The sequence below is a fragment of the Empidonax traillii genome, unplaced genomic scaffold (assembly GCF_003031625.1).
Source record: "Empidonax traillii isolate 1590-97213 ecotype Southwest subspecies unplaced genomic scaffold, ASM303162v1 scaffold281:size1424471, whole genome shotgun sequence".
In the NCBI taxonomy this organism is placed as follows: Eukaryota; Metazoa; Chordata; class Aves; order Passeriformes; family Tyrannidae; genus Empidonax; species Empidonax traillii.
The window spans coordinates 105198-177286 of record NW_020955474.1 but is presented as its reverse complement, the minus strand read 5'-3'; the positions used below and the strand labels follow the sequence as shown (position 1 = coordinate 177286).

At 36.4% G+C, this 72089-nt stretch overlaps 1 protein-coding gene and 1 long non-coding RNA gene across 6 annotated transcripts in view; both read left to right on the top strand.

The window, feature by feature from the left end:
• The window catches only part of PPDPFL (pancreatic progenitor cell differentiation and proliferation factor like), an 8154-nt gene extending 2336 nt beyond the window's left edge, over positions 1-5818 (top strand). The window contains exons 2-5 of one of the 5 annotated variants that reach the window (XM_027890233.1): positions 2447-2859; positions 3692-3777; positions 3869-3968; positions 4354-5818. In XM_027890233.1, the coding sequence (XP_027746034.1) occupies positions 2447-2859; positions 3692-3777; positions 3869-3968; positions 4354-4561 (807 nt within the window). In that variant the 3' untranslated portion in view covers positions 4562-5818. Of the gene's footprint in view, positions 1-900; positions 2860-3687; positions 3778-3868; positions 3969-4353 lie in introns of those variants that run through there. The other 4 variants (XM_027890234.1, XM_027890232.1, XM_027890235.1 and 1 more) reach the window with 4 other exon arrangements.
• Positions 5819-29267: 23449 nt separating this feature from the next.
• Positions 29268-48209, top strand: LOC114060609. Its single transcript, XR_003571923.1, has 3 exons — positions 29268-29500; positions 47741-47829; positions 48177-48209. It is a non-coding gene; the product is annotated as an uncharacterized LOC114060609 (long non-coding RNA).
• Positions 48210-72089: the final 23880 nt, after the last annotated feature.

Genomic DNA, 72089 nt, shown 5'->3' with positions numbered 1-72089 from the left:
AGGGGTTATACCAGGTAATCCTGGTACATTTATTTATTTAATAGGTCATATTGATTTAATTTTTTAAATTTAAGCTACTGTTTTGATAAGTATCTGTTTCATGGCATCCCATACAATTCAGTGTTGTGTCCGTTTTATAGTTAAGCATACACAAATGATAAATGAACACTGTTGCTAAGGTCACAGTATTAGTCAGCCAAAAGGCTGGGAACATATACATTCTGTAAACGTGTTTTTATAAAATTGCAGATTATGTACTATTTATTTCATAACGGCCCTTGCCTCTTTTTGCATAAAACATGGATATGAAGTGAGTTGGTGATGTAAAGAGATTATGGTATGCATTTAGTAAGATTTCATCCATATTTGTGACAGAATTTGAGTAGTGATGCAGCAAAGGCTTCCAGGGAGAAAAGAACAAAGTCAGTGGATAAGGCAATTGAGTGCTGTCTTGAAAGGTAAATTGTAACCTTGTCCCTGAGTGTGTAATTGATGCTACATGAGTTACATTTATCACAGGTAGCCACTTTTTTCAGTGTCTGATGAGAATCTGATTTATCAACACACTGAGTACTTAAATCTGGATCTGAAGTGAATGACAATTATAAGTGGATAAATGAAATATGGCATAGTGCTAAATAGTTATAAAAAAATAAAGGCCAAGCTCTCATATGATACACCTAAGATGTCTGGATTCTTTTATCTTAGCTCCTTTGGATCTCAGAATTCCCACTTGTTGACTGAAGACAATAGCATGCTTTGGCTTTGTAGCAGTGTTTCAAAATAAGCGTGCCAGTGTTTTAGAAGCACTCTGCCAGAATGACCACTTAAGAAAAAACACTGGTGAAATCTGTAGTTCTGCATTCAGAAAATTCTGCATTCTTACTTGAAGAAAATCTAAGAGATAGAACATAATGGCAGATCGAGTGAGAGAAGTGGTGGAAAATTTCTTATTAACTAAGTGCTTTCTGTTCAAGTGCAATGCATGAAAGGGGTCTCCAGAACAAAACTGGTAAATGGCCATGTATGTTAAACAATACAGTAAAATAATATGCATGCAGGGAAGCAATTAAAAGTTTCATAGACCTGGTGTTCCCCAACTCTTGAGCGTTTTCACGTGGCTCCAAAATGGATGGATATGTGGTGTTTTCAAGAGAACTATTAAAGTCTGTGTTCTTGCCAAATACAGTGCCTAGACCATGGGTATGTTAAAGCCTAAACAGCTTTTCTAATAGTGTCCTTGACAAATGTATGAGTAGATTAAAACAGGATTTTAGAGCTGAAAGAGAATGACAGATGCTATTCTTGACAATGTTATTAGATCTGTGTAGAACACAGTGCTATCACTACAAATGCCCACTGCCACAGCCCAAGAAGAGCACTTCCTATGGCTCCTGGGGGAGAAGCTTCCCTTCTTTCAGGAATAGATCTGACACTTACACGGAGTACTCAGTGTGAGGGCATTTATGGTGGTGCAAATGTTTATTGCCAACAAATAGAACAAGAAATGTTGTTCATTTCAAAATGGAAATTCATTATTAAGAGAGGAAAAGAGGTGACTGCTATATGACAAGCTCATGGTTCAGTTACATTTAGGTGTCCGTTACCAAGGAGTAGAGTTGTAACTTCCTACTTTTACAGTGCTTTTTGACATAATAAGGTAAATGTATGGGATAACTGGTGCTAGTGCTTGGTATCAAACCATCTGCAAAGTATTTTATGTGTCAATCTTGCAGATTTCACAAAGACGAGCCTTCAAACTTTGTTTGGGGAGGACCACAACATTGTCATGACAGAAGGTCAATAAAAAGGCTTAGGAAAATACACAATGCCTGTCTGTTACAACTGCTGTATAAGTATTATTGTACAGGCAGTTTCCCTGTGGTATGGTTATACCCTTACAAGTATGCTAGGAGCTATTATGAACTATGCCCTTATCATTTGAGATAGAATGCAGTATTGAAGCAGATACGTGGCAGTGACATGGTATCTCACACCACATATGGCTGCGTTCTTACCCACAGCTCCTGCTAGGAAAAAAAAAAAAAAAAAAAAGAAAAAAAGAGAACAAACATTTTGTTGCAGAGCAGGAGCAAGTCAAATAGCCAAAGCTGTTTGTTACTTTTTCTGTTGATGATTTTGAAAGGTAAGGAGACACACTGTTGGACAAATTTTGCCACGATATAGGATTGCAACAATGTAAAGGAGCTGTGCATTTATCTGTGGGAAAATAAAAGTTATCGTGTTGTCTATCTTGGATTACCAAGTTTTTTACAAAGACTAGGTGATCATGGGTTTTGCTCATTACCGTGAGAGTGGAGATCATTCCTCTGGCTTCACTTTCTTTAATGTATATGCACAGTCATATGACTCGTTTTCGCATAGCCAAAACCCTCTACCGAAACAGGTGCCTGTCTGCCCATCCCGCTCTTCCCATTGCCCGCTGAGAATAACTAAAGCTGCAGTTCTTAGTCCCTGCCTGTGGCACTCCAGAGAAGTGCTCAGAGATGACAGGCAGGAAGAGAGACCGAGGGGACCGAGGTGGGGACGCGGGGCCCGCCGCGGACCATCCCGGGACGACCCGGGCAAGGGCGAGGCGGCGGCAACCAAAAACTCTCCTCCTCCCTCCCTCCCTTCCTCTCTCCCTCCCTCCCTCTCTTCCGTCCCGTCCCACCGCCCCCTGGGCGGGCCGCCCGTCGCGGCCTATATAGGGGCGGCTCGGGTTGCCGCTGGCGTAGCTCGTCCTTTCTTCCAACCCTGGGCTGCTCTCGGGAAAGAGGCGGATTCCCCATTGCGCCGCTGCCATGGCTTCGGTACCCTCCGCCGGCTGCCTCCTGGCCAAGAACCAGTACTACAGAAGTGAGTTGCTCAGGGGGGCTGGGAGCTGCCTGTCGTCCCCAAACACACCCTCTCGTTCTTCTTCCCCTCTCTCGGACTAGGGAGCTCTTCTGGAGGAGGGAGGCTGAGCTCATCGAGCCTCTCTCGAGGAAGTGCCCGGATTGTTGGCACTCGGGAAAGGTCAGAAAGTGTTCCAGATGATGTCTGGATGAGCTAGAGGCAAAGGCATGTCTTTCTGCCGTAGTTTTTAATTTCTTGGAGAGACTTTCATACCAAGGAACTCGATGAGCATTTGCTTCTGGTTATTCACCTATTCAGAGCTTCTAGCTGTGCTTCACGTTTACTTTGTAATCTTAAATGCAACACAAAATCAATTCATGTCTTGTTTCTAAATATGTGAAATAATCACATTCGAGAGTACATGTGGTGTGTAAGGATTCCATCGTACAGGAGTGTACACTGTTGTGTGAGTGTAGTATATGGTTGTATCACGATGGAAACTATAGCAATTGGGTTGTTTTGGACTTGAATGTTCAAGTTCAGACTTGTTTGTTTTGATAGCAATGTGTGCAGGCTCCTAGGTTTTCAGTCATTTTGCTGAAAGTTATCCAGATAGATCTCAGTGTGCTTTTAAGTGAAGCATAAGTAGACTGAGAGATCAACTGATATAAAAGTTTTTATAAAACAACTGTAATAGAAAGGTGTATATAATATAGAAGTTATACTCTGTAGCCCAGTAAACTTGATTTCTCCAATGTAGCAGCAGGTCTGAAAAACTCTTGACATAGAAATAGTGTAGGCTCTCAAAACACTTTTTTAATTATGTGTGTCTCTGTTTTCCATGAACAGCAAGACTGAACTCGGAATCCAGTGTTTCTTCCAGCTCCTCCTGCTGTTCAGATGCTGTGAATGTTACAGACCAGGAAAAAACATTTCACGGTATTATTCCCTTCTTTGAGACAGTCTTCAATTTTGCCTGTTTTGTTATTCATACAGTATCTAATAATGTGGTCTCTTCCTCCTTTGACAGGGTTACCTGACTTAATTGATAAATATTGGTGGATAAAAAGCTTCTTCCATAGTGAGCCATCTCCACCACCGGTTGGCAGAAAAACACTCTCAGCAAGCAGGTTAGTTCTGTTTTTACAACAGTGGGGATAATTTACTTGCTGCATTTTCCTTTTTCCTCAAAGTGCTACTAAACAAGTCTTAATCCACTAAAACCATGCTATTTTCATGATTTACACTTGGAGTATCTTTTGTTTAGGGCTATAGAAGCTTCCTGTGTTTTCATTTTAATAAATGGAATCATATGCTACTTCACCTTATGCAGGTGTTAGAGTCTATTACTGTTTTACATTTATGGTGCTGTTTATTTAATCTTCTGCCTATAGCACTTGCATACCCATTTATACAGTACTTTATGTTAAAGACCTGATATGAATGCATTTGAAAATACTTAAACAGATAAATATCTTTGAGAAAAATACAATGAAAATTCTACTCATATAACAGTTATATATGCATTTCTGCAGTACCAACAGTTGAAAAGGACAGCGTGATGGATTTACTGACTGAGATGTTACATACAGACCTGTTTTTCCAAGAGGCTTGGGATCTTCCTAATGTCTGGATTCAGCTGCAAGAAGAAAACAAAAGCTTTAGGAAAGTGGAAAAGTGTGCTTTTAAAATATTTGTCAGTAGCTTAAATGATACTGCTTAATGGATATGTCCATGGCCCACTGTGTTCTTTACAGAATTGCGTAATTTGAGATGTCTTTCTAATGGAAGTAACCAGGATTCAATATTCAGTTGAACTGAAAAATTAGAGAAAAAATTACAGCAAAGATAAGATATTGTTGGTTTAGGAGAAGAATCTGTATTGGATGACTTTGCAATGGGTTAAGTTACCTTTAAGATATCAACTCTATAGGCAGTCACACTGATACAAAGATTCAGATCTATAGTCTGGATCTGTAGACTGCTAATATGGTACATGTCCTCCATCAAGTATTTGTGTACCAGTTACAGGGAGTAAGTTTACAAGAATGATTGTCAATTGCTTTGCTTTTAGAAAGCTCACGAAGAAACAGTTTGGTCTCTTTAATCACGCAGGGTGCACAGATGCTAATCTCAAATACCCAGGTACCACTTTCATTCCTATCTATGCATGTTGGTTTTGGAGGACATAATATAGGAGATGGACAAGAAACCAGTCTGACATTTTCCAAGGAGGAAAGCAACCTTAATCAGAGTTCATGCTCCCAGCTCTGTTTTAGATTTGTCTCACCGGCTTTGTTGTGGCTTGAAGAGCTACTTGTTCTTGGGTGATTAATTCTATCAGTACTCTGCTGTCTGTCAGCTTAGTTAAGTGCTAGATCTGCCAAAATGTTCCACTCAAGGTAATGACACTGTTATTACCCAAGTCTACCTTTGTTGTGATTCATGCTCTTGAAAGACACTGTAATATTGCGATGCTGAAGACCAAATGAAGCGAATTAGTACATCAGATTATTTATTCTGCTGGGTATGACTGAAATGCATTAGAGAATATGGCAAATAACAAATATTTGGCTGGATGATAAAATTTGTGTCAATTATCTATGCAACTTTTTCATATATTATCAGTAAACCTGCCAGATGTTTTTCCCTCACTTTATGAACTAACAGCAGAAAATATTAATGTAACCAACATAATTTTACTATGGGTTAATGGTTGTCATGGCTATGCATAACTCCAAAGTGTATCAAGTGGCTGCGTCAGGAAGCTTACAGTCTCAGTGAAGACAAAAAATGCATGGCAGGTGACAACAGACAAGAACACAATTCTGAAAACATAATTTCAAGAGTCTTTAAATTGACTTGTTATGTATCTTACTTTACTTCTATTGTATAGTTTCATCTTTGTCCTTTAAGTGTACAGAATGAGCTTTTTTTTATGCTAAGTTTTTTTTTATTAATAAATATTTAATCAGTATTTGGTCTGACTTATTTTTGGCCTTCAGTAACAAACTGGTGTTCCATGTTGCTTGTGGTGCAGTTGGTAGGTGGTTTGGGGGTTTTGGAATGTGCATGTATTTTTCTTCTAAGTATGAAGAATTTGTAAAATTTAAAATTCCCTCAGAAGTCTGTGTTGTGTGTGTCACATTCTTCCTTTAGTCACTTCAAAGTTTGATGTGAGGTGAAAAAAGAATGTAGGCTAGGAAAAAGACCCTAACAACTTTTTGTATAAGATCATGTTGTAAAGGAAGTGAAAAAGACAACTTACGGGTTGCGAGGAGGTGATTGTGTCTCTCTTTGAAGATGCTTGAAATCACCGAAGAAAAAGATGCTGTAGCTCTATTATTACACATGAGAAATACCAGTTTCAGAATTGACAATCTTCCCTACTACTTGTTGAACTTAAGGTGTTTCTGTTCTTATATAGTCAAGAAATGGGGTGCAGAACAGGCTTAAACAGCTGATAAATCAAAACACTTTTGTTGTTGTTGTTTGAGGGGCAAGGCTGGCAGAAGAAGAGAAGGGAGACTGCATGTTCTTTACTTTCATCTGCTTAGGTTCTACGAGGTACTTGTTTTTGTAATGGCATCATGGTGACAGAAACCTGTGCCCACATCACCTTTTACTGTGATCAGCTGAGCATTGGAGCTGCACCACTGACAAGTCATAGTGATTTCTGCCAGTTCTTCAACATACGCAATGAATCAACCCTATAAAATAACCTCCAATGTTGCTATGACAAACTTCTGAGAGGATATGGGTTAATGGGACATGAAAGTGCTTGTTATCAAAGGGTTGCATTTTGTTACTTCATGGTAATGGGAAAATGTTAATTTTCTTGATTTAAATGCCAATACAGTGTAACTTTGGGAGGAGAGGAAAGCCAAAATTTAAAAGATTTAGAGAGAAGCTGTGATAAATATGAAGGGGAAAGCTATATTGTATAGTTTAAATACAACTTAGAATAAGAAAAACAAGAAAATAATATGATTTCATATACCTGTCTGGGCAAGACAGGTACAAATGTTTAATTGCAGTGCAAAAAAAAGCTTTTTCCTGTTAGAGGGTCTATAGGTAGAGATTTATTTTGATGAAGCTAATTTGTATATTGCTACCCATCTGGAAAAAAAAAAGTATCAGGAACAGGACTTGTGCCAGTATGGAAGTACTAAGTTAGATCCAATTATCAAAACCAAGTTAGAAATGGAGAGCTGGACTTGAGAAAGACTTTTTTTTTTTTTCCCCCCTCAAACATGCATGTAGCAGTGATATTTAATAATGGGCTTCCATTTCCCTCCTAAGAGAAAAGTGAAGTCATATTCTCCTGATCCTATGAATATCCTATTTTAGGAGTCAAAATAAAAGAAAAATGTTACATCATTTGTTTTGGTTCAAGAAGGATGAAATCTTTCTGTTGAGCACATTTAGAGAGAGAAATTAATTATATTGAAGTATTTTCCTCCCAGTTTGTTGTGGTTCAGAAGAAAAACCATAAAGTTACATTTCTTTCCAAAGGCTTTCTTGCCTGTATGTGAGGTAAGCAATGCTACATATTGTGGATGGACAATAGTGAGGATTAACTCTAAAGACTATAACTATTGCAGTGTAATGGGATTTTTTGGCATAATTGTTTTTTCTGCAGAAGCAAGAATGATAAATGAACCCAGGTAAATAAAACTGGGCTTCAAATACAGGTAAATAAACCTGGATTTCAAATAAGAATGAAGAGCAAATCAAACAGCAAGTTAAACTCATTTTGAGTTGTTAGGAGTAAGTAATATCTCTGTAACTTATTTGTTAGGGTCACTTTTCTTTGTAATATTACAACATTCTGATATTTTAAAATAATTGCAAATCCCTCTTTATTTTTTTCATGATCTTACCCAGTTATATATTATTTCTTCTTGAAAGCAGACTCTCTATTATTGTCACTTCTCAACTCTTCCATGAAGGAAAACCCAAGCAGGGTTTATTCAGCCATTTCTACAAGGATTAATGCTGTTTGCAAAACATTTCTTGGGTTATTGCACTTACAGCTGGTGACTGAAAATTTTGACCATGACCATGTTTGGTGCCCTGTCTGACTCTTCAGAGATGGAGGGATTTCTCTCATATTTCTTTTGTCATGCACTCTGTCATATGCCATTTTAAGCTGTTCTATCAGTACCAGATGTGAAATATACTGCATGTAATCACTGGAAGATAGGTCTTTGTAATAGAGAGAGGCTATCACTAATAGGAAAGAGAATAATATCAGTGTACTGGGAGGAAGTTGTGTAAAAGTACATTTTTTCCTTTTTCTCTTCCTTCCATCTCTCTCAGAAACTGTGAAGAAAAAAATCAGTTTCCCAAGCCTACACCAAAAAAGAAGATTCAACTCCCAATTGCAGTACTCAGTGGTATGTTCAGAGGTACTCTGTTGGCTTTTTCTCAAAAATGGAATTCTAAAAGTGCTTGTAGTCACAATGGCAGGGCGTGATCTGGACAGAGATATACTACTAGAGTAACTCATAACATGGAAAAAAAGGACTTGTGCAGTCAAAAAGTTTCTTTTCTCAGCTGTGTTAGCCACTGCATCTCTTTCAAACTTGAGCCATCTTTGGCTTCAACAAAATTAATTTGCATTTTTACCTGTAAAGCAGAACCTATAATCTCCCTTTACATGTTTCTTTGAGGTAGCACTGCTGGGTGCAAGATAAAACTGTTTTGTCAGTTTGTAGAGGAGCACCAAGGTACATCTTGATGTCAGTCATCCTACAGGGATCATCTCCTGGGCATACTGAAGCCAACATGTCCAGGAGGAATGTGTCAGTACTGGAAATAGCTTTTTAAAAAGACATTATTCAGATTTTGTTTTCCTTTTGTTTTGTTTTCTGTTGCTTTTTTTGTTTTGCTGTGAAAAAAACCCTCATCCTGACTTTGAACTAGTCAGTGATGGAGAGTTTTGTAAAACAGCCTGGTAAAATTTTCAGGAGTTGATCACCCTCACCCTTAAAGATCTTCCCCACTGGTACCAACTTGAATATCTCTGTGAACAGCAGTTCAGAGGTTATGCAGGAATGCATGACCCAAATACCAAATAAAGTTTTAAAGTGCTGAATCCACCTTCTCTTCCAGGATCTTTACACTGATTTCTGAAGAGGTTGGATCATTTTGTTTAATATCCAGCTCCACTGTCTTCAGGAAGTATTTCAGCACAATAGGAGTGGATCAATAGGTGGAAGCAGCTGGAGATGTGCTTTTTGCTTCTGTGATTCAAAGCTAAAAGCCAGGCTCCTAGAGTGTATTTCAGACTCTGTAGTTTACAAACTAAGTGAGCCAAATGAAAAGGAAAATGGTGATGGTGCAGTTTTGACATGGCATCAAAATGTTGGCCAGTTTGAAATCTTGGACCCTGAAGCAACACTCAGTTCACTTGTAAATGGAATTTAATGAATAGATTTCTTAATATAACAAATAACAATATGTTTGAAGAGTTCTACTCATTGCACTAACTACTTAAAAGAAATATGACAAAAATCAATTTTTTTAGAATTTAATTTTTAAAAAATTGCAATCCTCTCTTTGATGACATGTATTGCACATTTTTTTTGTTTTTAATTCCATTATTACATTGTATATAGAGTTTCTTCTTCATCTTGAAAATAAACATTCTACATTTTGAATATATTTGGATATATCTTTCTAAGAACCTATACATTTCACATTTTACTGTCTCATAATAGTGCAGTAGTTAAAAGATAATACTAGGGGTAAAATACACAATGAAATAAGTTCCTTTGAGTTGGTATTTTCCCATTGTATAATACCCAGATTAATTTAATGCTGTCATGACTCCAGCTCAGATTCACCATATGCTTAAGTTCAGATGAAACCTAGAATCACAATAGAATCAAATTGACAGGATATGTTAGTGGCTAGATGATTTCTCCGTGGCAGTAGCAGATTGAGTGAAGTCTTGAGTATAAAATGCAAGGTAAATGTATGTTGTATGTAGTAATCCTTTCACATTCTGTCACAATAAAATGCCCACCTGCAAAAACCACTATAAATTCAGGAAAAAAACCAACATGACCCTCCACCTAAAAATTCTTTCTTCTCATTTTGTGCTTTCCAGAAACATATTTTTCTATTTAAGCATTAGTTGCTTTATGATTCTTTCTAATGTCATTTCAAAAGACTGGCAAGCTGAAATGCATTACACAAACAGATTGTTACTTTCCCTAGTAGTTTTAAGTGATGTTAAAATTATTGTCCTACATTAATCTTATGCTGTTATTGTTTAATGTATTTAGTGGGGGAGTTGTTCTCTGTTTATCTGTCAGCATACTGTGGTTTGTTGTCTGGAGGGGGCAGCTTTGTGGTATAAACACTTTTTAAACACCTACACACCTCTAAAATAGAGCTCTAGTTACTAAGCGGGTCAGCTCAGACCTTCTGAGATAAATGTGCACAGGCTGTAACTCTCTCATGTAAGGACTGATTTTTATTATGTATTTTTACAACACAGCATTAAACATTAATCTTAAAAGGCATCAACAGCTAGGCATTATAAAATTATATGAGACCTTTATGACTAATTCTGAAAAAGAATGTCCCTTCTCTTCTCTTTGGACATTAAACATCCACAATATTTATTATATATTTTAAAGAAAGACTTGCCAAGAGTAAGGACTAAAATTTGTTGGCTAAAAAATTCTTCAGCAGGCCTTTTTCAGTACAGTAACAGTCAAAAACTGGTATCCTCTGTATATTCATCTTGCTCTCACTAACACCGTTTAGTTCCACCCCCAAACAGGAAAGTCTCTTGAGGTTTTTTTTTTAACTGGAGGTATTTCTTCTTCAGTGTCACTTAATATTGAAAAACACTGAAATCATAAGTGCTTTTCAAAATAAATAAATGTAAATTCGTTGATGTTAGATGTGAAGTAAAAAAAACCAAAAAAGGACACAAGTGAATGGTGACAATAGTCATTTACAGTTATGTGAAATCCTTGTTATATATCGGGATCACTATGGCTCAAGGACTCATGGAGATTAAAGTTGATCTCAATGCTCATTCAGTCTCTCCCTCTCCCCCAACTGTTTTATGCACTAATTCATAGAATTATAGAATCAGATGGGTTGGAAAGGACCTCTGAGATCATCAAGTCCAACCCTTGATCCACTACCACCATAGTTACTAGACTATGGCACCCAGTGCCACATCCAGTCTCTTCTTAAACACCTCCAGGGATGGAGAATTCACCACCTCCCTGGGCAGCCCATTCCAATGCCTGATTACCCTCTCTGTAAAGAATTTCTTCCTAATATCTAACCTAAACCTCCCCTGGCAGAGATTAAGACCATGCCCTCTTGTCTTAAAATAATAAAAAACCCCTAATAATAATAAAAAATTAAATTAAATGAAAATTAAATTTAAAAATTTTTAGAAAAACAAAACAGCACAGGATCAAGCACCATTTTAGCACCTACACAGAAATAATAGAGAAATGAGGTAGAAAGGACAACTAGGGCAAACAGCAGTTAATTTAATCCTAGAATGGATCAGCCTGTCTCCAGGACATACAACTTTCTGGTTAAGAAAAAAAAAAAATCCACCAAAAACCCAGAAGTATTTTGCTGTGGCCAGGAAATAATCTACACCATATTAGAAGCTCAGATAGTACTTGCATCATTTATACTGAGCCAACTCTAAAGAAGGAAAATGGATTGAAAGAATCCACAGTGTGGCTGTAAAATGGGGCAGGATTGCAGCACAATCTTTTGCTTCAATAAAACCTTGACTTTTAGACTGAAAAATAGCACTCCTGAAACATGCTGACAGGATATGTTCCTGTGATGGCTAGTGGGAATTTTGTTTAAGACCTCTTTTATGGGCTAGTCTTCTCAGAAATTGCTTCTCTTGTTGGCGTGTTGTCCCATGTCTCCCTCAACCCTGTCCCCCCCTGTTTTATGCACGTTACATTAAAGTGGATGAAGTCTTTATGGGGAACATGGTGATGGGCTGCAGCCAAGTAAAAGGTCCTTGAGACATACCCCAAGTGTGTAGCTAATTCAAAATGTTGTGAATTTCAGAGCAAGCATAATTCTAAAAAAATATGTAGTATTTCAGTGAAAGAACATAAAAAATATGTCAAAACATTTTGACTGCTCATAACAATGACTGTTATGAGATGCAGTGTGAGGAATAAACTGAATTTAACATTCTCTCTGTAACAGCAGAGAGAACAAGAATTTTACTAATCTCTGATAAAGTAACCCTAACTGCAACAGTAAATTGCATATAGGGGCATTATTCTCTCTTACTGTCGATAAACAGCACTAGCAGCAGTGATGTCTCTACTCGGACCAGAGCCATCAAAAGGGCTGAGAGTAGGTGAAGAGGATGAATAAACCAAACTCTAACTGGCTGCTGCAGATGATCTGAAGGAAAATCTGCAGGTTTATCTAGGGCCTGGACTTAACACGACAAGTTACTTATCACAGAATTACTGAAGGCTGTTTACCCTTTTACAGTTAAGTCAGACCTTTTTTATTTATTTATTTATTTATTAAACCTGATGAATACTTTAGCTATAGAGACTGGAATCTCTAATGTAATGAAAAATCTCAGCCAAATGGATGCTGAGAAAGTGATGTTGGTAGCTTTTAGTTTCTGAGAATTTATGCCTGAAACACAGCAATTTATATATTATATATTATTTTGATTTGCATTAGTTTAAAATAATCAAATTAATTAACTGAAGTTATTTTTTATTTACATAATTTACAATTTGAAGAATGACTATGCAGTGTATGGAAAAATATATGTAAGGACATATTTTTAGAAGGATTTCTACTATTTTGGTATCCATTTAGTTGATGAGAGGAAAGCACTTTCAGTGTGAAAAAATACAGGATATTTTCAGGATTGAAAAGACTGTACAGATGAATCTAAATTACAGTTAATAAACCTCACTCCCATTTCTCTCATGTGAAGGAGTGACCTAGGAAGAGCACTGCTTACGTTTGGCTGCTGAAACAGTGTACTACAAATACAAGACAAGCAGTTCATCTCACATAGATCCTTATTTTGAAGAAATCCAAGTGCCTCTAATATAAACATAAATCATCCTGGACATTACAGCTGAAGTTACTGTACTGAGGCTTGCTTAACACTGTTCTATAATTAGTTAGAAAGTCAATTCAACATTTATTTCAAGGGTATGAGGGAGAAGTAGGTTCATGAATAGATAATAGACAAGGCATAAATTGTCTCAACACGTTAGTTTAAAAAAGCATTCTTAAAATACTGTTTTATTGAAAGCATGCGTTTGAAGATCTGAGGTTATTCCATCTGCAAGTCAACGCATTATGTGCATTACACTTCTATTAAATTATTATGCCTTAGCTAAATTAAGGCCCTCATCCCTGGTGCTTCACTTTTATGAGCCTCCTACATTAATGTGTGTAAAGGCACATGGGAGAGGAGGAGAGAAAGAATTCTTTGTACTTTCAGTGTTTATTGAAACACAGTTTTTGGGTCATCTCAAAGAGTAGGCACAATTTGAGGAGTAAAACATAAGCAAGATTTCCCTTTTGAGAATTTTCTTTTGCGACTTGCCAAGATTTCCTTTGGTATTGTGTAATTATCCCTGCTTTTTGACAAAGCATGAAATGAAGATACAATGAGTTCTCAACTTGTGAGGCAGTGTGGGGCTGTTTCATGAGTTGTACATTAAAAAATTTGATATAATGCAAGACTTACAGTCAGTATTTAAAGATATACAAGGCTGGAAATGTTTGAGAAGGGAGAAACAGGAGCAGAGAAGGTGGAATATAAACTCTCTGCCTTTATCTGCCTTGCAGTTCTCTGAAAAACATGAAGTTTGTTATTAGTTAATTTTTTTCCACATTATAACTGCTCTACTCCTGTCCATGAAGACTCTGGCTGGACAGGAGTAGGAATACTTCACATAAATGATTTCTAGCATATGGGTTTTAAATTTCAAATTAAAACCTAATTTCAGTAGATACAAGCCTTTTCTTATGGGGTAAATCCTATTGAAAAACCTATATTAATATCAATAAATGAAAAAGCAACACTGCTATATCTTACCAAACACAAATGCCAACATTTCTGCAACTGATTTAGAAATTTGATACACATACATACATTATAATGCTCATTAAAGATTATAATATGTATTTATTGAACTACAGCCTCTCCCTCTATAAATGCTAAACACACTGTTTAGCACTTCCATAGAAACTCTTACTAGCATATGCCAACTTTTTTGGGTGTGTAATCTTCAAAATGTATTAGCATCTTTTCTCTCATATAAAATAGGTAATGCTGCATGTATTTCACAGAGCAATCTATTTAATTTTCTAGGTCCCACCCCTCAGTCTCATACCAAACCAGCAAAGTACCGCTAACGATGCCTTTACCTAATTAGTGGGGCCTGTACTAGAAAAGTTTATAATCAAGGATGTTATGTAATGATGTTGGCATTTCTGCAGGGAAAATTGTTTCTGAACATAGTATATTATTATACAGCAGTTTTCTTTTTCCTAGTAGATTGCTACATTTTTGTAAAAAGACACACTTTCGTGCAAGTTTTTGTGTGTACATGTAAATACATATAGGAATGGTCATACACTGTGTATTTAAAAATTGCTTTTATTTTCAAAATATAACAGTAATAATGTTAAGCCCAGTAATTTTTATACTCTTCATAATGCTTATGCAAGTATAAAAATATTTTTTAATTAGAGCTGAGCTTCAGACTGAAATAAAACTTTACATTGTACAATTTTCCATGTGAGTTATCTTTTAGACTCAGTCGTTAATGACAGCTTTCTTAATAACTTCTACAGATACGGCTGAAAATATACAAAATTTATCTTCTGTTATACTGATGAGGTGATATATTAAAATAATTGTGTGGATGAAGTTTCCTGGCCTGTATTATGGTCCTCACAGACCCACTGGATTCAGAGCCATGAATCTGGACTCATTTTTGCCTGCTCTTCCACCAAAGGCATCTTGCTTTAGGTTTTTATGATTGATTAAGCAGGCTGATGCATATGTCATCCTGCTTTCATATCTACCTCAGATCCCCCTGTGGCTGAAGATCCATCAACAAATTAAATGACTCCTCAGTAAATCAAGTTAATCAGCAAGTCCAGAGATGTTCCCAGTGTTATGCACAACTGCTAAGACATGCACTGAATACTGTAGTAAAAGCTGCAGTGCTATCTGAAGTAGCAATGATCTTAAGATCCTAATTAGATCCTAATTAGATCTTAATAAGATCCTAATTTAGAATAACTGGTATCTGTGTCAGAGTAACTAACATCAGCTCTACTGGCCTAGAGCGTTCTGTAGTTCTCTCACATGATAGGATAGCAGGTGTCTAACTCATCTGTGCTTTGCTCGATTTAATCTTATTCCACTAAAATACTAATTATTATTGTAGCAGTAAGAACCAGCAATAATAGAGACCTCACCTCTAGCCCACTTGAAGAGGCTAGCCCGATAATAAAGCATATTTCAGGAAAGAAAAATCACCTTGGTGCAATTATGCGTTAAAGCAGGTTTTGAACTTTACATTTTCTTTTTTTTTTTTTTTCTGAAAGATACATTTATTCTTGAGCGTATAATTCATCCTTACATTTACCAGGGACAAGTAAGCCCTTCCTTCCCATACAGTTATCATATTTAGGACAGCTAATCAAAACTGAAAATCAAGGAGGTTGTAAAGGTGCTGAATTTTGCTAGAAATCTTTTATAATGGGAGTTGCTTTTATTGGTGGATCTAGGACTAGAGAGTTTCACCTGCTGGGTCTAAGTGGTGTTTTCCATAATGGGAAAAGGATCAACAGGTAAAATGACTAAGTAGAACAACAATCCCTGAGATTCACTATTTGACATAGTGTGCTGATGTATATTTATTTTTAGTGGCATAATATGTCATTACTCTTATCTTTTTATATATAGGTCTTATCCTTTTCCTTGTAGAATTCATGCAGTGTGGAAGTGGGCATTTTGTTTACTGAGCCCTTGTAATTCCATACATGGATTTCTGAGCATGTGTGCTTACGAATGCTACAGGGATGACCGATTTTTATGAAAATACATCACTATTTGCCAATTTCAAATAGTGCAGGTGTTATAAATGGAAGTGAGAACAGTAGCTAATTTAAATAGCTTCCCACTGCCAAGCCATCTCCCACCTAAAGAGGATTCTGAAATGCATTTTGCCCTAGAATGAATGGTACTGTTTGGTATTTTTCTATGCAGCTGAATTACAAATTACTTCTTCAGCATGGACCAGAGGGGAGAAAAATAGTCATGTGGGATATTGATATCCAAAAAGATTTTGGTAAATAGAGAGATAAAAAGTGTTCTATCAGTGGTTGATTATGGTCACTCATTCACATTTTTTACTTTACACTAGGTACCAATAATGTGCTTAGAGCTATATAAAAAGCAATTTCTGCCTACTCTTTAAGGCTAGGAGTCAGACAGTTCAGATACTAAGAAGGAAGGGTGTTTGTGAAATTCCTAGACAGAAAAAATAATTGGAATTATTTTATTTTAATAGCCCATTTCTGTAGTGTTTCAGTGGAAAATGCCACATAGCCTTTTAAAGATAAAAAGTGTTTCATAACCTTTTCAGAAGATGTCACTTCTAGTAATGTCATGACCTCTCTTGTCTTGATGAGCTAAATAATGTGATTTTCAGACAGCCATATAAATCTGTCCGGATGAGATGATAGCTGTCCAATTTACTCAAGTTTCCACTCAGTATGTGGTTTATAAATCACAGTTTCTAATTGCCATTTAATGGATCAAAAATATATACACAAATGTCTAACTAAGACAAATAATTTCCTAATTACTTTTGTACTCATGCTTTTACTTGAGTGCAATTTGCATGAAAAACTTTTGAAAGAGCACTGAACCCATCTAAGGTTCAGGACATAGGAATCATGGCTAAATAAGCAACATACCCAATGTTCATGGTTCTGGTTTGAGGCATTATCTCTCTGTTTTTCTAAAACTTCTCTGGTTTGTTGCCTGGGATCTTTATGCCAACTTTGAATCAGGATTTATGTCAGTTAATTTTTGCATCTACCACTTTCTTAAGCTATGTGGAGACACAGGAATGAAATCTGGTCTCACTGAAATCTCAGCCAAGAGTCCATGAACAATTTTTTTCAGAGTTTAGGTGAGAACTCTTCATGCAAATCAAATGGTTTTTGAGAGAGCAAAGTCTTCTGACTTTGATGGGAGATAATTTTTTTCCCAATTTTTTTCAGCACAGTAACCAGATTCATAATTAACATGCAATGTCTGAGTTGTCTTTAAGAATTTCAGTCACTTTTGTAAAAGTCACTTATTAAAGTATAAAATTAAAGCCAAACAACAATAAAAGAAATCACACTTCTGAAAAGTGTGAAGAGTAAAACATTAGATCAGTGAAGGCACATCTAAAGGAGAAAGCCGTATTCATGCATTATTTGTACAAGAAAAACAAAATGCTCAACTTTTTTTAAAAGTCAGTTCAGCTCACACACAATCACAAAGTTACTCCCATATTTCTTCAATTTTGACAATTTCAAATCAGGTGCACCAGTACCGAAACCTCTTTCAGCATAGAGGGGTGTTTTGTTTGTATCCTTTCTCCATCACATTACTAAACAGTAATCCACATAGGGAAAGAAAAATGCTTTAAAACTTAGACTGAAGGACTTTGTTCAAAAAATTACATTTTGCCAAACACCGACTTGAAACGTGACTAACCTTTGATGTCCTGTCTGTCACTGTTGGTTATCACTGATAACCTAAGGAGATCAGTGTTATAACTGAGGGCACTGAGATAGGTGCCCAAGGTCTAAGTAGGAATAGACTACTTGTACACAACAGCAACAAGGCAATCAGAAGGATTCTCAAAAAGGACACAAAGAAACCATTTTATATTTAGTTTTTATCTGACTTCCAACTTCAGTTGCTTTTAAGTGGTTAGTTTAAATACCTTATAACCCAACATGATTGTAGAACTCTTTGGAAGTGGTTCCATGTGGTTTACTTCCATTGTATTTTTATATAAGCAGAGGGGATGTGGTACCCTTATTGTTGGTTCTACTATGTGTTGCTGAAAATTATGCTTTTAAAAGCATGGGAAACAGGTCTCTCCTGTGAGGTTTAGTGGAGAGAGCTGGTGGTGGAGGTAAAACAAGAGTAACTTGGAAATGAAGCTTTTTTAACATAAAGCATTTTTTAGGGAACTGTATTTTTACCTGAATCCCCTCAGTGGTGGTGTGTCAAGCCATAGCTTCATGGTATGAAAAAAGGTATGTTTTAAGGGACAGTGATTGCAACAGACCTCTGGACCTCTGTGGTTGTGAGTGATTACCAGATGACAGTAAAGGAAAATAAACAGTTAGTAGAAGAAGAGCTTAAAGTAAACTGAAATTCTATGGAGGTGTAACAAAATAAGTAGAGAAAGATTAAGTGATCTCTATTCATGTGGTAATTGCAAGAAACAGTTGTCATAAACAATTAGAAAATCGTAGGCAGCCTTTCCAGAATACCCTTTGAAGCTGTTGTGGACTTCACAGCTACCCAGAGTGGAGGAGTGTAATCTTGATAATATATTACATACCTATGAGCCCTAATCAAACAAGAAACATAAAAGGGACAATGTTTAATAACAGAGAGAAAATGTTGTCCGTCTTTTGGTTAAAAATAGGGCATATCATCAAGAGTACTTAGAGCAACAGTGAACTCTGAGAAGTCATTTGAGATTTTTTCCCAAGGATAAGGAAACCCTGAACACAAAGCATATATATGTGAAGGCTTTTACTTTCATTCATTTTCCCGGGAAGCATTTCCCCTTTCTAATTAAGAGCTGAAAGAGGAGTAAGCAGATTTCTTACCATCTATGTTGCTTACCAAAGGAAAATATGATTCTCACTAATCACTGAACAAAGTAAACACAGTGAATTAGCTGGCCAAAGGAGGCCTGAGTCAGGCAGGATACCAAAAGCTCCAGCACTTAAATTTAGGAAGTACTAACTCAGTGTTACTGATGTGAAACCTTGGGAAAGAAGAGCTACAGAGCAGTTTGAAAGTTGCAGAGACAGGTTGAAAACAGTAAAGAGCAGGGTTCATATAAACCTTCTAAAGAGGTGATGGTCCACCCGGGGCTCAAGAGAGAAAGAGAAATTGTGCAGCAGTGACATTAAGACATGACAGAGGGGCAGATTCTTAACCAGCCTACCCAAGAGAGAAAGCTAACCATTGTGAGAAATCCATGCCTGTTTCTGAGGTCCACATCTTATTTAAATTTATGAGGGAAGATTTTACTCTTCTACAGGGCAATGTGTGGAGGAACTGTGTTTGCAGCAATTCTGCACTGTCCTGACACACTGAAACCAAGATTTCACTTAGTGTTTCCATTGCTCATGAGAATCAATTCATGCTGTATCTTGAGAATCTATACCATATGGTCATCCAAATCTGACCCTGTTGTACAGACATTTGGATAAAGTGTTTGTTAAAAGGAAAAATAATAATTTACTGGAATCTTGGTATAGGGTAACACTTGCATAGAGAACCAAATCTCTAAAGCAGGATTACTAATGTCTGACCAGTGGTGGTGGGAGGTTTAATTGCAAGGATCCTCCCAGTGGAGCATTCAGCTGAATCAGGAGAGACTCCCTAAATTACTATTTTGTTCTCTTCTTACAATTCAGCTGACCACAGTGTTATGTGACCACCCCAGTGCGTATAGAACTCATTGTTATTGATACATCACAACTATGCACAAAGCACCTCTTAAGGACAGCCTTAAGAAGGTTAAACTTCTGACTATTTTTGCAGGAAGAGTTTCTGCTGGCTTTTACAAATGTCTTATCTATGCACAATCTGACACTTCTGCGGTAGTGACACTTGGGGATACTCCAGCATGGATGTTAATCAGCATGCTTAATGCTGAGGGCTAAATGCAGAGAAAGTTGCTGTGAGGCAATTTCTTCAACCATTCAAAACTACCTACTGGAGGGCTGCTGTAAACATCAGTCAGTTAAATGTGAAGGGTCAGTCAGTTTTCGGGTTGGTCCATTGTCTCAAGCCGATCTGTTATCTCAGCTATGCACCTGACTGACTGGGGAGTTCCTCAACCACTCAAGGATTTAAATGTGCACTAGGATGCATAAGGGTGCAGCACTAGAACCCAGCCACACCATAAGACCTAACTTTATTTTTATACTTTGAACTCACTTTCAACTAAAGTCACATAGCCACAATTTGAGAGAGATCATATTACCTAAATTAATGACAAATATTCGGCATACAGGTGTTGTTTGTCAAAGCCAAGGCCTAAAGAACATTTCTCAGATCATAGTGAGGCCTTTGCGTGGGGGGATTGTGGTGAAATTGTTCTTTGAATTGTTTTTAGATATATTTCTACAAGTTTGACAGAGAGATAAAAGGACAGCATCTCTTGAAAGACTTGATATGTGAAAAGGCTGTTAATTGAAAAAGACAAATATTTATGGGATGATAGTTTGTGTTTCAATAAATAGTAAACAAATAAAAAAAAAGAGACAGTAATACCGATGTATTTGGAAGATTTCAAGAGCAGGAAAATAAAAAGAGAAAAAGGGAAGTTGGCTCAATAAAAAATGTGCAACAAGAGAAAATAATGCATTTTTTTAATGAGACGAAATACAAACCTTTTTACTAATTCACAGTTTGCTGTTGGAAATGAATAGCTTGCTTGCACATAAAATAATTAGAGATGGCAATGGGAATGAAGTGGGGGAAATAGCCCTCGCAGGGAGGAAACCAAGGAGGCAACCAACTTCCACATTTCCTGTTCATGCAGCTGTCTCCATGAAAAAGGGATTTACCAGCAACAGTAACAACAATGACAGTTATTTGCATACTTTTCTTTTTAAGATGAGAAAACCTAAATTGTTAAAAGTCAGTGAACATGAAAGCATATAAACTGTTCTTAAACTGTGTAGCAGTTCCTCAGGGCTACATCAGCATTTACTTAAGAATTAAAGAGTTACAAACATAGCAGAAGTAGAATAGCTAGCCTTCAGGATGTGGCTTGATGTTAGTGTAGGCATGGACCATGTATGAACCAGATCCAAAGTACAAAACATATTAACTTGTTTATCTAGGCTAGACTACTGTTGTTGCTTTCTGGTCCCATCTCTTTAGGAAGTAAAAAGCTGCATTGTTTTATTTTAAATAATTATAGTGGTTTTGAAAACTGTAGTGTTTATTAGGATACCATAATTTTCAGAATGTGTAGTTCTATCATTGTGCCTCCTAAGATGAAATCCTTGACTGGTCATCTCAAAACAATTGTTTACCTTAAAAATTCTGTTTTGACTTGGCTAAACTTCCAGTGATTGAGCATCTGACTAATAGTAGTCCATGGTAACTTGGTTTAGATCTGAAGCTTCCTTCACCTCTGAAAAAGACAGTGAAGCTGTATCCAAACATCTCTGAATATGTAGACCTGTCCTGTGTCTGTGAAAAAGAACATTCTCAGCCTTTGTTCTCACATGTGACTGAAGAGACTGAAGTGGCTTAAAATGCTTTAGACCCAATGGCAAATACTTGGAATGAAAATATTTTTAAGCTCTTTGCAGATGCTGAGAAAGTTCTGGTTAAGCCCAGGTTATTATATCTGCTCTAAATCTGATCTTTTCTATTATTAACAATAACATTATTTTTTTAAGCTAGACTTTTTTAGACTCCTTGAAAACTGTATGAGAGCTCTCATGTAAAAAACCACAAGAAGTAACATGGAATCAAGGCCATTTCTATATGACCAAAGGTGCTAAAACATTTTTTTATTATTATTTTTGTAAAATTTCAGACAAAACAATTATCTTTTTTTCCTTTTGTGAAAATTCATTCTCATCAAGTTTTCAGTGGTTAGGATTCTCAACTCTAATATTAACACTTTCTATCTTTACATACCCTGTCTTGTTCTGGCTAGAAATGATATTTTAGACCAGACAAATATAACTTAACCCCTCTTTCATCCTTTCTCCCATTTCCTTTTCAACTGACTACTCAAATATTTCCAAAAGCTATTATCAATAAGAGAAATTAACTTTGTTCCAGACTGCTTTCTTTCCCTTTCTTTTCTTTTCTTTTTTTTGGAAACTTTTCCAAAGGTTTTGTCTTTTTCCTAGTGAGAAACAAATGCACTTCTGAAATGTTTCTTCCTCTTACCACTTCTACAAATATCTGGTTTAGGAAGAAAGCAAATGGGTCCATCTTTGATCTTTGGCTTTCTTGTGTTCTGGATGTGAAGCCAGAAACAGCTTGTTTTATGGGAACTTGAAAATCTGACTTTCCTAAAAAAAAAAATATGATGCACTTCTGCTCCAAGAAATAGGGTTTGATTTTTTTCTCTCATATGTAAAGAAGCCCTCTCCCTCAATTTCTTAGGACACGACTAATCCTAACAACTTTACAAGAACAAGACATGCAGGATCAGACCTCATAATTTATTCATAACTTGCTATTGTGTTGAGTTTACTCTCTAAAGTTAATTGGAATTAATGTTCTTACTGATAGCAAAAGAAAAAAACCTTAATTTATTTTAGGCTAGCTTCAAACTAGGTTTTTAATTAAATGAGTGCTTTTTTCTCACCATTACTTATTATATCAGGTAAGAAGCTGTGGATACCCAGATTAGAGATAATGAAGTATATTTTTAAAACAGATCTGAGTATCATTTAAATTTTACTTTAGACTCCTAGTCCAGACTCTAGGCTTCAGTATTCTATATAGCTGCAAGTGAAATCTCTAAATGTGAAAGTCTCTACCATCTATTCTTTGTCAGAGGCTACCAGTATAAACTGAAGCTAAAAGTAATTATTATACATAAATGAACTGAAAGAATTTGATTTACCACAGACTTTAATATCTCAATATTTATTAGAAGTATCAAAAAAATTGCTTGTAGAGCACTGCATGGGAATTTAAAAAACGAACAGAAAATCACATTCTCAGATCCAGCCAAAGCTTTGTTATTCATGCAGAACCTAAAATTACATAAACATATATTAGAAATATGTAATAAAAGTTAACTGACTCTTTTAAGTCTTGAAGACTATCTTCTTTGAAGCATTTAGGGCTGTTCTATAATAGTAGCTTTAAAGTCACTCCTCCCCTCGGTGAACTCATAAATTAGGGCAACAAGCAAATATTAAAAAAAAATTGTTATCAGCTGTGCATGCTTGATACTATTTATTGCCTTCAGAAACTTCTGAAACAATAATTATCACTTCATTAAAATAGAATTTTGCTCTATCGTATCCTGTCTATACATAATCACTGTGCAATATTCATTAAGCTTTCTGAAAAGAAACATCTCGTTGGCACACACAAGTAAAAGCTTGTGAGGATTAAATAAAACAGAGCTGTTGGCTTAATTTAACTCAGTGGGATCATTACTGAGCTATGAAATTACTGAATTAAAGGAAATTTAAATTTAATGCTATGCCTGAGCATGTCTTTATTTGGCTAACCAATCATATGAGTAATGATCAGGAGGAATTATTAGGAATCTTCTCTCCAGAAGAAGCAATCACTATTATTGGGTTTATATATATATATCACAATTCCTCCACAGGTAGATGAATTATCCATGGGAAAGTGTATATTAGAGTGTGTATGTGTGAACATTTAGGCTGTTGGGTAGGAAGGAATGAGAAGGGGATACGGAAAAGAAACTGTAACTGGGTGCACACTCAGGATTCCAAGCTGATGAAGACAGATGTCCCATGTGCACCCTGGGGCAGTGTTATTTCCTGCAACACCAAATGCCACTGGAAGTTGCTGGACTGAGATTAACTTTGGAACAACCTGCAAGGTCTCACTGGCTATGAGGGATGTATGTGTTCACAAAGCATTTTATTTTGATCTGCCAATTGATCAGAAACTTACTGTGCTTAGCAGGTTTTTCTATCATGTTCCTTTTGACATGTTCTCCTTAAGAAAAATAGCAGATAGATTCCTCTCAAGGCTTCGGCTGAATTTAGGTCCTGTCACAAACTATTTCACTTTTTTCCCAGGATAATATTTTCCCTTATTTCAGATGTATGCCTTGTTAGAGCCATAAATCATAGGTACATATTTGCAGTCCTGAATACTTAAAACCACACATCTTAAAATACACCCTGATCATTGATTTGCCAAATTAGAGGTCTACTGAAAATTTTCTGGTGTTCTGTTCCTTCTCCCTTGCAGTCTATCTTTGCAACTGAAAAGCACAACCAAAGAACTACTGAAGGTTAAATAAAAGTAATCTCAGTAACATCCCCTTCTATAAATGAGTGAGAAATTGTTTCTGCTGACTGCTCAGGCACTGTAATGAACTGTAGGGAAGAAATGCTTAGCTCTTTAAACAAGCTTTGGGAGCACTGAAGTATTAGCTATTAGGAACCGAGTTTACCTTAAACTTATATTAACCCATCCATGTAGATTCGTATCATGAAAGCTGAAAACTCTAGACCTTAAGGTGGGAAATGAACACTTATCCTTCTCATTATCTGCCTGCATCTCTCCTTTCACAGGCAAATAGAACTGTTGTGAGACTCATGAGGGCCAGGGCGTAGAGCAGTAAGAATTGAAATCCCTCATCTCTCATTTAGCTGCTAGATGACAGACATTGCCATCTAACTTAGGGTAACAACTGCTACACCACTTCTCAGCAACTGCCAGTGCTACAGGAAGCTGTAACATTTTAAAGCTAAACTATTAGAGGGAACTGTGGTTACTCCCTACCCTTTGGAGGAGTATATTTAAATTTGAAATTATGTTGACTTTTTATTATAGAGACTACAGTCACCTGTTTTGGATAGGTGCTACATGGAGAGCACTCCTGTGCTTTTTTACTTCTGTACCCATGCAGAAAAAGACATAATTTAGCACTTGACACTTCAACATTCAGTTTTGATCTGTAGTGAGACCTATATAGAAGTTGCACAGCACAGAGGCAAACCTGTGCTCAGTCTGCCTAATGCCAAGGAAATTATTATTATTATTAATAATAATTTACTATTAATATTATTAACTTTCTTATGCTCTAGTAAGTCCTGAGTGTTTTAAAACTAAATCTTCAAGAGCAGGTATAGGCATTTTCAATTGGGTTGATGGAATGTAGGATGCAGCAGGTCGAAGTGCTTTCTGCTTTAATATGTATTTTCATACGCTCATGTTCCATTGTTGTGTTTGTTTGGAAAACTCCTGAACTTAATAATTAATTTATTTTCTTTGTATTCCACAACTAGATGGGCCGACAGCAATATTCTTAAATCTAACATCAACCAAAGGTGGGAAGATACTTCATTTTTTCCCCTTATGAGAGCTAGAAAGATAGATACGGTCATAAAATAAAGTGTTCCGAAAGTGAATTTTTTGCTAAAGAGTAAAAAAAGGAAGAATTCAGTAACATTTCATGATCAAAGTCCAAGGACTTAAATTTAGCTTTGCCTCCATTGACCTGAACTTGTGAAAGGCTGCTGTACTCTTTGAGGGGTCAGGTCATTTAAAGAAATAAAAACACAGAACCAAGTTTTGTTTATTACCAAGCTGATATTGCCAAATATTCTGATTTTAGGCATTCCCTTTTTGTATGGTTTAAACAATAGAAACTAAAGATAGAGATATTAAAAGATACAGATGCTCCTGTAAGTCTTATTAAATTAAACCTCATTAAATTATTGGGTTTACATTTGTTCATTTTGTGTGGCACCTCTTTGACGCAGTTATTGGAATAGAGTTTTTCTAACTAATCTAATTTTCAAGTTAGTTTGCATGACTATTAAATACAGCTAGCAATACAAGCACAAAACCTCCCCCTGATTTTAAAAGAAATTATAATTGAGTTGAACCTTACAAGTGTTTATGTAGGTACTTAATCTTTTTGTATATTTCAGAGAATCAGCTTGATCTTTTATTCATTGTTTGAACGTTAACTGAGAGTATTTGCTTCTCCTCTTGTTGAAAGCATCTGTTGCTGCTGTTGCTACTGCTGCAACAGGCACAATTTAAATTTACTGTTGTTGTAACCAAACATATTTTAATGTGCTAATTTTATTGTTGTATGTGGGCACTCTAAAAATATTTTTATTACTTGTCGTGGTTTTGCTCTGGGTCAGTTTTGCCTTCCACCCCCCACACAATTACTACTAGTTGAGAGAAGGTATTTGCAGACAAAAGAGAGACAGGACTTGGGAGAACAGTATAAATATTTATTACTAGTAAAATAAAAACTACTAATACTACTAATAAGTTAAAAACTAAAGAATTATATCTATAACAATTTTTACTCAAGTTGAAGTGCAATATATACAGAAATACTTCTTCCCTTTTATACCAGTCCAAGGAGAAGAAGTAGTCTCATTCTGTATTTTTGGAGTTCCAGTTTTCTCTTTCTAGTAGCAGATTCTTAGCAGCAGCACACTTTTATTGCAGTTGGAACTTCTTCTCTCTTCCTCTTGTTTTGTGTTGGCTTCCAGGGCTGGGCTTACCCCCCCCTCCTGGACTAAGACTGAAGGATGGAGATTACTCAGGTCCCGAAGGGTTTTTTCTTCCATAGGCTTGCAAGGGGACACTTGCTTACTATGGATCTTCTTCCACAGGGTTACAGGGGCTAATGGTTTAAGAGTCCACCCCTGTTTCCCTATGGAGGTCCCTCTCCATGGGAGAACAGTCCTTGATAGACTTCTCGGCATGGGTTTAGCACGGATCCCACACACACACGGATTCCAGCATCTCACATGGGCCATCTCGCTCCAGCATGAGATTTCTCAGAGTTACAAAATCTTCAACAGCAGTATAGATCCACACACGCACGGATCTCAGTATCTCACCTGAGTTGTCACTGCTCCAACACAGGTTTCCCTCAGGGTTATAAATCTCCACTAGGGCTCTGCCTCACTTCAGTCCTTTTCATGAAGTCTCGGTTCTCTTTGGTACATCCACAGACTTCTTTATCAGTTGCGTGGGAGGTCTCCTTATTCTAACAAACTTTTACAAGTGGTAGGGATTTATTTTCAGTCTTTTCCCTGCTAAGGAGAGAGAGCAGAAAGGCAGGGGGAAAACAAGCCTCCCCCCTTTCGCATTTTACTTTTCTTGCTGCAGTTTCAGCTGCCAGCTTCGACCTTGGAAACTCCGTTATCTTTCGGCTGGAATTCTTCCACAGCGGCTTCTGTCCAAGCAGTCCGTCTTTTAAACCTTTTTTTTTTCTCTTCACTCTCTTACAAGAGAGAAGGGAGGACTTCAGTGCTGCACCTGCTCCCCCCCCCGGCCCAAGCCGGGGGAGGAGGGAGTCTGGCCCTGTTCGGGCCTGGTACTCCTCTCCCCTACATGGCTGCTACTCTAATTCCAACTGCGCCAACAACCTTCTCTTCCGTTTTCTTGAAGATGTAATTAGCAAAGGCGTTTCTGGACTTTTGATTGGTCTTTTTGTCCGGAAATTACCTGGACAAAACCATCATCAGCCCCAGGGATGGGCTGAGGGGGCAAAACCACGACATTACTGTGTCTCTAAACTTAGAATTTGATTTATGCTAACAGTAATACTTTCATAAAAAAATTTTATATTTCAGTGCTCTGTAGGATGTCTTAGTATCTAATTTCAAAGCTTATTAGCCATTAGACAACCAGAACCTTTTATCTGACATTATATCCTGCAAGAAAAAAAGGTGATAACTTGGTTCTGTAATACTTCTGAATAAGCCAAATAAAGATTTTTGTCTTGAACACACATAAATGTAATACGTAGGCGTCATTGCAAAAGAGAAGCTTTAGTCCATCATAATTTGAAACTAGTACTCCTAATTTTTTGCTTTACCACAGCAAAAGGATTTGTACAAAAAATAAGACTGCCATAGCCATATATCTTTTATTTAAAAATGTGCTTCAGATTTTTGTTTCAGAATACAAGTGGCCCAAAAGAGAAATGTTTTGAAAATACCAGTAACATAACAACCTTGCATTTTAATGCAATTAAAAACTGAAAGAGAACTGTTACTGTTTCAGTGCATCTGCCTTGTTCAGTTTTACACTGTTGTATACAGTGAAATCCCATTGAAAAGCTGGTACACAGTAAACATTTTTTTAAATTGCCTGTGATGTTGAGCTTTAATAAAGCATCATGTTTTCTCTAGAATTAACAGGGGCTACATTCCGCCCTCAGCAATACAGATCAAATCTCAGTCATATTTACATAAATTTGCTCCTTCTCAGTTTGATTATGAGACAGTTCAGATGGATATGAAAGATAAAGCCTTGAAAAAAATGGAAATAAAGCATAATATATAAATAACTCTGTGAAGAAGATGACTGCAGACTTTTTCACTGCTCTATTCTTACAATGCCTCATAAAGCTTCTAAAAGACTAATGGATTCCCACAGGTAATAAGGAAAACTTCAGCCTTTTCTTTCTTTGTTCTGAGAGCAAAATACTATTATTTACTGAAGTTTTTAAAAGCATAGTGTATCATGAGGTAGAAAGACAAAACCTCCTCTTATATGAAACAGGAAACCAAAAGGGGTGGCTCTGAAAAACTGCTTCTTCAAGCAATGGTAAGTAATTTGATTAACAGTAGCTGAAATAAATATTCTGCAGCTGAAGTGCAAGCAAAGATGCAATCTTGTGTCCTGAATCTGGAGAAATTCTTAAATCAGCTAGCAACTGAATCAAAATACACTACTTGTGCTTTCTATCTTAGTACTGAATGGACTTTGTCCAGTAATTACTCAGGTATTCATAAAAAATATGCTCATGAAAGCACTTTACACACACACAGATATCACTCTTGGAGGAAATGCTTTGTATCCTGAAAAACAGCTGAATTAGCATACCTGCATGACAGGGAAAAGTGATATATTGCTTTCTATAAAGCAATTATACAACTCACACTGGCAACTGTTTGGTATGCAGCACTATTGATCCAGGAGCCACGTCACAATCAATCAGGCTCTCAGAGGACCGTGAAAGAATTGCAAATGCTTAAGTTAACTAAGCACACAGTAAAAAGTTTTATTGAAATAAAAAGTGACTGCTTTCAGCTGCAGATACCTACCCACTTATTTTTTACCTTAGCTTGCTTGAAAAAATAATTATGAGATCATAAACCAGCTCACTAAGGGTGCTGTTCTCTAATAGGAATGTCAAATCCCATCAGAGTCACAAAATGTGCCAAAACAAATCTCATAAACCATTATTTAATTCTAGGCTTTCCTCAGAATAATAACACTCTTCTGCACCACTTTTATGCTGAAAATCAGGGCGCAAGACCATTGGCTACTAATGCAGATCAGCAACATATATGCATAAGTGTCTAGTCCCCAATCTCTGTATTACTATTTCTTTTGTAGGCACCACCTTTACTAGTATTGGGACTTTCTTTATATGAAGAACCCCACACTGAGGTTGCTATAACTCACTAGAAATGGCTGACACTATCTGTGACTCTGCCTGGTGCCACGATGTGGACTTACTCTTTCTCTTCTCTCCACCTCTGCTTGTTTTACTACAGCAAGGGCAGAATTGGGTGCCTCGTAATGCCATTAAGCATCCTGGCTCCACATGGTAACCTGATAAGGACATGTCAGTCTTCTGTAAGTGCACATAAGTATTTCTCTATTTTCCTCCATATTAGGTCTGATTTTTGTCAAGTGTGGGTGAGTTGCGGGTCATAGGAAGATATTTTGCTATTAATCCTTCTGCACCTGTCTATTCACATGTGCTTTCTCTGTTAAAACTTGTAATGTCATTTTTAGTGAAAATTGGATATTTTTGTTTCGTACCTTTATTCAAAGTCTTAAATTTCAGATGTAAATTATAAGAAAGCAAAGCTCTGCTATAGGTGATGTATATTGCAGATTGTAAGGAACTAAAATTCCAACTGCTGTTTCTAGAAGAAAGCTCTGTATCTAGTCTGTAGGTTGCTCCTCAAAAAAGGTTGTGCAAAATCCTTTCTCGGATGCCTTTAAAACTAGACACTGCCTGATGTGTTGTCATACACTACTTTCAAAAGCCCTGTAGAAGAAAGAAATCTAAGATTTGATTCCCCCTAGTAGGTTTGTACCAGCATCTAAGGTTTCCCCATACTTCCTCTCAAGAGCAAGTCTGCAAGTCAAGGCCTTCCGCAATAGTATAAAATTATTTCGAAGACTTAACAGAAATATTATGAATTAAAATTCAAAGCTTCAGAAACTGCTGCGTGCAGTAAACTTTCATTAAATATACATTAGTAGAACAGCTTCTGTGAAATATGACAGCATATTTCCCATAAGCAGGTGTAAAGTGAATAAAACCAAAATACTGTTAATGTGTGTTTGAGTGCTTAAAAGCATTCATTGTTCAAAATCATCATGGCAGAATTACACTTGCCTTTGAATATATGATTGAATACAATCTAATGCATGAGACTTGTTTGTTAAAATGCTTGTCTAAATTGTTGAGTGTTGCGTAGAGAGATATATACACAATGCGGTTAACAAGAACTACACTCCTACGTGCAATTTCTCTTTGTGATCTTAACCTAGCTCTGGTTTATGTAATCACAACATATTACTCTCTGAAAAGTAACATAGAAGAGATGCAGAACACATTTTAAGAAGCTGGAAATTTCAGAACCTGAGGGCTAGATGGTGACTCAGAGAATAAGAAATGAAAGCTTTCTTTGTACCTGTAAGGTGTCAAACTCAAATTGGGGTTTAAGTATGTGATTCCCAGGAGCTTTGGACATATCTCCAGCATTCACTGGTCAAAGTAGCTGTGCAAGCATCCTTATTCCAGTAAGAGTGGTCCTTTGCTGTTACTTTGATAAAGTGAAACTGTTAATGCTTAAAACAAGACCAAGAAGATCTGCTGTGTGAGAAACAAACTATGTACTAACCCACTACTTGGAAAGCTTCTGGAGTAGCTTTGGGAGTCACAGAACAGCTAGTCAGAAAATAGATAGAATCACTTAGACATGTGGTAAAGAGAAATGATCACAGTGGTAGGAAAATAGCATTTATTAAGTCACTATATCAGCTTCCTGCTTATCAGGTAATTTGACCTTCTCTAAAGACTTGAGGTACAGTATGATGCATTAAGTTCCTTGCATGGGAATACCCAGAACACATAACAGAAAACCCACACACTTCATTTGCTGAAAACATGAAGGGGATGAGAGGGAGGGTGGTGTGGGGTAGGGTGTGGTGGGGTCACAGCTGAATCTCTGTGACCTTTAGGGAGCTAAGTTATTTTCCTTAGGTAACTGTAACTAGGTTACATGGAAAAGAATAACAAGAAATCCCTAGAAAAAAATGAAAGGACTACCTGGCAATCTCATGACTTTGAAGCAGTATTACTGATTAAAAAAAATCCAAAACCAAACCCGAAAAAAAAGAATGTAAATGTACGTACTGAGAGCAAAACTGTGATGGTGTACAAAGGATCAGTCTTTTGGATGGTACAGGGATTTGACACAGCATGTCACAACATCTATTTCTCATTCACCTAGAAAATCCTGCAATGTTTTCACTTACAAGTGCAGTTTTCCCTGGTTGAAATACAGATTTGGTGCTCAAAATCACAGGAATATTTTTTGACCCACCAGACAAACTAAGAAAAGTGCAGTGAACCTTGCGTTAAAGGAAATTTAAAATGGTGATTAAGCTGTAACAGTTTTGTCTTATGTTGTATGTCCTATTTATTAAAGATGATAATGTAGCTGTTTAAGATCAGCTCCCCTGTGATCCTGCTAACATGTAACTGATCTTAAACAGCTACATTATCATCTTTAATAAATAGGACATACGGCATAAGAAAGATTAAGGATAAAGCTTTGCCTGAAGAAGTTCAAAGCTTAGTCATTACCATTCCCTGAGAAAGCAGAAATGCTCAGCTTCAGCTCTTATGGTATGATTTTTCCCTGTGTCAGCCAACAGAGCCATTTCCTTAAACAACTCTCCTCCATGGGTCTTATTCCCATTTCAAAGATCTCATATTTTCTGTTTTAAAAATACAGTTTTGCTTGCAAAAATCTATGACTAACATCTTTACTACAGGTGAAAACCACTGCTGATCAAACAAGTTTGTACTAAGTCTTATCAGCCTTGCTCTCAGGGCGATTTCACACATTTACTGTGTGTATGCAACAGAGGAAACTGCTCTTGGCAGTGACCTTTCTGAATCTATGGCATATCTGAAATCTGCAGCAGAGCATTTCTCACCAGTAACCTTTTTTCCTGGTCGCAAATGGTTCCTTGCACTGCGTTAATCCTTGTGGGTTGACTCAATACTTTCTCTCTCTCGATCACTCACACAAACACACACACACACAAATACACTTTCTCATAGACAAACACACAGACAGAGTCATTAACAAATATAAACAAAGTTCTGCAAATTTTAAGGGTATTTTCTAACTTGGAATTCACAAGTAAACACTGGAAATCTTTATTCCCTAGCAAGCTCTCTCTTTTACACCTCTGTATCTCTGGTAAGTTAGAACTCTTTCAGGAGAGTTCTTCAAGAAGATGTCCTCTGATTTTGGATCAGAGAAAGAGAGGTATTCTGGAGAGAGGTACATCTCTACAGTGACAGTGGCACTGAGAATGTTGCTTGTAGTCTGTGGAAGTGCATCAAACACTGAGCAAAGATGCATGCTCAAGAAACAAATGGAACCTAACAGTCTGGGTAACTGCAAAATTATTGGTAACAGAAATATTTTAAAACAATATATTATGACTAAAGTGTCCTACAGTATAGACTTCTGTTTGGACAATGCCTAGAGTCCTGCTGGATTACTGCTGCAGTCTAAACAAGACACCACAGAAATCAAATGAATCTCAAAATCTTACAGCCAGAAGCTTCTCCAGTTGCACCTGAAGGAGATGGTCAGAGAAATAATTAATTGTGCTACAGCGTGATTTATAGTTCTGCATAATGTAATTTATTCTCTTCAAGTTTGCAAGGTAAGATCGAGGGCCAGTAAAACTGATGAGTATAACACTGACATGTATAAGCCATTTAACTTATCTAGTACTTTACTTATTTTATGGAGTCTTTCACTCTTTTTATGCTTTATACATTGAAAATAACACTAAGTATTCAGTTTAGGGCAAGAGCAGCAAAATATTTTAGGTAAAGTAGGGCTGATGTTTGAATGCATTTCTGTGATCTATCTGGAAACCCAAGTGGAAGACCCGGTCTTTCACTTCCCCTTCCCTGCATCCCTGGAGGCAGGCTGGGGTACCCTTCCTGAAAGATATCTGACTGTGCCAGTGTACACCTTGAACACTGTGCAGTGTTCATTCCCCCATAGCCTCATGCCCTGGCAGGTTCTCTATGTCCCTCCATGCAGACATCCCTTCAAAACATGGTACATCTTTCCTTTATTTGCCTCGCATATGTTTGTGTACAGTACCCTAACCACAGTAACCATCTGTTGAATTTCCATATCTTGGCATTAATAAAGAAAGGATGAGATGTTAGCTTGTCACCTATTCTTTAAGCAAAACAGAATTACTCTGACTACACGTACCCCAAATAAATTAGCATTTCTTTAAATTTGACTAGTGGGAAATAGCAAATATATCCTTTTCATGTATCTGGCCAGAGTCTTAATTTCCAAGAGGTTTTTAACCAACAATTGGATTAGTAAGCATTTAGCAGACACAGTCTTGAATTTCAAACTCCCCTTTCTATGAAAGCAGTTTGATCTGTGTTTGGCAGTATTTGCTTATGGAAGTTTTAGTTCCGTAGAAGACTTTTCATTCCTCATCATCCAGGTCGCAATACCATAAAGAGGATTGACTTATATGAAATCCAGCTCTTTAACAGAATCAGTAAGAGTCATAAACCAAATAACACAGGGATATCAAAATGATACAGACAATACCATCGCTTCAGCTGAGCCCAGCTTCTTGATCCCTCAAGCCACTGCCAACCTGCTGGGTGGCACCTAAGCTCTAGGTTTGAGAGCGCCAGAGGACCCACAAGATTCAGAAAACCAGGACAGCTCCGACACAGTTGTGTCTCTACTGAATGTATGGCTGCAAGTGACTCTGGACGTTTACCTCTATGGCCTTGAGTCTGAAAACGAGGTACAGATATAGGACATATACGTAGTAGGAGGCAAGGGATCACTTTACCAGGGAATTTCTTACGTGAATGTGTACACCAGTGGGTTTGTGCCCATCTCTAATACATCATTGATAAGCAGCTGTTACTTTTACCAGCATGAGAATGTCAGATACTGCCAGGAGTGTCAATGCTTGCCAGTGTAGATTTTCCAACAGATCAAAATTTAATTTTACCCCCGTGTGTTGCTTTTTGTCAATGCCCATGAAACTGTCAGATCTATGAGGGAGGAAGGCAGATCAAATACACATCAACAGCAGCGTTAGGTGTGATTGCATCTACAATCTAATAATATAGCAAACTGATAAAAAGGAGCAGTCTGTTGCAACAAATGATTGATAACTTTGGAGTGTAACACAGGCTTCAAATACATAAATACACTAATCGAGAGTTCTACAGCATCAAATAGAATATTAAAGCTGAAATTTAGGAACAGGTAGAAACTGCTTTAAATAAAACATTAAATACCTACTCACATACTCTGATTTTATCTTACTGGGCAAATAAAATTAACTTATCTCTAGAAATTATGTATTCATCTTACAGAAAAACTCTTGATAATTTGGAGGCTGATTTTAATGACATTATGGGCTCATCAGAGCTTAGACAGTCACAATAACCAGTTTCTATTGAAGGAATGGGGAGAAAAGCAGTGGGAGGTTGGGAAGGGACAGAGCCAGGAGAGTGGACCTGAATTGTCCAAGGAGATATTCTATACCATATAATGTCATGCTCAGCAATAAAAACTGGGTTAGAGGAAGAAGATTCCTCCCCACCCCACCAAAGCAGCTATTGTTTGAAGACTGGCTGGGTATCAGTCTGCCAAATGGTGGTACTGAGAGATTTTTATTGCTTTGCTTGCTTGTCATTTTCCTACCCCTATTAAACTGTCTATCTAGACCCATGAGTTTTCCAACTTCCAGTCTTCCTACTTTCTCTCCTGTGCTGTTGTGGGATAGGAAGGGGGAGGTGAGCAAGCAGCTGTGTAGATGCTTGGCCTCTGGCTGGGGTCCCCTCATCACATACATACCAGGTGCAATGTGCTCTCGTTGAACTTCACAAGGAAGTTCATGAGGCCCATTTCCATCAAGGTCTCTCTGAGTCAGAGCTCTGTCCAGCAGCTGTAGGGCTCTGAATCTTGTCAACTAATTCTAGAACTGAGATGGATTTGTGTGGTTAAACTTGTTAATAACAACTTTTTGCAAATAAATTTTTCAGAAGGATCGATAAATTCACTGAGAGGCATATAAAATGTGTCAGATAAAAGAAAAACACAGAAGCATTTAAAATAATTGTTGAACAGGTGGGATATATAATTTAAAAATAATGAGAATAATACCTTCCAGGTAATGAGCAAATCAATTTTATCAAGACTATAAGTTCTTGACATTAACTACCTTAAGCCAATACCTACAGATGTTGCCTGAAATCAGATTAAATAGAAAATAAACCTATACATTTAATTATTTTAGAGTTGTTTTTCAAGTGCGTCCCCTTTTATTTGTAAGGTTTTCTGAGCATTACTCCTTATTTAAATCACGGTGTTATATGATTTGATATTCATAGTAAGTGTGACTTCTCATGGTGGTTTCTGTCCTATATTTGTGGGAGAGAAAACAAACCCTCTAAAACTTGAGAGAATTAAAAATTCTTTTTTGCTTTGAGTAGCTAATTGCCTGTGGTAGAAGGAAATATATAAGAAGGTTATTCCTCAAAATCCTCATCTCTAGCAGGTGACATGGTGGTTTGAGGAACATTCTCACCAAACAAGCTGAAACATGCTGCAGTTTGTGACCACTGTTTTGAAAAAAAATTCTTCCTCCAGTTTTACCATTAATCTAATTACTGCTTTCCATTAACTATTCTCTAATAAATTGAAGTCTTAATGATTTCACAAAAACTAATGGCAAAATAGCCCACACAATGATGGGAAATCTAATGCTTAAATTTAAAAGAATTTTTGCTTTTGATGGTAATATGGAAAAAATTTTCATGCACTATATACACCTTCAGGATCAGAAATGCTGTCCCTCTGCAGGTACGGTTTACCAGCTTGCAACAGGAATGACTGAAAGGAAGAAAAAGATTGCATTATATGAAAAATTAAGCTGATGATTATTCCAGGACTGTGCTAGAAGCAGTTTTGACTGGTTTAGAGATTATTAAAAATCTCGTGGTTCCTGTCTACTAAACCAGCTGTTAAATGTGACCTGTCAAGCTGTACTGCCTGCTGCCACTCTCACAGAAGGTGTCACACTACTCACGCTCACGATTCTCCTTCTACATCCAGTGTTTTTGTATTGCAGCTGGCAGAGAATGTTGCTGTAGAAACCTGTCCAGCATGCTGCATATATTGTTGATGGCTGAAATTTTATTTGTACCTGATACCAAAGCAGGGTATGGTAAAGCTGGCTGGAATACAGATAAATCTGCTCTGGTCATGTGTTCTACTGCCGTGTAGATGTACCCTCTAGATATGAATTTTTCAGAGCAGTACTCTAACTTGCAAGAAAAAGTTAATTAAAATTACCAATTATTTTGTCTTTACTTGTGTACATGACAATAACTGTCAACACAGGCTACAAAGGTCTGTGAGTGGTTCAAATACTAGCAAAATAGTGTTTTACTATAAACATTATCCACAGCTTCCTGATCCAAAAAAGGCAATGCGAGCACAGTCACCTATTCCTACAGGTGAATGTGATCCCTGCTCTAGAATCATGCACTGAAAATAAAGACTTTTTCTCCTCTGTCTTCCCAGAGAAGTTTAAGTTTGAAGGCTCAGTGGTCTGTGTATCAGTGACGTGTGTTTGAGGAAGTGGGTGTATAGCTGTGATGCAGACACCAAGTGGCCTTCAACACACTGCACAAACTGCAACCCATTAGAAACTGTGCATTCATAGATTTATTTTGATCTGTTTAGGACCTAGACTGATGAAGTCCCTTACTTTCTATATATACATTGCTTATACAATGCTTTAACTGAAGCTCTGGTGGTTACAACAAGGCACCTTAAATGTGCACACGCACATCTACACACATTTCAAACTTGGAACAAACTAAATTTTGTTAAAGATGAGTACAGGGTTGACTGGATTCCTTTAGGTTATCTATGCTCTACTCACAGAACTGAGATGATTTTGAAGTCTTATAGAAGCATATCTGTTCAAAGATTAGTGCTCATACACAACGACGAAGGCAAAATGAAAGTCAAAGTATTTTACCCTTTTCTTGTTTTACTGAAATGGGATTATGTATTTATGTTTCTGTTTACTTTGCTGGCTGTTAAGGTTTTGAGAGACCTATTATATATTTAACTTCCTTGTAAAAAATCTTAGTGGTGTATTTAAGGGTTTTCCTATGAACATGGGGTCTTGCTTTATGACCCTATAAGAACCAGAAATGTTCTCAGTTAGAAAATAAAATAGTGACCATGAAATACAGTTCATTTTTTTTTAGTTACATTGAAGAAGCTCTCAATTTAAAGACTCCTAAAACAATTTTTTAGAATTGCAAGATAGCATAGAGCATTAACCATTACCAGTCCTAATTAAATTTCAGGAGAGTTCCATGACAATTTCCACAGGAGAAGAATCTTCTCTTTTCATTTTGGATCTTTGTTTTGCACTTTTATTTGGGTAAAGTCTATAAATCTGCTGTTAGCTTTATTCCTCCTTCATACAAGATGCAGTATAAGCTTCAACTAATTCTCAGTCTTCCCTCACATTAAAGGCATTTCTTTTGCCTCTTTCTTCTACACTTATATATACCACCTCCTTTACAAAATATATTTCATTATGCTTAGCATTCAAAGCCATAAAGTCTATCAATTGATTTCAGGTTTTGTCTCTATTCAAGCATACAAATGCTAATATTTTTTTCCCTTTATTACAGTCTTAGAGACTTCCTAGACCATTTGATTTTTTACCTTTCCCACCAAAGTATATCATAAAATATCAAATGAAGTAATTCTTTATGATCTTCATTATCTCAGAATCTTTGCTGCCTTCTGTGTATTCCAGGAGTAGGTCAACCCTTCACAGTCACTTTAATTAGTACATGATCTAAATGTGTAATTAACTCACTAGCTATATATTCTCCTCAGATCAATGTTATAGAATATATTCATAGATAGATGGTCTTAGAAGACAACAATTGGACCTTGTGGAATGCACTAGGTAAAGAAAGATTATAGCATCTGAAAAGACCAGAGCTTTGTGCTGTTATCTATTCTTTTGTGCCTCTAAAAAGAGTCTCTGAAGAATTATTTGAACCATTCATTCAAGATGACAGTATATATTGTAGGTGAAGACTGGGTTGCTCATGTAAAAGCTACAGAGCTGCATATTGATTAGACAAAGGTACATTTGTTATCTGGTACTGCAGCATGCATAGTGGGCCTGCTAATTAAAACATTTCACCCATCCTTGCTTTTCTGTTCAAAATGAAACTAAGATGGAAATTAGTGTAGCAGGTCCACTTAGTTTTAAATGAGAAAAATATAATGGCCTGTTTTTCATAACCTCCAGTGGGTTACCACTGTTATCATGGACTTGATTACTTCCCAGTACAGGCAGAGGCAGTTAGAGGCTAGAATAGAAAGGAAATGTACAAAATCTTGGCCATGTCACTTCACTACATTCTTCCACCCGAGGATATATATGTGGTGTGGACTCTGTAGGAGGGAGCAGTTTGGAGAAGATTAGAACTATCTCATGCACAGAGCAGCAGATGCCACTAAAAAGTGCTGTGTGTCACTAACAGTAATTTCAACACTGAGAAAAAGCAAACCTGTGAGATTCTGCAGACTGCTGCATGGCTCTACTGGATAAGAAGAATAGCGGGAATAGCAGTAGAACACTTCAGACGTGAGAAAGAAGAAATTCTGTTGACACAGTGTGCACATCCACAAAATAGATCCCCTTAGTAGATCCTCAGTAGATCCAAGGGGATCCCCTGAACAGCCACTGTAAGGATAAGGATACTTCATATCTGAAGTTGATGTCATGCTATTGCAGATGACATGGGTCAGAGGAATTTGGGTTTGGCAATTTTCCTCAATGAGCTATAGAAGTTACTCAGACAACTATCATCTCAGGTAAATAAGTCTACACTGCAGATATCTAAAGTCAGAAAAAAAACAAATTCCACTTTGAATGAATGGAAAATGGATTATGATGAAGTTCTGGGGGATTTTTATGGCTACAAAAATATTCATGGTTTCTATAGAGGATAGTAGAAAATATGCATGTGGCAAAACAAGATTTGGATTTCTTTGTGGCAACTACCATGTGTAGGTGACATACTAAGCTAATACTGAAAAACCTTGTTAAGTGTTGCTTCATTAAATCTGGCAAGTAATTTCTAAGTCACAGAAAATAAAACACTTAATGAGAACTTACGGTATGAGTTGGCACTAGAACAGGCTGAAGAAAAAGAAAAAAGAAAAAGCCCTAAATTTTCATATGTATGGAATTTCTCATATTCCTCAGAAGTAGAGAGGTTGACCTAGGAGAAAAATATTTCAATATGAGAGTATTTTATTCAGACACTAGTGGGGTAAAATAGCAATTGAAAAAGAAGCTGGCATTGTAGGCTTTATTTTTTTAATGAAGCAAAAACTTTAAAAGTCAAACTATGTTTGTGAAAACATCAATTGATAAAGGAAAATGAACTATCAAAACAGAATATCCTAACATGATAAAATAAAAACTTGCTCATGAATTTGCAAAAAAAAAATGAAATACCAAAATGAGAAAAAATTGGCATTAGAGAAATAAAAGGCAGTATAATGCAAAAGGTAAAAAATACAAAACAAGACAACCTGTCTCTTTGAGATACTCCTCAGTTCTGTGGTTATCCTGGATGCTCAGCAGATGCTTAGCATTTTGTTAATGCATAAGACAGAGTGAAGCTCCATCTACCATGAAATATCCTAGTGTTCTCTTAATATCATGTTCTTTGGTGATTCCAGGCTAAGAAAACAATTACATGTAAATTGATTAGCATAATATATCAGCCTGAGGTTATAATAGAGAAGGGAGAATACATGGGAGAAGAAAACAAAGCTAATTATATTTTGTATTAGTGTAAACAGAAAATAGCTGGAGAGGGGATACTAATAGTAAAAATCTAGAGTCACACTTTCCTGTTGGGTAAGACTAGTAGCAATGAAGTCAGTAGCCTGTTTTTATTCTGATGAGACAGAGTTTGTGGTACATGGTTCAGAGCTGAGTTCAACACTGGTTTCCACGGCCATATTTTTGTAGTATGGACTGCCGGCATCTGTGAGAAGCTACCAGAAGGTTCCCCCATGTCTGACAGGGCCAATGTCAGCTCCAAGGTGGATCTGCCGCTGGCCAAGGAAAAGCCCATCAGTGAAAGTTGTAGTGCCTCTGGGATAACAGATTTAAGATGGGGGATAAACCTGCAAAACTGCAGTTGGAGAGAGGACTAAAATACCTGAAACAGCTCTACAGACACCGAGGTTAGTAAAGAGGGAGGGGGAAGAGGTGCTCCAAATGCCAGAGCTAAGGTTCCCCTGAAGTCTGTAGTGAAGACCTTGGTGAGGCAAGCTGTCCCCCTGCAGTCCCTGGAAGTCCACAGGGGAACAGAGGTCCACTTCCAGTCCTGGAGGACCTCACACTGAAGCAGACAGGTATTTGAAGGAGGCTGTGACCCCATGGGAGGTGTACTCTGGAGTAGAGTAGTAGCAGCACTTATGGACCCATAAAGACAACCCACGTGGGAGCAGGCTTGATGGGAGGACTTGTGACCCCACAGGGCACCCACATTAGAGCAGTTTGTTCCTGGAGGACTGCACCACATGGAAAGGACCCACACTGAAGCAGTTCATGAAGAACTGAGGCCCATGGGAAGGACTCCCAGTGGGGAGGAGATAGAAGAAATCAGGAGTGAAGTTAAGCCTTCACTTAACTTCAGGAGAAGTGGGGAGAATGTGTTTTAAGGTTACTTTATCCTACTGTAATTTGATTGGCAATAAATCAAACTAATTTCTGCATGGTGAGTCTGCTTTGCCCATGATGGTAATTGGTGAGTCATCTCTTCCTGCCCTTATCTTGACCCAAGACCCTTCCACTCTATTTTCTCTCTCATCCAGCTGAGGAGGGCAGAGATAGAGCAGATTTGGTGGGCATCTGGTGCTGAGCAAGGGCCAACCCACCATACCTGGAATTAGACACACAGCATAAAATCAGGATGACTTTACAGAAAGTACTATAATTCATGCGTTGAAAATTGCACATTTCCTATGCTGTGCTCACTAGCTGTAAGAGTCCCATCATTCCCTCTGAAAGGAAAAAATAACACAGTTTTTCATAACTGTGGCAGAGCTGCAGATATTTTCAGACATTTCTGAAAATTGTCACTACCAAAAGTAGTGACATTGATTCTCATTTCAGTTTAAATCTGTTCTGCTGTTATCTGGACATTGAGTATAGGAATACCAATTCAACCAGTTGTCTCTGAGAAAAAAAAAATCCATATTTCCAAATTTTCAATGCATGTATTTGATTCAGGTCTATTGCAGTTACAGTTTCTTACAAATCTTAAGCATTTATATGATTCCAAGATAAAACTGAATATACAATTGAAATTATATCAGTTTAAAAATTCTAGTTGTTGAACTTCTTGGATCATTTATAAGTATTATAATCAAGGGAGAGCTGTTTTCTAAAGTCTGACCTAACTAGTGTGAATAGCTGTAATTTCTTTTAAAATGAGTAATGCCTCAAACTCATCAATGGATTGCCTTCATTTGTGTGACAGGAAATGGAAGTGAACATTTCTATTAACAAAGACCTATTAGATTGTCCAGACTGAAAAATGCAACTCTTAATCAATGGCTGTAAATAAATTTATCAAAAATAATGAAAAAGAAAGCCTAGCCAGGTCAAATAAGAAGTCTGGCTGTCTTTCAGTTAAGTTTTCCCAAGAACATAATGAGAAATAAATCCAGTCCCTTGCATTTATGAAGCTTCAATGAGAAGCAGCAGCAGAATATCAACCTCTCATGTCTGGAGGAAAATACCTCCTATGAGATGAATAATATTTTTGGCAGGGAAGTATGTATTTACTGAACTAGCTTAAATAAAATAACATTTACATAAAATCATATTAATTTCAGCAGGGTGTTTAACATTTCTGCTGGATCCATCTGACAAAACAAAAATAGTGTGTAATGAAAATGTGTGTTGAAGTCGTTACTTGCTTTTGGAATCAGAGTAATATTGACTAAGTTTAACTCAAATATTTCAGTTTACACATAGTTCTTTCACCAAATTACAGCCTTGCTATGAACTGTTAAGGGCACATTATTCCATATTTTTAATTGAAACTGCCCAAAAATTTATAGCTTGTCAGCATAAGAAAAATCAAACTTTACTTTTCTAATGCCTACAGAGAGCTATATTTCAGTATCTGTCCTACTCCCTGGGTACTGCTGTTGTCAATTATAGGCATTTCTGAAGTGCAAAACAAACACAGGAACACTTTGTTCCTTGTACTGTCTGTTTCACTGTCTGAGTAATTCCCAGATGACTCCACTACACTCTAAGGGGACACATTGGATTGGTTTTGGAACTGGAGAACAGCTATGTGACTGTGTTTGAAAGCAAAAAAGTTTCATTTCCATTGGTGTAGTCCTGTCTGAGTATCTCTGATGTTGTGCTGTAAGATTTCTAGAGATGTTTTTCAAAGTTTTTTGTGGCAACTCCTGTAGTTGCTCTGAACATGAGCTTCATTCATTAGAAAATTCTTGCTAGAACATAACTGTTTGTAGGCAGAGCAATTTGCAGAAGCACACAAAAATTGCAACAGAGGAAACAGAGGGGAATTTCATGTAATTCCTATGTAATTCTGATAGTACAAAACGAATCAACTATGTATGAGTGTGCAAAAATAACACCAAACCTCTCCAAATGGACTCCTTCCCGCATTCATTCATTATCTCACGTTTTCAAAGCATTAGTCAAATCTTCAGCCACAACTGAGAAATTGATCTGTGATATACAGGTGCTAAACAGATGTCTGAAAGTACTCCATGTGAGAGTTTTTCCTGATTCAAATCAGAGCTATTGAATAACCTTCTATTAATCTCCACTTGTAAAAGTTTACAACTATAGCTGTATTTTAGATGGGTTCTGGGTATATTTTATTTGATTAGTCCTGGCTCCTAAATTGAAAGTTGACAGAAGTGCTGCATCCAAACTATGGGGCAGGAAAGTTTTGTCGTGTTCCTTGCACTTCTGATTCCATTCCTTTGTTCATGATAGGAGACCTGTCAGAGGGTAGCTTGCTGCTGCATACTTATGCTTTTATCTAAAAAAATATAGGGCATTGGAAAAGCACAGGAGAAAGGTGAACAAACCTCACAGGAAGGATGGTGCACTCCTTGGTGTCATCCCAACATTTAATCAGGATGCATCTGGTGTTTATTTCCAGGATTGGAGGCTGGTGAGTGTTTCCAAGTTTATTGGTTACCTACTGCTTCAGAGTTTTGTCTGTCCTTTCTAAGCTGCCAGATAAGTCCTCTTCTTTACATAGGCACTATTTTAACAATGGGTGCCTGAGATGCAATCGAAGTACCTGGAACCAGCATCTGTCCTTGTTTCTCTAGGGCAGAAACAGATCATAAATCAAAGACAAATATCAAAGGCAATTGCTAGTCATGTTCTAAGCAGAGCCTCATCTCTATAGGGACTGTTTACTGAATACTCAGGAAGCAAAAATTCCTCAGCAGACAGACTCTGGCTCTTATCTGTCTTTTGTTTTGAACTCTGAATCCTCCTTTCCACCTCAGTGATAACCCAGAATTTCAAGTGCTATTCAGAAATATATTCCCTTTAATGACAAAATACTACAAATAATCAGGCTGCTAAAGAGACAGAGTACATCTAGTTCCATAGACCTGAAGAAATTAGTTCCATGTTTCAGTAAAGTACTTACATGGTTTTTATTCTTTCTGCAATCAAAAATCTTCCACTAAAAATGTGGAATGTGCAGATGAACATACTCATGAGTTTAACAGTATTATTAATGTTAATACACTAAAACTTCTGCATGTGCTGTAACCTATGGAGAGAAAAATGTTACTATACGCTGTTTCCCAATATGTCCATAAAAATGGAGACTTCATAGATGGTAAAGAAAAAGGAACAGGCATAAATGGCCCTCTAGGTTCCAAATGCCTTGCTTATTAAGGGAAACATCTTGTAAAGTTTGCAATAATTTATGGGTTTCTTAAAATTAAGATGGTAAAAATAAATAATTCACTATGAAATTGATGACTATTCTTATAAAATTTAATGAATTTAAATATCTGTATTTACAATGAAGGCATCACAACTGAAAATAGCAATTCTATGTGTTCAAGGGGGGAATCTTGCTTAGTGCATTATTCTGTATGTTACTATGTGTGTGTATAAAAATACAAAGAATTTGAAAAAATCAAGAGATAGAATTGTTATATTTCCCTTTGCAAAGGCAGATTATTATGATTTTACATCTCAAGGTGCTTCCTTGATACAAAGTACTAATACAAACTTTTGAATCATTTTACTGTTTAAGTAGTAGATGTTGTTCAAAATGATGATGGTTTGGGAAGTATCAATCCTCGTGCACCTTTAATTACCTCCATGGTGCGTCTTTAGCTTTCTTTTTTTCAGACAGTATATCCAGGAAAGTTGCAAAGGTGGTAGTTAAAATCTGCCAGAAGCTCCTGTAGGAAGCAGAGAACTGGCAAAAATCTTTTCAAACAATACTGTCGCCTACTTAAGTTCCTAGATTTGCAGTGGAAGATTACTAGCTAGAGGATAAATTATCGATTTTTCAATAAAGTGTGATTTGCACAGTTCCTGTTTCTCCATTATCCTTCTTGATTCTTCTGCATAAACATTTAGCTCATATTATAAAGTACTACCATCTGAGAAGACTATTTTCTTCCTCTTGCAAAGCAATTTTAAACACCATACAGATATTATAATTCAAATAACTCAATATGTAAGATGCCAAGAGTAGAAATTCAAAGACTAAATAGCTTTTATAGGTCATTTTCCTCTTGACATGTGCCTGAAGTCCTTTAAAGCTCAATTTTCCATTCCATGGCTTCCTTTTTGGTCCTTCTCAAAGTGCATCCACAAAATAAACATTCAGTTCTCTGGAAAACACTGAAAAAATTTAAATGTTGACAATTTGGTCATTGTCACAAGCTGAGATTTTTATTGATGAAACCCAATTATTAGCCTATCTGTCAGATGATGCACAGTCCATAGAAATCATGCATTATGTACCAATACATGTCTTCATATACTTGTACAGAAAACTGTTTGTAGATTCAGATCATAAAACTGGGTAGTGTGAGAAGCAGAAGGCAGACTTTAATGTAACAGCTCATTAGTGCACAGCAGTACAACATTCCTGAGCAAGGTTGCTTCAGGTTTTTTATTGATATTTACTTGGTTTTTGCAGTTATAATCTAATGTTCCATTTCATAGGGGAAAAAAAAAAAGTGAAGTGTATTTAAAATCATAGAATCGTTTATGTTGGAAGGGACCTTAAAGATCATCCAGTTCCAACGTCCTTGCCATGGGCAGGGGCATCATCCACTAGATCAGGTTAATTAAAACCCCATCAAATCTGGGTTTGAACAGTTGCAGGGACGAGGCATCCACAAAATCTCTGGGCAACCTGCTCCAGTGCCTCACCACACACAGAGTAAAGAATTTCTGTTTAATATCTAAACTAAGTCTGCTCTCTTTCCGTTTAAAGCCATTGCCTCTTGCCCAATCTAGTAAATGTAGCAGAACACTGTCTTTTCAGGAAGGATCAGGTTAAAAATACTGTTCTTATTTTTTTACAATTTTTTGTAAAGTTATTTTAAAATTATCACAATTGAATATTGGAGACAATAAAGTGAATGCATACTTGTTATAAATGACCATTGTCTCTGCATATTCTTTACATCAGTGTTACTCCTTTAAATTATTCCCTAATGCTTGAAGAATTAACTCTTCTTAGTATCTTGGGATACATTTTTTAAAACCAGTCATAAATCACCCGTCATTGTGCCTTCAATGACACAAGACTTGTGGTCCAACACTCCAATATTAATCCTTTTATAAAGAGTGAATTCAGACATATTTTAAGTATAGTCATTTTAGAACAGGTTGACAAGACACAAAGTCCTTTTGAATAAGTGTAATACAAATTAAAAGACAAATGAAACCTACTGTCTCTTAACTAAAAGTGTCTGTTGCCAAATAAGAGAAGGTGACTTGATGAATTTGTAGATGCTTCCTTATGAAAGGAATAGAATGAAGACAACAAAGAGAAAAAAAAAGAAGACTAGAGGGCAGTTGACAGGATTGAAGGGGAAATGCTCTCTCTAGGGTTGATGTTTCCACTGCACATATTCTACGTTGTCTCCCACAGGCAGTGATGAAAGAAGAGTCAAAAAGAAATAGCTTTTTTCACAAATTAAACATTTGCAGTGGTATGGAGCAGATTATAGAACAGAAAAGGCTGAAATTAAGATGATCAAGGAACCATCATATACATCAAATAGTTGCATCACACATTATGACATTTAAAAAATTAAATCCATTGACTCCTAATGACAGATGTCACTAACAGATGAATACTATACTTCCCTTAAGATGGAAATAGAGGAAAAATGCAGATGAGAAGACTTTGTTGAAACAATGCCACTGACTTTTATAAAGTTACTGAGGTTATAAATGTAAGCCCTGGAGATCTATTTAGGTCATATCTGAAAAAGAGTTCAGTACTTCTAAAAATAACTTAGGTACTTTGAAGGTGAGGGCTGACTAAGGAGATACCAGTATTTGTTGAAGATTTTGAAACAAGAGAAACAGAAGAAAAGAAACAACAAAGCCTCATAACAAAAGTGATATTAGGAAAGAAATTAGGAGGTAATATTTTGCTGTTGTAACTCTGACATGAAGTTTTATATCTGCACTGATCTTCTTTCTAAGCTACTCCGTGAAAAGATTCTCCATCCAGGCCAATAAACAGCAAACCTAAAAATCAATTTCTAAAAAAAAAAATCCACTTTTGTTTTTTTCTGTAGCTTTTCTAAGTGGCCTGTAGCTAGAAAGCTGCTCCTCTTTTTTTGAGGGGGCAACTGCTTAGCAGAAGCTCAAGACAGTTCCTGTCAGCTGAGATGCAGTCAACAGGGTTGGGTACACCCTGAAGCTGCCTTGTTACCTTCTATGGGGTCCACAGTGCCCTGTGTGCTGGTGAGGTGCATGGCAGCTGGAAAGGCACCTTCCTCCCTGCTCCTGGGTGCCCACAGCCAGCATGGGAAGGCACTCGTGGGTGGGTGTGCCTCAGAGCAGAAAGCCCTGCCTGGCAGCAGCTGCTGCCTGCTCTAAGGCGGGTGGATGGGCTGGAGGGTGTTTAGACAGGCTGGTGGACCTGGGAGAAGGCACCTGGTGGTGCAGGAAGACTTGCCCAGGTGTGCCCTGTATACAGCTGTGTTTGGTGGCAGTTTGGGCATGACCTAAAAGAAGGGCTCTGAGGGATATGTTTGGACAGGAATGTGCATTGCAGCTCAATATTGTTCTTGACACCTGTATGCATAAAGCAGCTTACTGGAATGGATGTTTTTGTTAAGATTTGTGATGGGATTTGCATCTCTTTTACTGGCTTTTCTAAACTTGTGTTTTAGGTTTTTTTTTTAGGCATCCAGACCCGTGAAGCCCACGGGAAGGTGGGGACTGCTCTTTTATTTAGCCCTGTGCTCAGAGGAGAAAATGACAGAGATGGAAAGGTAAGAGAGGCAGGACTCACCATACTGAGCTAGGAGTCCACAGCTCATGCTTAGATAAATAGTGCAGTGAGAAGCAGAGAGCCAGCTTTCAGCAGTGACTCGAATCTTCCCAGGGGACAAAGTATATTGCAGTTCACTGCAACTCAAAAAATTGCTGAGATGCCTGAAAGCAAGAACTCACCTTTGAGCACACAGTGAGGAAAAGAGTTGAGTGCAACAACTTGTAATTCTTCCCTGTCTTACCTATTTTCCCTGAGCCAGCTTTCTTTGAGAGTTTAATTTCCAGGCTCTTTTCAACAATATTATATATATATATATTTTTTTTTTTTCTTTTTTTACTGCTTAAGAACTTTTTTTGAGAGATCACAGAGAAGAAGTCTAGCTGCAACCACTCTAAAACTGAGGTTGTTTCAGGGTCTGGCTCCAAAAAGCTCAGGGGTCCATTGAGAGAAAGGGCTCTGCGGTTTGAAAGCAGGTTAGTACTGTTACATTTAGCAAAATTAATCTTGTGCAAAATTTCTCTTGGCTCCAGTGGAAGAGGTAATAGGAACTTGCTGAGGCTTCTCACCCTACAGAAACTGTGATTTGTAAGGCAAGAGCTGATAGTGTTGTGATTTTCTAAGTTGTTTGGGGTTCCAAGTTTCATACGCTGTATAGTTATCATTCAACTCTAGTATCACTTACAGCTTTGAAGAGGAAAATGAAATCACTATATTGTCTCTGCAGTATGCACTTAAAAATTTTTCCTCAACATTCTTCTGTGTTCACGGCAATGAGGGATAGTGATGATGAAACAAGTAAGAATATTCCTTTTTCAATAGAATTATTTTGGTCTCTGGGTCTCTGTTGTCATGTCAGCAGAAATGTTAAGGAGAACTGAAATCTCCTTATTCAAGACACTTGTATAATTTTTCTGTAACAAATTTAATTTTAGGAACCTGACATTTTTATGATTAAGCAATTTGTCAAGCTTGCTACCTAAAGATTTGTAAGCTTATTCCATACAGGTTCAAATTATTTCATACCATTTCCGTATTGAGATACTGATGAGTACAGTAATTTTGTCCTGGATTTTTATTATTTATTCTCAAATAATAATAATTGTACATCATAGAAACTCCAATAAAATTAATTCGTAGAGTTTCGTCATGGACTCAAAGTTATGGTATTTGGTGTAAAAAAAACCCCAACAAACACTTTTTTAGAAAATTTTAATCACTAGAACAGATACTAAATTGCAAATTAACTTTAATTCAAAGCAAATTTAAAGAAGGACATTTTCTGTGATGCAGAGATCATTTGAAGTTTTTACTGATAAATTTTGCTCTTTCCTGAACTTGCTGTAAGTACTGAAGGACACCTGAAGTAGCCAGAAATGTCTTTCCTAATACTGCTACTTCTCCTTCCTCTCATGTGGTTGATTTGTAGACTTTTCAATGGCAAACTTCTGTAATTTCTCAGGGAAATGCAGGCTTCTTTATGCTTCTGACAATTTTCTTATTATTTCTACTTGAATCTCTGTCATTTTTTTGTAGAGCTGAGTCATATAGCTCTATTATTATTATAAAGATTTCTACATTATTATGCAAATAAAAAGGTGGGTTAGAAAACCCAGAAAAACTCTAAATTATATTTGGGTTATTTTTTTTTTTTTCCTAGAAAGAAAACTAATTTCTATTTGCTGTGCATACTGTTTCCTGTGGCAGGACTAGATTTCTTTTTTAATGCTCAGTGGGAACTTTCTTATTATGAGAATGTAAGTGGACACGCTCCTCTTCATGAACTAAAAACAGGGGGGAAAAAATCTTTAAGAACCATAGAACATGGTTTGATTTCAAATAAACACTTCTGTGCAACTACATTTCCTTTTTTTTTTTTTTGAATGAAAGCAAGAGAAGCTATTTTTGAAAATGACAATAAAGTAATCAAGCAGTACAAAACAAGTGCAGTGTTTCAGCTAAAATCAGTGCCATTCATTAGTTCACATACAATATGTCTATGTAGGCAGATTAGTCTATTCATGAGCTCCAAATAAAGAATCCTCATGTTGCATGTCTTCTTGGGAATCCTTAGTTATGTCACAGTCTGTGAAAATCCTTGCAAATTTTCATTAAGTTTATATTTCTTTTACTTAATGTTTTTCCCATTTATTATTTTATTAAATATTTTAGTGGGTTTGGTCTCATTGACTTGTAAAAAGATATCCACTAAGTTGTATCAGCAATTAATTCTGGAATAGAGGAGAACAGAGATGGTAAATGTGTTCTTAACACAGGGACATCATGAGATGTTTGGACAAAGAAACAGTACAATGTACCATCTTGACACAGATTTTTTTCTTGTACCATGTCACTCCTCAACTGCATGAAGATGTATGAGTGAAGATGTAGCCAGCTTTATCACTCTTCTGGCCCAAAGCAAACAGCAAAGTTTATCTTCAAGTATTTGTTACATCTCCTGCTTCTTTGTTGGGAAAGAGTGCTCTTTGTTACGTTTCTAGGTTTAACCATACTAGTGAAATACCTGCTCTTGCGATCTTAACTCTGTTGATAAAATGATCCACAGAAGTGTAATACAGTCAATTTTTCTACACTAAGAGCCTATTTTTTATCCCCTGTAAAATGACAAAGCATAATTACATATAAAGAAGAAAACACTTTCGTACTTGGTAGTCTCCTTCCTCCTTCCCTCTCTCCCTGCAAACATATAGACAGAAAATATGAGCAGTCAGTTCAGCATCATTCTTTCTCTGGTGTCACTATTTGCACTTTTTCACAGTAAGTGGTATATGTGTTTAAAGGACTGCTATTCTTGTTTACAAGCTTCAGATTGTTTAAACATAAGAAAAAAACAAAAGGAAGTACTTGGAATTAAAAAGCTGTCTTGCTGCAGTTGCATAATATAATATTTCTTTTGCAAGTGAAAAAGAAATTTAATGGGAACATGAAGCTCCCTCCTCTAGCATTTGATGTTTGCTAAGATTTATTAAATACTTAAGTATTTAATACTTAGTATATATCTTTCTAGCCATATTCACTAGATCTGTTACGGGGTTTTGAGAGAATATTTTTTACCCCATGAGAAAGTATTTTCAGTATTTTGAAATTCAGTATTTATGCACAATAAATCTGGGATCAAAGACTAAAGAGTAATCTCTTTCTACCACTATAACTGCAGCATATTTGTACTTTTTGATTCTTACAGGAGTATTCCTATGTAATATGTTTAATCTTACAACCCTTGATTTTTTATTTTAAAATTAATTTTAGTAGTTTAATGCAAGTGTCATAGAAGTGCACATTTTCACATAGCAGTAGTGGTTCACATATTGCTATGTCCACTGACAATATCTGTGCCTAGTCTTTGCTGATATCTTTTTTTTTTGTTTTCTTGTTATTATTTAGTGTTTGTCATTTTGTGGGTTTTTGTTTTGTTTTTTTGTTTGTTTTTGGTTAGTACTAGATCTAGTGCTGTAGATACTTTGTCTCCATAATTGATAGTCTCTCTGTGGAAACCTGTTGGTTTCTTCCAAGCCTTCTGGAGGGGTCCCTGTGGGAGATTGTTTTGGGAAGGTACTGGAGCCAGGGACAGTTTTTGTCCAAAAGACTAAATTCTATCATATCAAAAGAATATGTAGAGAAGAAGTGAGGCATAACTTACCTTTTTTTTTACTTATTTTCCTAGTGAATGTTGGGAAATGGAGTTAGGAAACATTCAGGGATATGCTATATAGGAAAGACTTGTCTGAAAGAAGCAGAGGTAAGTTATTTCTTCACATAAGCAAATCTTATTACTTTGTGGGAGAAATTTGTTCCATTTGTGCCTATTTGTCATGGAAAAAATAGGGGCAGAGGTTAAAAATGCTGGTTTTGACTACAGAAGGCAGATTTTCCAAGATTTATAGTCTCAGTGGAAAAGTTGCTTTTTAAAGTCCAAGCAAAACCAGTTGAAGCTCAGACCCTTAGAGCCATCTAGGAAGAAGCTGAACTTTTCCTGCAGACCATGTCCCAAAGATCCCTCCACAAGATAAAGACAGTCTTTATGAGCATCCCTTTCAATATTTATGTTATATGTTTTTCCCCTCATAGAGCAGTGTAGATCATAAGCTTCAGTCTGGAGTGGAGACTTGATAATAACAATTCTGAAGATGTGATGGTTAGCATGCCTGCCATTAGTGATAACCTTTGACTGTAATAAACTTTGACTGTGGTAGTTAATGATGCCAATACCCATGTCCTCTTCAGTTACATGCAGCTACTCAGGTGGATGTATACTTGAATGGATTGTTCATTACCTTGGATGTAGGTCTGAGTTTAAGCCAGGGAAAAAGATGTAAGAGGGGATTATCTTCTACTGAAGCATTTGACTGGATGGGAGAACAAAACACTGTGGAAGCTCTGATATGGAAACATGTTGCTATCTGCAGAATAAAATAGAAAACCCAGTAAAAACTCCAGTGAAGATATGGGATATTTTCTTTGGTTTTGTTTCTCAAAGTAGGAAGTAATTAATTTTTAAAATATATTTCAAATGAAAGCTCATGTAACCAAATGCATGACTCTAATTTAGCAGATGATAATATTTCTCAAGCATAACAAAGTAGTAGAAAAATTAATCTTAATTTGTTTAAATAGTTTTACAAAGTGAATGATTGGATATGAAACAAGATTAGTTGAATATGCAGTTCAAGAAAGTAATTTTTGTTGTCTGACTTACCTCCTCAAATTAAAATCTTCCCTAATTTCTGTAACATTTCTACTGCTCTGGTAGTCACAGCATCTTAATGCTTTACAGCTACAGTGATAAAATGGTCACATCATACATGACCACCTGCATTGTATGAGATCTAATAGAGAATAAATTTCACTGTCTCAATAGTTTCACAGACAAGTGCTTATGAAATTAAAGTCACTAAGCAGATTAATTGTGCACTGTAAGGAAAAGTACCTTTCTGTGTTTTAAACAATATTTTTGTTGTTTTTTTAATGACAGTATTATGAAAGATGAAAAACAGCTATCCATCACTGAATTTCTCTATGCCACACAAAGTTACTTTATGATATCCTGCCCTTCTCTGTCTCTTAGCTGACACATCCTGCTTTGTTTCATTGTTACTATTATGGTAGGTATTTCATACATATAATAATCTCTGTTGCTAATCCTCATAATTTACAATTCTTTCTGGGAATGAGTGGCATCAGAAATGCAGAATGTGTTTGAAATATTGCTATGCATTGATTTATTTGAGTTGTTCTCAGAAAGAAATCATAGAATCATTGAATAGGTTGGAAGGGACTTTAAAAAATCACTTTTTTCCAAGTCCCCTGCTATGGGCAGGGACACCTTCTGCTAGACCAGGTTGTTCAGAGCAGCATCCATCCTGGGACTGAACACTTCCAGGGATGAGTCATCCACAGTGTCTCTGGGCAACCTGTCCCCTTAAAAAAGCCCAAACTTGCCTGCTCAACCAAAACATCCAGAGGTATATATTCACACAGAGAAGTTCTGGTCATCTTTTGGTGTATCACTGATTCTTTCCCAGGCTATTAGCATCTCATATAGCCTGTCATACATGACCTCTCTACTTGGCCTCTGAGTGCTGGTGAAAGAATCTTGACTGTTAGGGGTCAGGAGTAGCTTCTTCTCTCAACTCAAGACTAATACATCAGGATATGAACTCTTCCTAGGCCCGTGTTTCTTTTAATTCACTTATGCCCTCTCTTCAATTTTCTTAAAGTTTCTTTAATGTGTTAAAAGTAGTACCTTCTAGGAAATCATAATGCATTCCTCCAAACAGTGCACACCTTTTCACACAAACCTGCAAAAAGGTGAATTACATTTTGCATTTAAGCTTTAAAAAATCATCCTTGACAATCTTAGTATTGTCAAAAGTCTCTTAGTTTATAAAATGCCAGGATCGTGCCATTTTCTATATAATTGAACAGTAAAATGAAGGAAGGCTCAGTATTCTTAACACATTTTTCTTTCAACTTGTATGTAGGTATCTGGTTTTAGAGAAACATACGACTATATTTATTTTCTATGTAGCAATCCCCGATTTAAATATAATATGCATAATCCCTTGTTTGGCAAGCTAGAAAGTAAACAGATAAGTGTATATATAAACATAATGACAATTTATCCAGATTTTTCTAATGTAAAACTTAGGCAAATTTATCATTTGGAGAAGGGAGGTAGCAGCAGAGGGGAGAAGTTTTTTCAGGACAACCTGAAGGACTTTGGTTTCAGGACAGCCCAAAGGACAGAGGATTCAGTTAAGCTGTTGTTCAAAGACCATCTTCAGTATATTGCAGGTTTATATGTGGATACAGACTTTTTGCTACATCAATGTTCTTGTCAACTCTTAAATGACTACAATTTCCTTAAATGATTATCTCTTCTCAGTGCAGGCAGGGATAAAATTCCCTATGAGTACAATTGTCTTGTCTTAGACAATGTGAAGAGACTGGTCTTCATGAAAGAAACAAAGTGTTCCTAATGAATCCCACACGCTATAGTACATGATTCTTATTAAAGAAAGGACTGGGTAGAGACAGCTGCCTAAAGCAGCTCTTTGAAGACAAGACCAATATATAGTTCTTGTAAATGCTGTGATGTAAATAGATGTTTGATAAACTTTTAACTTGCTGTTTGCCTCACTGATTTCTCATTAATCTTTCTTAAAAGCTGAGGTGTGTTAATTTACTTTTTGATTAAAATACTATGGTAGTTTTTATTTTCATAACTTATTTTGTAGAATTAATAAAATAACAGAAAGTTGTTTTATTTAAACCTTATTAAATTAAAGCTGGTATGATGTATTGTTTAACAAGTACCTAGGTGCCACGTTGGTAAGAATAGTTAGTAACTGCATAAGCAACTAACTCAGATTGAACTTTCCAAAGCTTTTGGATATAGGCTAGGCTTTCCAAGTTTCAAAATAGTTTAAGACTGTTCAAGCTTTTATTAAAAGCACACAACTTTATTTCTACGGCAATCCAGTGCTATAAATGTAATACCTCTTTTTATTTGTGAAGGTGCCTCTACCATGATTTGTAGACCAGCAAGGCAATACGAAATGCACCCAATAAAGATGACACTGTACTTTACCTTCTTCCATTTACTTGAACAGCAGGGTGCTGTTTTTAAAGCTTGAAGCAAAAAAGATATTTGGAACCATATGGGCAGGATCATTTTTATGTTTAATATAGATGACTGCCTAAGAGCTGAACCAGCAGTCTGGGTCTTGTTATACTCATCCTCTTCAAGAGAAGTTGTCTCCAAACCACAAACCAGTCTTCACCTCCCCATTTTTCATAAGTGTACTGACCTGATTGACCGCAATGACTGTGTGTGATTCAGGTGTTGTTCTAAGGTGCCTGCCCTCTTGCTGGTCTCCAGCTGGCTTTAGAAATAACACTGGATTTTGTCCAAGCTGATGAAAAGTAAATCTCCACAAATAAAGCTGTCTTCTCACTACTATGAGTTTAAGTCCCAGAGCCAAGAATAAGATCTATTGCTCTTCAGCCTCAACTTCACAGCCTCTAGGATGGTTTAAGGCATAAGTCTGACATTTATGAAGTCTTTATAATTTTTGAAGACTGCTGAAACAGTAAGAGATAAAAGTAGTGCTTCTGAAGCCATAATTTTTTGCTGAATCCCCAGGGCCTGTTTCTCTCTCTTGAATAGTGTATGTCTTTCCTCAGTGCTGGTGTTTTTCATGTAGCAGAAAAGGCAATTTTGAAGTAGGCTTTGTGCTGAAATATATAATACAACAAAGTGCCCTTCAGGTGGAGAAGAAAAGCCCCAGAGACTGTGATCCTAACACATGTATATATTTCTTTACCTATTCCTCTTTTGAGAATGTTTTAGACTAGACTACAGAAAATGTTCTGCTTAAAAATTGAGAGATTTGCAAAGATTCTGTAAAGGTGAATTCACAAAGAATTGTGAATTCTTTGTTAGTGTTTGACACCATAATTTTCTATATGTGAGGGTGGCATCTCATGAACTATATTTGCATTGCTGTACTAAGGATGCCATATAATAAAATGTGAAATTAGTCAAAGTGAACTAATTTTTCTCCTTTAGATATATGGTTGTTAAAAAGGATGTTGAACAAAAATAGTTACTTAAGTGTATATTAAGAATCACACCCTTGCAGTCAGTGGATACTATTTAGTAGTCTGGTGAGGCCTCTAAAATTAAAAGTGCAAATATTGAAGAAGCGTTGAAAAATTTGAGAATCTGTATACTGTAAGAGTAGGAGTTGGACTTTATGGGAAAAAATTCTGAAACCCTGATGGAGACACTGATGAATTCAATTGCAGAGCTCTTTAGAGAAGAAAGGCTGACTTGACATTATGAAACCTGAAACCTACTAACCTGCACTTCTCGTTGTGATTTTAACTTTTTTGTTGCTTTGTTGCTCTCACAGTCACAGTTGCAAATAACATCTCACTTGTAAACAACACATTTCCTCTGCCTGTTTCTGTAAAAAAAGAAAAAAAGAAGGAAAAAAAAATAAGAAAAGAATACACTGAGTGTTTCCAGGAGTTGTCTGTCATTATATATAAGGTTATTCCTTCTGACAATGTAGAAATATTGCATACCAAAAAAGTTCAGTTTCATACATTAAAACTTTTAAAAGACTTGTGCAGTTAGAATGGCCTATTTTTAGTTGTTTTTCTATTCTTACCTATAATGTCCATTTTTCACAAATATTTAGTCATGTCTTTTAAAAAAACCCCAACAAATACACCAAAGTTTATTTTGAAAATGTTTCCAAATTAAATCTATTTTTCAGGATGATGCACAGGAAGCAAAAACCAATAGAGGACTTCAGTTTTCCTGTGAATAGCAGTTTATGATTTGGAACAAGCACTTATTAATTCAGGAAAGTAGAATGAAATGTTAACACTTAGGTGCTACACTTAGGTATATTGGTGTAAGAAATACTACAAATGTCCAGAAAAGTAAAGTGTGTTGCTATATTATTTCCCTATAAATTTTAATCAGTCATATTGAAATTCAGGAAACAATTCAATAACTACATTATCCAGCACAGTAACTTGGAAATCCCCATTCCGCTTTATGGATTTAGTGCATTGTTCAAAATGGAATCCTGAAAGTCATTCAATCTGAAATAAGAAAAAAAAATTGATTTTTTTTTAATACTTTAAATTGACCATCTACAAAATTCATCCAACATTTTATGTTGAGTTTTATTTTCCATTTCTTATGGCCTGCAAAGGGTCCCTGAACTGACTTTTTAGTGAACTCATTATAAGCCATTTGCAACCACGCTCAGAGAGTTGTAGTTATTAAGGCATAGCTTGACATATGCATGTTGAAAATGTGCATTAATGAAAAAGTGAAGGTTGGAAAATACACCAATAAGGAATAAACCACATATATCTGGACATGCCCACACCCCACACGTATATACATTTATACATTTATACACCACATGTGCCTACATGCATATTTATTATGTGTTCATGCACAAATACGCTTATCTGTATGCATATCTATACACTTACACATCTCTACACACACATCCATGTCCATGTGCGTGCACATACATGTGTACACCCAGGCCCATTTGTGCACAGATATATGTTTGCATACACCAGTGCATATTTGCCTCCACTTGTGGACATTTTGGTAATACCGCAGCCAAATAGTATCCTAAATATGCAAATAGAATAATGAAATATTTTGTTGAGGTCTTCCTGTCCATAAAAAGAAACAGGGAGGGAAGAATGAAGATAATTGTTGGGTAACATGACACCTGAAAAAGGGATTTCAACACAGAGGAACTCTTAGAAACAAAGATTAAAATTTGGTGACAAATACGAGAGGTAAAAGTATCACTAATCACTAAGGAACTCCTAGACTATAAGCCACCTGCAAAGGGAATCAAGGCAACCTAGTCAACATATGAAGAAGTTAGTACTTAGAAGCATTTTTAAATGCTATGGTAGGACATGATTATTTTTGCCAAGAGGAAGTGATGATTCAAGAAACAGAATAAAATAAGATGAAGATTTAAGCACCTGCTTTCGCTGAATAGGGGTATAGAAAAGGCTGTATTTAGCAATTTTATGCAAAAAGAAAACCAACTCAGAAAGATTTAGAAATATCCTCCAGCTGAGAATTTATCAGGGTCAAAAAAAGATGCCTGGAATTATATGCCTGACAGACAATATAGCAGTTAATAGGATCTACAGTCTTACAGTGTTACATTGATGGATAGGAGAGCTGGCTCAGAGCGGGAAGGAAGGAATTAAGAGCTTTGTTTAGTCAAATTGTGCATGAGCTAATAGCTAGCCACCTAGGTGAAAGTATTGGAAAAAGAAGCTAGAATTTTGGTTAGCTTATTATTTCTGCACTGAAGTTGAACTTCAGCTATAGAACATTCACAGACATTGGTAATTATGAAAGAAATTTTTTATATCTTGTTATACCAGAGGGAAAATACATGAAAAGATGAATGGACCATCTCTTTGAGGTAAGGAAAAGCAGGAAAGATTAAGAGAAAGGGAAAACCAAGAAGAGAAATGAGATAGGAAAACAGTGAATTTATGAGAACACAGGGGATATAAAGTAAGTGAACTATGAAAATGTCAAATGAGTAATTCAATCAGCATTTTTCAGTGGCATATTAGTAACACTGGTCTCATTCTGCAGAGAAATACTGAGGTAAAATAAAGCTTGAGGATTTGATGGACTTTGTGTAGCATGCCAATGGTGCAGTGAAAAACTGATTTTAGATCTTATGTCTCCCTGTGCTGCAATCTGCCCAAACAGTGGTACCATTTGAAAAAAACTATGAAATACAGCGAGCATAAAATGTGCAAAAAAGGTATTTTTTAAGTCAAGTTAGGCAGAATGGGTATAAGAGATTGACATATCGAAGAGAAATATTGGACGTAAGGAAAAGTGTAACTGCAGTAGAATCACAAAATCATAGAATCAACTGGGTTGGAAGAGACCTCCGAGATCATCAAGTCCAGCCCTTGATCCAACCGCACTCTGATTACCAGATCATGGCACTCAGTGACACATCCAGCCTCATCTTAAAAACCTCCAGGGACGGTGAATCCACCACCTCTCTGGGCAGGCCATTCCAATGCCTGATCACTCTCTCTGTAAAGAACTTTTTTCTAATGTCCAACCTAAACCTCCCCTGACAGAGCTGAAGCCCATGCCCTCTTGTCCTGCTGCTGATTGCCTGGGAGAAGAGACCGACTCCCACCTGGCTACCACCTCCTTTCAGGTAGTGGTAGAAAGTGATGAAGTCACCCCTGAGCATCCTCTTCTCCAGGCTAAACAACCCCAGCTCCCTCGGCCTCTCCTCATAGGACTTGTGCTCAAGTCCCTTCACCAGTCTGGTTGCTCTTCTCTGGACCTGCTCCAGCACCTCAATGTCTTTCCTGGACTGAGTAGTGTCAGAAGAAACCTATATGGTGATGCGTTTGTCATCAAACACTGAAGTTTTAGGTTTTCTGACATATCATGATCTATATTAATCTTACAGCTTAAGTGTCTTCCAGAAATTTGTTCAATGCACATACCATGGTAAAAAAGGCAGGAAATGAAAAACAGAGGTGTTGTGGAAGCAGATAGGTAGTTTAGTGTGGATGGAAGTAGAAGGTAGAAGCCCTCACTAGGCAGAGCTATGACAGGCAAGAGAAAAATAGATGAAGTCTAGTAATAGAAAGCTCAGCAGAATGACTAATGGTGAAAACTGTAAGTGGGATGTTTAACAAATAAATGTAACTAATAACAAACCCAGAAAAGGGGACTGATAGCTGATATCTTAGTGCTGCTTACAGAATACTGAAGAGCTACGTACATGGCCCCTTGAGCAGAAGAAAAGAAATAAAATGAGGGCAAAAAAAGCCTGTTTGCAGAACTGACCAGTTTTGCGACTGCTTTTCTGTAATTTACTTGCGCTTTACTAGAAACTAGAAATTATAGTTTTTGAGAGATAGTTGTTTAGATTAATTACTATGTGTTACTTGTGTTGTCCATCTTTCAAAGTAATGTTCCTTAGCATAAGTAAAAAGTCCAAAATTCCCTTGGTTATTGACTTCTAGTGCAACCAGAGTTAATTTCCAGAGAGCGGCAATGAACTAAACTCTCAGTTTTCAAGTGTATTGTGTTATGTGGTTGGAAAATTTTTTCCATAGGGATAAAGAATATAACTGTAGCTTTCATGATCATCTAATGATTTTGCCTTTATTTTCTTTCAAGAAAGTGGCACCCATATGTTTGAGAAACTTTAAAAAACTGTTTTACAATTTTCTTATAAAGATACTATATGTGTAAGATACATAATCAATATGTTCAATGGAATCACATAGCTCAGCACCACTTTCTCCAAATGGGATTTACAAATTCAAATTTTACTGATGTAATATTTGATGGAAGCAGCTTGTGAGATTTTTATATCTGTCTGCCTGCTTCACATGTATGAGTTGAATAACTGATGGCTTCTGAAAAGGCACTTAGGCATTTGTGCTTAGCCTTGTAGCATTTTATAAAAACAGACTAATGGTAAGCAAACTGGAACAAGATGTGGGAGGGCTAGAAGGTAACAGTGCTCTGTAACTTCTGCTCTTTGGTCAAAGTATTATGGCTCTGAGGTTTTCTATTATTATTGTCATTTATTCTTGTGATGGAACTCTTCCAAATCCCAACCTTAACTATACCATATTTAATATGTAGCCTAACGAATCATGGTTTTGTTTTTTTTTCTTATTTTAAAAACATTTTTTAATATATCTATTTATCTATCTATCTACCTGTCTATCTCAATATCAAGGTATGAACTGCCAGTTTGGTAGGAGAAGCCAGTATTACATCATATAAATGACACTGTTTACTGACTATCCAGGTATTAATCTTGTCTGTGTCTGCTCAACCAGAGGCTTACATATTTCAAAGGCACATATTCCTACCATGGACTATTGTTGTAACAAACAGCATCTCAATTCCAACAAAACTGTAAGTCAGTACTGCTTAAGAGAGGTAGCCAAAGCAGCATTTGTGTTTAATAGTGGTTTTGGTGAATATGTAAGGAAATAAACTCTAGAGGTTTCCAGGCTTTCAGAAATTTGAGAAGACAATCTCTAAGTGAAGATGCACAAAATTACTCTGTCAGCTGAATGACTTACAAAGAATATTCTTTAGCTAAGGATAAAAGTACCGAGTATTAAGAAACAGTGTTTCTAGCTATGTACCTTCAAATGTAATGACTGAATTTGGTTAGAATACAGTAACAGTTTTTACTCTTTAGAATTGTGTTGAGTGATATCCAGACTGAACGATCTAGATATTTGACTTGTTCTTACGGTGCCTGTATCTCAAAGTCTCAGCTGAGACAGTAGTGCACAATTGCAGGGAATATTTTATTCATCCTTACTTCTTACATGAGACTGAGGCAGTCTTGGAGCACATAAGCTGGATTCCTTTTCAGATGGATACCAGATGTGCTTTAGTATAGCTGGAATTATTAATGGTTGTTCAACTTCCCAAACTGGCTGAGAAATCTACAGCAAAAATTGCTGGAGATGTGTGTAATATGAATATTTGGTTATAGTTGACAACTACTTCACTGTATAAATCTAGTTGCAGTGTGTGTGTGTGAGAACTTTGTGAAGAGACATCTCCATTAGCTGCAGTGTGCTGGAGTGTGCCCCAGCATCCAACCGGTAAATGTGGGATACAGTTCTCAGTGTGGTTGGGAGGATCAGTCCCATCAGTGTGATAGCAGACTGATCTTGTTGATCTGTTACTGCAGCTGCGAAAAAAAAGCTGCATTCCCATGAGCTCTCCACCCTCTGCTGCTTCAGATATCAACCTTTCTGCTTGCTCAAGCCTGCAGCTGGGATTTAGCTTTACTTAGGACTTGGACCGTTTCAGAGTGAGTTTCTAGAGAAGTTTTTCTATATTTATTTTCATGAACAAACTAAAGGGACTTAAAATAAAATTCACTACTGTTATAACAGAAATCCGCTGGACATCTCCACCAGAAAAGAGTGAACTGGGACAGGCACTTTTTTCATTTAAGCTTTGAATGAACTGTTGTAACCTTGAATGAAAAACACTGCATTTTGGTTCAGATATGGAAAAAAACCGAAGTAACTGAATTTCTACCTACTTGGTGTTCTATTTCCACTAATTCTAAAAGGAGAGATTGTGTGAAGTTATAGCCTTGCTTTAAATTGCTATGGATTTTACTATCTTACTAATGAAGGATGATGAGCAATGCAAAGATAGTTGTGTTCAGAAACTTCTCAACCATAAAATGTTCAGCTCTGCAGCCTCGTGAATGTTTTATCAACCTGTTTGCAAGCTTTCCTTAACCGCTGTAAGCTGATCATTCTTCTGAATTTCTTTTGCTGAAAGCAATTTACCAGTAGCTATTTGTCCTCTAAGGACCAACTGTGTCCAAAATAAAATTTATGCAAATGATTAATTTGTATTGAAATTTGATGATTTAAATCTTCACTTTTTCTGATTCACTACTTGTGCTTATTAAATTGCTTAGAGCAAAAGTAACTGACTATGAAAGCATCCTTTCCAGAAGACATGATCATTTGCTCTCAAATAATAATGATTAAGAATATGGTTTTGTAATGTTGTTTATTTCATCACTATAACATAGATTGTTCTGGGATGTGTAGCTGAGGTGTATCTTGACAAACTGTTTGTACTGCTTCTGTCTGTGAGAAGGTTTTTATCCATACCACGGATGGATTGGTGTGTTTACCAATCAACTTGGATTTACCATGCTCTTTTTCCAGTGCAATAATAATGTAATAAAACTTTCTTTAGCTGCATGAGAGCCAATCCTTGGCTTTTATTTATGGTATTGGTATTGGTAGACAGAGAACCCACAGTGAACTCAGGGAAGCATGGGCACGTTGCTGTCTCCAGTGCAAGTATAACCATACCAGAATTGGCAGAAACATCTTGGTGAGACCATCAGAAGCTCGAGATTTTTAAGTGTAACAGGAGAGTGGTGAAACTTGGATAGATACCCAGAGGCACTGCACCTGTCTCCAAAGTTATTTATAATTTCATTGAAACATCTTACCCACATTTGTAGTGCATTGCCAGAGGTCTAACTGCGAGACCTGTTAGACTGCAGAACCTTTCCAAAGGATTCTTCATAGTCAGTAAAGACAAAGAAGCACATAGATCACTAAAGACTGGTTCATCCTTGGTTAGGAGTCTAAATGGAAAAGGGACAATTATGTCTGCTTCTCTTTACTGACTGTAAGAGACTATGGTGACTAACTCAAGCTTTGATGTTTAATTCTTAGGTATATAGGGTAGAGTCATCATGTACAGTTTTAGATACTATATTTCTCTTATATTTAGTGTGTGATAGAAATTTTGATTTGCTCAATGAAGTCTGTACTCTATTGCATTTCTCTTACACATTCTGTCACCAGAAAAGTAACCTAATAAATGGATAGCTTTTAAAAAATATTACACAGAGAAACATGCCTCTTTTTGAAATCTGCAAGGTTTAAGCTTAATGGGATACAGAAAAGAGACCTTCTCAGCTGTGATTTGGGTACGGAATGGAGAATCTTATAGAACAGCAGAGGAGATTGATCAATACGAAACAAACACTGCAGATGACTTTTGCTTTTCCAAAGAAGAGGTGGCATAGAAATTCATGTCAGCACAGCCACAGTGGGTTGGCAGAGCTTTTTAAGCATTATTCCATGAAACAGTCTTACATGCTCATTTTGCTTGGAAACAAAGTAGAGCATAATATAACAGTAATATGTTGTTAATTTGTATTCAGAAAAAACTGATCCAAGAAACAAACAACTCCTTGTGACTTCTGAACATCTTTTAGGTTTTGTTTTGACACAGAAAAAAGAATCGATTGTGCTAAAGGATGTGCTTCTGTCTGACTAAATGAAGACTAGCATGATAGCATGATAATATTAAAACACTATCCTTCTTTCCTACCATTACTTGCAGGGTATTACTTGCTTTTGCTTACAAGCACTTTTAGAGTAAGTTTTGTCTGTGCTTGTTTAATGGAACTTGGGAATTACTGTAATGATGTGCTAGCCGCCTGCCTTCCACTTGAATAATGATTCTTGCTGCTTGTAAAGGGTTTGCAAGCTCATGAGACAGAAAAACCAAGTATAAGTAAATGCTAACTATCCACACTCTCATCATTTGTCCTCCCTTGCAGGCAGGAAGATCTTCGGCATGTGAAGAAAACTAAAAAGTTAAAAAAAAAAAAAAAGTAGCTGTAGTGACAGTAAGTTTTAAAATGAGAAACTACTTCTACATGGGCTTGAACTTTGTATGCCTGTAGAGGGAGTGCCCAGAGTAAATGGAAATATTTCTTTAGAGGTACATAATTTGGAAGTGATGAAGATGAGCTGATACATTATTTCATGCACGTGGAATCTAGGACACTACTGTAAGTACTTAGTAATTGGGCTTTATGTATATCCTAACTTGCACATTGAAAAAAGGAGCTTTTTTCTCTCCATCTGGGGCAGAGTAGTTGTATACTAAATTATTTTCTGAACATGTCACTAGGTTTGCATAAGGTAAATCAAATAGACTTTAATTCCAGAATATTTTTACATGGTGTGAACTATACCTCACGTTTGCCTGTTTATCTTTTAGAGAGCTGTGTTAGTGAGATAAGTTGCACCAGGAGAGACCAGAGGTCTGTGACTGAACGTACTGCTGTTTGTGATGACTGAAGCCTCACAGGGTTTTCCACAGGGCTTGAATTTCCTCCTCCCTAATTGATTTCTACCATGCTCATCTGTCCTGTGATTTAGAAATATTTCATGGACTAAATTTCAATTGCCTGTGCACTGATTTGGATGAGACAAAAGAGTTTGTTATCTTCTAGGTTAAATTTGTTTGTAGACAAGCAAACATCCTCAAGGTATTCTGTCAAACACAGGCAGTAATTATGAACCTCTTTGACTCACAGCACACAGGCTGTAAAGATGAATCTCTTTGACTTACAGCACTGGTCCCTACACTGTTTGCAAGGTATACTTTTGGGACACATTTGAGGAGAGGAAAGACATTCTGTGATTAAAGCACAGAACTGGGAAATCTGATTTATCATCTGTTCAGTCCTAGCTTTCCTGTGTGATCTTGAGCAAGATACTTGAAATACACTTCTATTCTAAAAAAAATACTTATATTTAAAACTAACACTCACCTTGTTCTTCAAGAGAATGAAAGCCTTTGGGTGTTCAAAGTGTTATGTGCTAACTCCTGTCACACAGACAAAAAAAAACCAAAACCAAACCAAAACCAAAAAAACTCAACACCTCCCTTCCCCAGCCCCCCAAAAATGACTGTTTTTTTATGATTGTTTCTGTTCACTCTGAAGAGCTTTTTCTCAGGAAAAGAAACTGGTGCTCTGTCTTGTACATCAGGCAAGTGGGAACCACAGGGCTCTCTTGCCTTCTGTTATACATCCAGCCTTATCACCAAAGGTGATCACACTATTTTTCAATTATCTGTGCACAGAAAACATCTCCCTTTATTACCAATATTTTTTGACTTCTTTCTGGCCTTCAATGAAATTATGTGGTTTAAATAGCCTGCTTCTAATGAGTAAGAGGTGGACCCAATTAAAAATATTCTCAGCTTGCAAAGCAAAGGAAGACTTCATAAAGATAAAAATGTTGTATGCAAATCCTGATTTAACTTGACTCAGCACCTGCAACACATAGCTTCATAAACTTACATATTGTGGATATTTCAAAATATAATCTTCTTGTTTCATAAAAATATCAAACTAATCATCTGTTAGCAAACATTTATTAATTTTTTTTGTCACCTTAGTAACAGAAGAGAAGATGCAAAAACAGGGATCATAAATTACCAGCCGAGGTGAACAGCTATATGGTACAGCTTGACTTCACTTGGTCTCCTCTAATCAAAGCAATGCATTTTAATATAGCTTTGATGTTTATGCAGGGTACTTAGTCTGGAGATATGACTAGCACTTGGGAATCAGGAATTTGATACGTTTTTCCAGGAAATTTTATGAAATTTCAAGAAAATGCACAAAGCTAAATTCTTGATTTCTATGCTATCACTTCCATGTTTGAATAATTCCAACAAAACAACAGAAATGAAAGACCTTTTGTATCACATACTTGAAGTTGAGCTTCAGTGATGTTACTCCAAATATTCAGTATTAACTGCAGTCCACTATTGAATAATCATTATATATAACATGCAACAATAAGCCAGCTGTAAATAGTAAAAGATCGAGAGATTTGCATTTTCTTTCATCATCTAGCATAAATTACAACTACAGCTTAGAATGGAAGTGTTTATAAAACGGTAACTTTTCTCTTTTGCCTAGAAAACCCAGGATCACTCCTGGAAGCACTTGAGGCAGAACATTTAAAGGAAAATGACAAAGGAAAACAAGAAAAAGAAAACCAAATTTAATGTTTACAAAATATTCAGCCTTAATACACACTCTAATTCTCTAGAGGATATTCAAGTACTGAGGGATAAAAATCAGCGACTAACAAAGAAAATAGTAACAGTGTCCTTAAAGGGCAAGCTTTTCTGAATGGAATTTTTAGATTAGTCTATAGATATGTGTACACAGAAGACTAGGATTCACAGAAACTACTGTTTTATGATTTGATGTCATAAGAAATGCCCCTGTTTTTACTATATTTTCTTCCAAATGTTTGTAAGATATTGATATTCAGATCCAAGTAATGACACATGAAAAAATGAATGCAGCAGAAGATGCACTGGTCCGAGTCCCAAAAGTTTGCTTTCAAACTTCTCTTGCCATCTGTTTTCAGAACTTCTTTTTACCCATGTTACTCATCTTGATCCCTCTTGCCCTCTGTCCCTCTCTCTTAAACACATTTATATAGGCAGTAGGTCTTGCATTATTCAACAGGCCTGGCATTGGTTATTTCTTATATCTACAGAACCACATAAAATAAAGAAACAGCAGTGATTATAACATATAGTAGGAAAAAATAATTTATTCCCTTGGATATAGCCAAGAATAAATCAGGAAGGTTTTAATGACAATGGCTCTTAAAGAAACAATGCTATCAGATGTTTTCCTAAGGGTATGGTACAATTCAAAATTAATACACTGCAGGTAGAATGTTTGAATGAGTTCAGAATTTTTAGGAGGGTTGTTATCTCTAAACTTTCTCAGTAATTCCAGGAACTGCATTTTAAATAATTTGATTGCCCAGTAGTTTAACTTGATCATATACAAAAGAATTATTTTTGCTATGTTACAGGTTGAATAAATTTCTTAATTTCTGACAGTTAATCAAATATATAATCTAAAGCAGTGATAAGTGTTTGAACTCATTCAGTCTTATGAGTAATATCTTTCAACCAGGACAAAAATACTTTATGGTAAACAGAAGACTTTGCAACATAAACATTGGAACCTCAATGAACCTGTAAAAATGATTGAGGAACTCTAAGTGCTCTAGTTCTTTTTGTTATTTGCACTACTCAACTGGAAGACATAAACAAACACCAAAGACAACTAGGGTCTGTGTAGTGAAACATGGCTAGGATGAATCATTTAAGAGCAAAAATATTCTGCAAGAATGCATAGAATAAATTAGGCTGAAAAGAAACAAGAAACTTCTGTCAACCCTTTCAAAACAGGTCAAAGAGACCTTAGTCTTAACATATATTATGGGTTTTTTACCCAATATTACTGAAAAACAATAATAATAATATGTATATGAGCATATCCTTTGTATACTAATAAGAAAAACTATTTAAGTGTTTCAAAGATTTTTTTTTTCAGAATACTTACTGCTTCTGCTTCCTATCCAGATGGATGCTACACATCTTACTTTTTCTGATATAATATAAAAAAAAATCAGAAAATGAAACGTAAAAGAGGAAAGAAATAAACTGAAAAACATCTAGCAGTTTCAGAATTTTCTGCTTGAATTCACTAGTGCAGACTTCTGATTCTTGTGGTAAAGAGGCAGTTCCTTTCTTTTTGGGGTGGGTAGGAGTACCTCTATTCATGTAAGAGCTCCTTTTCTACCTACATGATAGCTACCTAAGAAAAATACTGCCCAATTGGAAGTGTTTAGTCTTGTTGCAGTATTTGAACTTAAAATAATTCACTGGATTTCCAGCTCCTGAGATGCCAACTAAGATGCACACAAGAACATAACTTTAGCATTGAAATTATATCTCATATATCCTTTACTGAAAGATATTCTATAGCATGGCGAACAGACTGTCCTAAAATGCAGTTGTAGCCTACCTAATTTACCTCCTTAGAGTTTCTACATAAGCAAGTCTTAGAAGTTTTTATCTGCTAGTATCCTTCCAATCCAAGCAATTCTATGATTCTATGATCTATAGCTTCCATCCTTAATACAGTACTCTGTATCATTACCCTAGGCCACAATTAAATTGAATCCATTTACCATTTAGTTAAGCTTTTTTCAAGAAGTATTATGCACAGTCAATTATTATTGCCTTTTCCCATTACTGTGGTGCAGCTCAAGTAAGAAAAACAATGCAAATGTTTTTGAAATAACTACTTTTTATTGCTCGGCTTGGAAAAGCGGTAATTTTTTACACAGACTTCGATGTAAAAGCACATAGAATATTTGGTATATTTTGTCCTAATGGTAGGAACATATTGTTATTGCAAAGATTGGATTGGTGAATGTTCAGGGATTTGTTCTTGAGTAAGTATGTGATAGATTCAACTAGGAACTCTTATGTAAACAAAACTGAGTGATGAAAAAGGAAGAATGAGAAATGGAAACCAGGATAGTTTTCTGATTTGCCAGAGTGTACCAAAGCATAGGTGTCTATGCCTGTATTTATATAAAATGGCTGCTATATTTTGTTTTGCACGTTTTCAGTATGCACGAGATTTAAACTGTAATTCTGCAAGCAATGCACAATATTCTTGCTCAGTAGTTTTGTAGAGTCTATGTTTCTCATCTGGAATTATTCATACATGTTAAGGTAAATAAATTCATAGTTTTTGCAACATCAGGGTCACATAAAACATAGTGACAGTTCCAGTATGTCAGTTCCTGAGACCTCTCTGTGTAGAGTATGTTAAAACTACCTAATAGCCAGTTATTTTAAATGGGTTTGTTTTTCATGTATTTTAATGCAAACATAAGATACAGACATAAAATTTATACGCAGCAATGTAATTTTATAAATGTGACTCATGCTTTTGAATGTAATGAGGCTCTTTGTATAGCTAAAGTTATTAATGTATTGGGGTTTCTTTTTCAGTTGTATTGGAGTTTATTGAGTATAATGGTTGTGCAAAGTACTAATATGACCATGCATTTAATACTTTTAGATTGTTATGCAAAAATGTAAGGGGTAATTCAAATTTGTTATTGGAAATTAGCTAGTCACCTTGTGACACTGTCTCATTCAAGCATCAGTACCCTTTTATAGTTTCTTTTTTTTCCTGAGTTTTAGCGAATGAATGACTCAGCCAGCGTCATGCAACATTTTTAGTGCTCTGAATGCAGATGCAAAGTCAGATGTATAATTGTGCTGGCCTTTACATACTGTTGTCATGTACATCCAGTCTTCTCACCAAAAGGGATGAACACATTCTATAGAGGCATTTGGCCTTTAGGCAGTGCCTAGGTACTCTGTTCTAATTGCAGTTCTCTTCCTTTGATGTGATATTACTGATTCAGCATATGACGTGAAAGGTATTGCGTTATTCAGTGTTAGTCAGGCAGGGTTTTCCTTTCTTTTTTTAAATTGTGTCAGACGAGCTGATGTACATGACTAATATTTCCATGTAAAACCTAAACTAGAGGAAAAGCCAAGCATACATCTTTTGTGGTAGTATGTACAAGGTTTCAACTTTAGTACACTAATTTTCTGCCACTTAACTCTTTGTTTTGCATTGGGTTTGACAAGACTACTCTTCATACAATGTAGAGAAATGCCAAGTCAAAAATCCTTCTGCACAGTAGTGGAACTGTGCTCTCTTTGTCTCACACTTTCAAAAGGAGTTTTACTATTCCTCATTACAAATGTATTTTTAAATGGGGTGACATATTTGGTGTTAATACTAATTTTTCTCTTTTTAGTGTCTCCTTTTAGCCACTATAAACTGTTGAAGAGATGCTCACCGGCAAAATTTTTTATCAAAAAAAAGAAAAGGCACTTGGGCAGAAAATAACACTAATGACAGGAAACCAGTGTCTTGAACAAGGAAGTTGTCTTCTGTTTGGTTGCAGGAGCCTCCACTGCAAGAATCCTTGCAGCAGTGTGTTCACCTGGATAAGGTTAGGCTACTTGTGATGCTATTTCACTTATTTCCTATAACTCAGTTGTCCTGCAGTCCTGAATGACCACTTCAACGTGTGGAAGACCTGTTTATAGTGATTGTTTTAATTTATATGCACAACATCTCCTACCTTAGTTATGTATAAAATACTGCCCTGTAGGACGGTTTCTGCATCTACACAAAAGCTTTCTACTGGGTTTTTACAACTGTCTCTGTTGTTTGGTCAGTGTTGCATCAGGAACTGCCCAGAGGACACAATGGACCAGCCAGAGTCTTTATGCAAGAATAACATATGTATTAAAGCATACAGATGGTGCCTATCAAAAAGTCTAGACACAAAAGACCCTGTTTAGGAAAATTCCATGGCTGACTATAATTCCCACCTGGAGAGCATTGGTAACAGAATTATTGTTGTGAAGCTGGCTAAAAGCTCAGTCGTCGACTTTGTCCCAGAGTAGTCTCTTCTATATGAAGACCACTTGGGAAGCTCTTTCACCATCCAGGAATTCACTGACAGAGGGTGTGCATGCAGCCACAGCACTGATACTCAACTGTGCCACTGATGGAATTATTGAATGGACTTGAATTTTAGACTTATTTCCCTATTATGGATTTATTTTACAGCTTTTACCACAAATCCAATTGAGTCCTGTTGGAATTCTTGGAGACTGATCTATATATTCGTATTTCAATTAAATTTTGCCTAAGGTCTTTTACCTGAATATGTTAAAAAGTAAGAGACAGGTTCTTGGTTTGGCTTGGGTTTTTTGTCTGGTTTTGGGGATTTTTTTGTACTTTTAATAATGGTATAAAAAAGAAAATAGAAAAAGTTCTGTTGTAAAAGTACAGCTGGATCAAGTGTGTAAAGATATCACACTTGTTCAGTGAGATCATCAGTGTTTTCCCCTTTGTGATACAGAAATAAGTACTCACACACTGATAAAAAATGGTAAATGAAAAAGCAACAAGTCATTAGACTTTCAAAGAAAACGGTTTTCACTGTTTAGCTGTACAAATTGAAGATACGATTTATTTTACTAAATGTAAGTAGGAGGTAGAAGTTTAATTTAGGCAGGGTTACCAAATTGTAACTAATTGTAGCATGTAATACTGTTGCATAAGTCACCTTTCAAAAATATTTTTGGTTGGCTCACTTTTATTAATCTGAAGGAAATTTTACAGCTGATCATAACAAGTAGGTACCTGGCATTTTAGGAATTTGTCAGTCATAACTACATGAACTTTATTATCTATGACTCAACACGTGTATGATTATTTAGAAATAACATTTTATTGGCAATACTCTGAGAATTTATCCATTAGATTATAAATAGAATAAAATATAAGTAGAATAACATAGAAGTAGAATAGAATAGAATAATTAATTTGGAAAGGACCAACAACAATCATCACTCCTATTCACCTCTACACCAAAACCTGCGCACAATTTAAAAGGGAATCTCTTATCATCTCTATTTATGACACAGTCACTGAAGGGCAGAAATGATGTGCTATATGAACTTTGCAAAATTTTAGAATCTATAGTAATGGATTCCAAATGTAAGCTGCGCATGGAAAATATTTTGTGTGATCTCACTGCATAACTTATTTGAATGCTTGAGATTTTTGTTTAAGTATGATATTCAAGTATATACTTCTGTAGGAAAGACCCAGATAGATTCTGCTGTATTCAAAGCAACACCTAATATTTCCTGTTACATGTAGTCCTATATGCTGCTGAAATCAGGATTAATAATTTATATGATTAAATCTTTTAAGCAGCACCTGCAAAGTGTTCAATATATAAGTTATCATGAAAACCAAAATGAAAGATATAGGGTACCTTAAATAAAAAGATCTTTAAATATGAAAATTATTTCCTTGGTTTCAATCTATATAACTGTATTCTTCCATGTCT